This window comes from Macrobrachium nipponense, chromosome 35 (genome assembly GCF_015104395.2).
Source record: "Macrobrachium nipponense isolate FS-2020 chromosome 35, ASM1510439v2, whole genome shotgun sequence".
NCBI classification, from domain to species: Eukaryota; Metazoa; Arthropoda; class Malacostraca; order Decapoda; family Palaemonidae; genus Macrobrachium; species Macrobrachium nipponense.
Window position 1 is genome coordinate 41,927,360 of NC_061096.1, and position 61,851 is coordinate 41,989,210.

General features: G+C 37.0%; 6 protein-coding genes across 7 annotated transcripts; 4 read left to right on the top strand and 2 right to left on the bottom strand.

The window, feature by feature from the left end:
• Window positions 1-18,398: 18,398 nt before the first annotated feature.
• LOC135208679 (titin homolog) lies at window positions 18,399-24,494 on the top strand. Its single transcript, XM_064241119.1, has 6 exons — window positions 18,399-18,574; window positions 18,941-22,384; window positions 22,596-22,907; window positions 23,046-23,243; window positions 23,497-23,574; window positions 23,710-24,494. Exons 1-6 carry the CDS (start codon window positions 18,557-18,559, stop codon window positions 24,463-24,465), a joined length of 4,806 nt encoding a protein of 1,601 aa, XP_064097189.1. The 5' UTR covers window positions 18,399-18,556; the 3' UTR covers window positions 24,466-24,494.
• A 4,461-nt stretch (window positions 24,495-28,955) lies between these two features.
• LOC135208681 (uncharacterized) lies at window positions 28,956-33,150 on the top strand. 2 transcript variants are annotated; one of them, XM_064241120.1, is made up of 6 exons: window positions 28,956-29,196; window positions 29,443-29,483; window positions 29,620-31,038; window positions 31,161-31,469; window positions 31,670-31,867; window positions 32,049-33,148. In XM_064241120.1, exons 1-6 carry the CDS (start codon window positions 29,148-29,150, stop codon window positions 32,775-32,777), a joined length of 2,745 nt encoding a protein of 914 aa, XP_064097190.1. In that variant the 5' UTR covers window positions 28,956-29,147; the 3' UTR covers window positions 32,778-33,148. The 2 variants fall into 2 exon arrangements, with proteins under 2 accessions (XP_064097190.1, XP_064097191.1); XM_064241121.1 differs by lacking the exon at window positions 29,443-29,483 and having other exon boundaries at window positions 29,067-29,196; window positions 32,049-33,150.
• Window positions 33,151-37,112: 3,962 nt separating this feature from the next.
• LOC135208682 (uncharacterized) lies at window positions 37,113-41,189 on the top strand. Its single transcript, XM_064241122.1, has 6 exons — window positions 37,113-37,305; window positions 37,583-37,623; window positions 37,836-39,236; window positions 39,369-39,680; window positions 39,860-40,057; window positions 40,237-41,189. The coding sequence occupies exons 1-6, from the start codon at window positions 37,287-37,289 to the stop codon at window positions 40,966-40,968; spliced, it is 2,703 nt and encodes a 900-aa protein (XP_064097192.1). The 5' UTR covers window positions 37,113-37,286; the 3' UTR covers window positions 40,969-41,189.
• Window positions 41,190-48,493: 7,304 nt separating this feature from the next.
• LOC135208683 (uncharacterized) lies at window positions 48,494-53,506 on the top strand. The gene is made up of 3 exons (XM_064241124.1): window positions 48,494-48,665; window positions 51,604-51,647; window positions 52,040-53,506. Exons 1-3 carry the CDS (start codon window positions 48,641-48,643, stop codon window positions 52,742-52,744), a joined length of 774 nt encoding a protein of 257 aa, XP_064097194.1. The 5' UTR covers window positions 48,494-48,640; the 3' UTR covers window positions 52,745-53,506.
• Window positions 53,507-54,897: 1,391 nt separating this feature from the next.
• Window positions 54,898-57,017, bottom strand: LOC135208321 (coagulation factor XI-like). Its single transcript, XM_064240425.1, has 2 exons — window positions 56,991-57,017; window positions 54,898-55,820 (listed from the first exon to the last, which is right to left on the bottom strand). The coding sequence occupies exons 1-2, from the start codon at window positions 57,015-57,017 to the stop codon at window positions 55,122-55,124; spliced, it is 726 nt and encodes a 241-aa protein (XP_064096495.1). The 3' UTR covers window positions 54,898-55,121.
• A 2,662-nt stretch (window positions 57,018-59,679) lies between these two features.
• Window positions 59,680-60,658, bottom strand: LOC135208322 (proclotting enzyme-like; the record flags this gene model as incomplete). Its single annotated transcript, XM_064240426.1, has 1 exon — window positions 59,680-60,658. A coding segment is annotated over one exon (711 nt), but the record flags the coding sequence as incomplete, so codon positions are not given.
• Between the last annotated feature and the right edge of the window lie 1,193 nt (window positions 60,659-61,851).

The following is a 61,851-nucleotide window of genomic DNA, read 5'->3' on the forward strand; positions in this document are numbered from 1 at the left end:
TCACCAATAGATTCATTTACAGTGTTATTAATGATGAACTGTATGTCTTCAAGAATTAAGTCCCAATCTTCAGTCTGTGGAGTCACTAAAGTTTTCAGTACTTCCTTTATCTTACGATTTGTTCTCTCAACTGCTCCATTAGAGCTTGGTTTATAAGCTGTAACCTGACACTTGTTAATTTCATAAAACTCACACAATTTCTTTAAAATGTCACTAGTAAATTTTCCTGCATTATCAGATGATAATGTTTGAGGGCATGAATGTCTAGTAATTATTCTAGATTTCAGAGCTTCTGCTATAGTAGTTGCTTCTCTATTTCTTACTGGAATGATTTCAACATATCTAGTCAAGTAATCTATGAAAATTAATATCTGACGGTTACCTCGAGTTGTGTTTGGAAATGGACCTACAAAATCCATTGAAACTACTTGGAATGGAGTTAATTCTGATGGATATGTCTCAAGAGGGGCCTTTACATTTATGTTACCTTTGTGTATGTTACAGATATGACAATTCTCGACAAATCTCTTAGCACCTTCATTACAATTAGGCCAAAAATAGTTTCTAGTGACCGTTCCACATGTTTTCTTTATTCCAGGATATCCTGATAACTTGTAAGAATGTGTTAGTTCTAAAACTTCTTGGGTTAGTGTGTTAGGTACATATAAACGTGAACAAGCATTCGGTTCTTCTGATGTTTTATATAGAATTCCATTGATTAACTGAAATTCAGACTGATCATCCTGATTTTGCATTAAATTACCCACTATTTTTTTAATATTAGCATCTTTTTGTTGCTCGATCTGAACCTTTTCCAAATCTAGATCTATGATCTGACAACTAAAGCAGAAGGTATTAGTTGTGATTTGCTTCTCAGTTTCTTCTTGCGATCTTGACACGGCATATGCTATAGTGTTATATCTACCTGGGATATTCCTAAACTCTGGGGCAAATTCTAATACACTTATGAACCATTTGTTAAATTTCATATTATTTGTGAAAGCTCTTTTGTTAAATAGGTCACAAATGGGTTTGTGATCTGTAAGCACATTGACTTTATGTCCTAGCAATATATGCCTAAACTTTCGTAATCCCCAATAAAGAGCTAAGCACTCTCGTTCGATAGAGCTATAATTTCTTTCTGCAGCATTCAAAACTACCTGCATAATATACTGCTCTCATTCTTGTTTTTCCCTGTTGCATTAAAACTGCACCTACACCTGTACTGGAAGCATCGCAGGCTAAGTAAAATTCTTTTGAAAAATCTGGGTAATCTAAAATTGGATTTCTTGTCATAATTTCCTTAAGTGTTTGGAAAGCTCTTTCATGTTCTGCCTTCCATTCATAAGATACATTCTTCTTAGTTGAATCTGTTAAAGGTTTGGCTATAGTGGCAAATCCTTTAATGAAAGGTCTGTAATAGCCTATCATAGCTAAAAATCTTCTCAAGGCTTTCAAGTTACTTGGAGTTGGATATGCTACAATTGCCTTTATTTTACCTTCCTGCATACGCAGTCCATTTTCACTGATGACATGTCCTAAATACTCTAATGATTTCATCATGAATTGACATTTCTTAATTTTTATCTTTAATCCTGCACTCTTCAGTCTTTCTAACACTATTTCTAATGTCTTAAAGTGACTATCCAAGTCCTTACTGGAAATGTTTACATCATCTAGATATACTGAAACATCCTCTATATCTCCTAAGATTTGGAGCATTAATCAAGTAAAGGTTAATGGTGCTGATGTAAGACCAAAGGGCATGACTTCAAATTGTAAATGTTCCTGATGAGTACTAAAAGCTGTTAAAGGCTTGGACTCTTCGCCTAAGGGCACTTGCCAATATCCATTGAGCAAGTCTAATGACGTAAATATTTTTGGTCATCTGCAGTACTAATTAAACCACATTTCTTCGTCATTGTGTATCTCTGAGAACAGACATCCGTTTCATCTGAACTTTTCATCCAATAGTATTTGTTAGTTTAATTCGTTCTTATAAGGTGTCCCCTAATACAGGACTTCATTGATATATTTTTCTTCCTTACTTTCATCCATTATGAGATATGTACAATCAATTTCTGATTCATCTTCATAAATTTGTTCACATGCAATAATAGGTTCAGCTGTAATGATTTGTTCAGAGGCATTAATTTGCTCAGATTCAATACTTTGTTCAGATGCTATAAATTGTTACATCGATAACGAAATCAGCTTTGCTAAGACATTCTCAAAGTGGGAATACGACTCTCTTCAAAAGGCTTATGAGCTTTCGCTCTCTGTGTGTCTTACGTACTTCAAAATGAAAAGTGGGATTACTTAGCACATGTTATCTTTAAATTTGAGAATTCTGAACACAGAAACAAACATTTCATACCATGATACACAAGTTCTGATGTGAATTAATCATATTACCACAATTATAATTGCATTCCAAACTTACATTATAAGATTCCTCCCCCCAGAAGATTAGTTATTCCGGGGTTGAATCCAACGATTCACGATGGTATAAATAATCGGCAACTACATTGTTCTTACCAGATATGTGCTCAACCTTTATATTATACTGTTGCAAGCACAAAGACCACCTGGTCAGTCTTTGATTATGGTTTTTCATCAGCTGTATGAATGACAGGGGATTGTGATCAGACAACACTAAAACTTCTTCATTCCTAGGTCTGTTCACATACACTTCAACTTTTTCAATGCTGTGATTAAGCTAGAGTTTCCTTTTCAATAGTTGCATAGTTTTTCTGATGCTTTTTCAGTTTTGAAGACAGGAAACACACAGGGTGTAGAAGGTTATTTTCATCTTCTTGAAGTAGAACAGTTCCAATTCTGCAATCAGAGGCATCAACTTGTATCACAAATTTCTTATTAAAGTCTGGAGCTTGAAGCACTGGTCTTGAAGTTAAAATGGCTTGACCTTCTCAAAGGATTCTTGACTTCTGGAGTCCAAACAAACTTAGCTTTTGGGACTAGTTTAAGTCTGTCAAGGGAGCTACTACGGCTGAGAAATTTTGGACAGAAACGACGATAGAATCCAGCCATGCCCAAAAATCTTTGTAGTTGCTTCCTAGTAGTAGAGGGGTAGCCTTACGGATACCTTCCACATCAGCATTCACCGGAGCGAGAAGGCCTTTTCCAACTTCAAACCCAAGGTACTGAACAGTCGCCTTCCCAAACTCACTCTTCTCTAGGTTGACTGTTAGTCCTGCCTCTTGTAGTTTCTTGAAAACTTTTCTTCAGGATCTGCAGATGTTCTTCCCATGTTGTAGAGTAAATGACTATGTCATCAAGGTATACACCTACTCCTTTCTATAGATCCTAGCAGTTGATCCATCACTCGTTTGAAATGTGGCCGGTGCATTCATCAGACCAAATGGCAATACAGTATACTGATACAATCCAAAAGGAGTAATAAAAGCTGACAGCAACTTCGCATTTTCATCTAAGGGTATCTAATAATATCCCTTCAATAAGTCTATCTTGGAAACAAACTTGGCTTGCCCAATATTATCAAGTAACTGATCTATAAGAGGCAAGGGATAATTGTCAGCCATACTAATGGAATTCAGTTTCCTATAATCAGTACACATCCTAAAGGAGCCATCAGGTTTTCTTCACTAACCACACACATGGAGAACTGAAGTGACTTGAACTGGGTTCTGCTAATCCATGTTTGCAGCAATACTGAACTTCTTTCTTCAGAACATCTCGATGATAAGGTGATAAGCGATAAGCTCTTTGTTGAACGATTTTCCATCTTCTTTGATCTTGATTTCATGTTTTGTCAGATTAGTACGTCTGGTACATCTGCAAAAATCTCTGTGAAGCTTCTAATCACTTCACTCAATTCCTCACCTTGTTCAACATTAAGATGTTTCAGTTTATCCTCCAAATTTTCCAAAATTGAAGAATTATTCATCTTGCTTTCAGCTCCCAATACATAGCCGTCATCGTCTTCTGTAGATGAAGTTGTCTGTATTATTGACACAGTTTCAGTTCTAGTGTCTGAGAAGTAAGGTTTCAAAAGGTTCACATGTATCTTCCTCTGTCGTTTTCTTCTTTCTGGAGTTTCAATCACATAAGTTCTATCACTTAACTTCTCAATTATCCTGTAGGGACCTTGCAATTTATTTGTAAGGGGAAATCTCTTGACTGGCAGAAACACTAACACTTGTTGACCAACACTAAAACTTCTTAGCTTAGTCTTTCTGTCATAGTTCCTTTTCATTTTCTCTTGACTCATTTTCAGATTTTCTAAAGAGAATTTTCTAATCTCTTCCAACCTTTTCCTTAAGTTCTTCACATACTCTCCTTTGATTTCCTCTTTATTTTCTACCCAATTTTCTGCAAGAATCTTCAAAAGTCCCTCTCACTTATCTTCCAAAAATCATCTCATTAGGTGAACATCCCATGCTTTCTTGATAAGCATTCCTAACTTCAAATAACATTAAGGGTAAACCAACATCCCATTCTCTTCCTGACTCAGAACAATACTTTGTCAGCATACTTTTCAATGTCTGGTGGAACCTTTCCAAGGCACCTTGAGTTTCTGGATGATAAGTGGTTGATAACTGTTGTTTCACCCCTAATAAGTTCATCACATCATGGAACAACTTGGAAGTAAAGTTCGTTCCTCTATCACTTTGTACAATTTCTGGTATACCAAACTTTGAGAAAAACTCCACTAGTTTCTCAGCAACTATTTTGGCAGATATGTTTCTGACAGGGATCGCTTCAGGATATCTGGTAACAGGACACATTAATGTCAACAGATATTAATTTCCTTTCTTCGTCTTCGGAAGCGGTCCAACCATATCTATAATCACCTTGTTAAAGGGTTCTCCTCTAACTTCTATAGGTTGTAGGGGGCTTTCTGAATGGTTTCATTAGGTTTTTTCCAGCGATCTGGCAGGTATGACACTCTCGACAGAACCTGCTAACATCTTTATGAAGTCCAGGCCAGAAAATATCTCATGATCTTCTCCACAGTCTTCCTGACTCCCCATATGTCCAGATTCATGAGCCACTGCTACCCCACTTGCTTTCTCAATGGCCATGGAATCAAAATCTGATGATATTCGCCCCATTCAGCATTTCCGGGTATATCTGAAGGTTTATACTTCCTCATCAGCAAACCTTCCTTCAGATAATAACAGGTAGGAGTTTGTTACATCTCTTCCTGATCAACAACTCTGAAGAACAAATCAGCTAACGATGCATCCCTCTTCTGCAAGTCCATTAGCTTCTCTCTTGTTACCTGTCCAACTTCAAGGGTTGAGCTATCAATATCTGCTACCTCAGCTACTGCAGTTTCACTACTATCTTCAGGAACACTTTGACTACTCGGAGTCTTTTCAGGAACAACAGATTCTTCATTTTCTTGGGAAATCTTTTTTCGGTCAGCTCCACGGGAGGCATCACTCCCCTGGAAAAATTATTCTAAGTTCAAAGATCCTTCACTTGATCCATCTTGGGCGTGCAAATCCTCAGTTTCTTCACCTACAGTCGTAATTCTCCTCATACTTCTGGTAGTTACACAACTAGGGAACAGGTGGGGGTTATTCTTCTCCAACTCTACCGTAAGACTAATCCTCAACGGTTTGTCTGTCATTACAGGACAAGGAACAAATGGAACACCACAACTTCATTTCCCACAGAACCATGTACACCTTCCACAGCCAGTGAGTCCTTTACAGCAAAATCAACATTCCCTGTCACCAATTCACAGGACAGGTGTAAGCGGCATATAGGAGTTACTTCCTCTCCTCCTATACCCTTCAAAATAACTGAATCTCCAGTGAGATTCTTCTCCAACATTGGTTGAGCACCACGTAACACCACACTATGGTTGCTCCCTGTATCACGTAAAATCTTGACTGGTACCTGCACACTCTCTTCTTGAGTTGCCAGTGTACCCTCATAGATATATGGCTTAAAAGCATCCAAACTGCTCAGTCACTCACTGCTTGAAGTTACATTTCCACTGGTTGCTAAACACTCAGCTTGTTTAGTTTCAAGTCTTCACCTGTAGTCAGATTCCTCCCACATTGTTCTTAACAGTCTGTTTGACCTGGTCACCTCTTACTATTTGACCAACAGGCTTGGACTGCTGATAATTCCAATAACACTCCTGACTGAAGTGTCCTGCTCTTCCACACTTGAAGCAGACAACATTAGGCTTTTTGCAACTGTCTTGCAAAATTAGAGAGGATTTTCACATTAGCTTGCTGAGGATATTATTACTTGTAGGTTTCCCACTTATAAAATTGCTCCTGAAACCTGGATGAGACTTAAAACCTGGGCGTGGTTGATTCTGGTACTTGACATTATAATTACGCCTGCTACTAATTATATTGTAGTCTTCACTCAGTGTAGCAGCTTTGTCAAGTTTATAACTCTTCTCTCTCAAATAGGCTCTTATATGCTCAGGAATACCTTTAAAATATTGCTCTAAAACAACTAACTCTTCTAACTCTTTCAAAATTGTAACTTTAGCTGCCTCCAACCATCTTTTAAAACACCTTCTCACTTTATAACGCTAATCCAAGAAAGTTACTTTTTCATCCTTTCTTAAGTTTCTGAATCTTTCATTGTAGTACTCTGGGGTCAACTGGTATACTTGTAGCACATTATGTTTGAGCACTTTGTAGTCTTTACACTGATCAGCTGTTAAGGCTAAATAAGCACTTCTCCCTTTACCAATCAAGACACTTTGTAGCAAAACTGACCATTTATATTTCTGGCCATCCCATACCTGAAGCCACTTTCTCAAATTGATCAAAGAACTCATCTGGAGCCTCTTCAGTAAACTTAGGGATTAACTTCGGCACTCTTACTACATCAAATGCAGGGTCTTGATTACCATGGTTAGGGTTGGACGGTGTTGCAGGTAATGTGGATCTAGCTCTTATCAATTCCATCTCCCTTTCATGTCTTGCTATTTCTCTTTCCTCTTTTATCCTTTGCCTTTCATCTTCTGCTGCTTTTTCTTCTTCTCTTTCTCTTTTCTTTCTTGTTTCCCTGTCTATTCTGTCTTTTCAGCTTGTATTCTCTCTCTTTTCAGCCTGTATTTTCAGCTTAATCAAACTTTCTTCTGCTTCTATGCGTCTGAGTTCTAACTCTGCATCACTTTTCTCTTTCTTTTCTACTTGCTTATTTATAAGATCAGCCTGTGCTACATTCAGCAACTCTTGAGCTAGTTCTAACTCATCATCATCAGTTATTCTACCAGAGTCTATCAATGCTTGCATGACAATGCATTTGATTTGTGCTTTTATCATGCTACTAGACACATGACAACCACATGCTACTGCTAGAGCACTCCACTGTGCCTTAGTCAGAGTAGTTTCAGACAACACTTGGATGGAAGGGGCTGCTAAAAATTCCTGAGTATCGAATGGAGCCATTTTTCTCAAATACAATTCTTACAATAAAATGAAAAAACAAATATATGGTCACTCTTCTAACAAAATATATTCCTAACACCACCAGTATAAGCTAGAGTGATAATGTGATTTGTTTTCCTCCCTGGTTTCTGGGGATCATTGATACTTGGTACATAAAGTGCCAAATATCCCGGGTCTGGGCACCATTAATACTTGTGACGAAGTGGCGTAGAGTATCTGGGTCTGGATACTATTAATACTTGGGGGGGAGTGGGCAAGAGTATCTGGGTCTGGATACCATTAATACTTGGTGCATGAAATAGTCAAAGATCTGTGTCTGGACACCATTAATATTTGTTAACCCAAATTGCCAAGTATCTGGTTACTACAATTACCATTTGTACCTGCTAATACAAGAGACCCTTTTATTCCTGGGTCTAAGACACCCTTTGTACTTAGGGCACAGTTCGTTCAAGTACCTGGTTGTTACTTACCTCACTACAGACAGACACCTGACCCTTCATCACAAATACTAAACGACTGAATACTCTAAAGGTAAGAGTGATTCCTTTTTTTTCTAACTGAACAGTCAAGAAAACAATCAGTCTAAGTTCATTAAAATATGTGTGAGGTAATCTTAATTAAAGGGCACCACTCGTGCAACTTCAAATCTAAGTATTTCCCTGATTCTGTTTTATTTGTGGGAAACGTCACAATTATCACTATATTGCTACCTAGACAAACAAAATATTATGCTGGTGGTTCAATGAAATACTCATATAAATCTTAAATACAAAAATTTATTTCTAAATTCAAAATTTATAAGTGAAATTCACAATCTCAGGGAAATTATTATTACTTGAAAACAAAAGTTTAATTAATTCTTGAATTAATTATTAAGCAAAAATTCAATCAAAGTTTTATCAAGAAAATTAATTAAATTAAATCATAAAAAAATAATTAAATTTGAAATTAAATTTAATTAAATGCAAGTTAATTCACAATTGTAAGATTCAAAATTTACACAATAGAATATTATTTAAACTAAGTAAACAAAATAAAGACAATGCAGAAAAACATAATGCATAATATGAAAACAATTAAAGCATTGACAGTACAAACATTAAGCATATAAAAAATGGGATATGTCAAAAGAACAAAGCAAAAATAAATGTTTAGAAGTGATAAAACCCCGAAGTGCACTTCAAAACATTTGTAAAAATACCTTATACACCGCTGCAGCTTCAATCAAAAAGGCCTGTTACAATTTTACACTTTTTCACTATTTTCTTGACGCCTTCACAAAAACCAATAAATATAACACTATGTTCAGATTCCACAAACAACACATATATTACTAAGAATTATATAAAAATGAGTGACCAGCTCGTTACGTTAAGTTACTGAAACAGCCTCGCAACCGAGCGAGAGAGAGAGAGAGGGAGACTTTCATGCACGCCGCTCTCCTCCAAGCGAATGAATAAGGTTCTCTCACCCCATAAGCGTATGGGCGATTAGTATCTCTTGTTCAAGACGAAAACATATTACGTCATCTCTATAGGAATAGCTAATACAGGGCCTCTTTGACTGTGTTCACATATGTCTATGAATAAGGCTCCCTTGTTCCTTCACAGGCCCGACCGCGATGTGTTTACATTGATAACGAAATCAGCTTTGCTAAGACATTCTCAAAGTGGGCATACGACTCTCTTCAAAAGGCTTATGAGCTTTCACTCTCTGTGTGTCTTACGTACTTCAAAATGAAAAGTGGGATTACTTAGCACATGTTATCTTTAAATTTGGGAAATCTGAACACAGAAACAACCATTTCATACACAAGTTCTGATGTGAATTAATCATATTACCACAATTATAATTGCATTCCAAACTTACATTATAGATATTTATATATATATATTTATATATATATATATATATATATATATATATATAGATCTATATATACATACAATATATATATATATATATATATATATATATATATATATATATATATGTATATATATATACATATAAATATACCTATATACGTATATATACATATATATATATATATATAGTATATATATATATATATATATATATACATATGAGAAGTATTATTTTTTCCTTTCTTATTTGTCGCAGATATATTTACAGATAAGTTTGTAATAAGTATAACAGCATTTATGTATCAGTATATAACTCATTAGATCATATAGGAAATAAGTTTATAATATATTAACAGATTGATGTACATTAATCATATCACCGTCATATTCTGATAAGAGTCTTATCTTTTATAATATTGTATTTGAATGAGAAATTGTTTAAAAGTAAAAAAATATTGCAATTTCTATAATGATAAATTTACATGAATGTGCAATGAAGAAATTGCTGCTGAAAATGCAGATGTGGAATCCGCATCGGCATACAAACTTGGATAGCTGCCCCGTAGACTTTTTATTCCGCATAGCAGACGAAAATTCCGCACTTCGGCAACACTGTCACTGACAGCTGACAGTGAGTGACAGCCCGGGAACGTGAGGTCTTCTGAGTACAAAGACAGTCTTTTACAAAAATGTAAATAAGACCATTTGCATGGAGGTACTGTAAAAATGGACTACTAAAATATTTGGCAAGTGTTATACGTTTCATTAAACTTACATTTGTTATGTGGTTCTCTTTTGACTTTACAAAAAAATATACGAAGAGGTTAGCGAAGAGCGACCTCTCTGTTTCCAATATTTTTCACCCTCCCTTCATCTTCGTCTTCGAGCTGCTTCGCGGCACAATAATATGACATTTGTTTTATTCATTCTGTATCTTTAATAGCTAATAGCCGCGAAGAGCTTCTTCGTCGAAGATTTCAGTTTAAAAACACGGCCCTGAGTTGGATACTAACTGTCAGGTTTTCTGGCCAAGTTATCTTACAGATACTTCAAAAGTATCGTTTCTCTACCAAAATCGTAAAAAAGATAGTTTTATGCGAAAAATTATTGTATAATTAACCACTACACTATGCTCTACATTAATAAGATGGTGCTATATAATAAATGACGGCATCTTTATCAATACAATACTTCTTGGTACCAAAATGATAGATATACATGTAGGCAAAAAATTTGAATTAAACTATTCTTTCTCATGAAAATAAAAAATGTGACATCTTACAGAAAAGATGCATATGAAACGAAAACTTTTCAAATATATACCGAGATTGAAGGAATATTTCATAGTTCTCTCCGTCCAACACATTAAGCTATATCACCAGTACTTTCCAGGTCTCTCACGAAAATTGGCTACAACTAGCGCTAAAAGCAGCCAGAAAAAGACAAGCTTAGTCGTGAGGGGCTATAACAATGGCTAAGTCTTTTGGGCATCCGTATTTATTCATTATCAAAGTAAAACATAAGCAGAAGCTGTGTACTTTATTGTAACATATGTATATGATGTACTTTTTCTTTTGTTTCATTTACAAATCATAGCAGTTCCTCGTGTTTTTATTCAGCATATGATGTTGAAAGTTGGTCTGCTTGATTTTCATTTGATTTATATAGATTTTTGGCTTTATGCCAAGCACTGGAGCAACTTGGATCATTCAGTGCTGAAACGGAAATTGACAGTAAAAGGTTTGAAAGGTGTTACAGGAGGAAAACCTAGCAGTTATACTATGAACCAATTGTTAGGAGGGTGGACAGTAAGATGGAAGAAAGAGAATATGAACGGAGGTACAGTAGAAAGAACGAAAGTGGTTGCAGCTAGGGCCAGAGGGGACGCTGCACAGAATCTCAAGTAATGCTTACATTGTATTGAATGAAGTGAACTGATGGCACTAGCCCCCCACGGGACTATTCTGCTTGAAGGTTGATACATTTGACTTGACGTTAAAAGAACCGATAAACATCATTTGCACAATTTCAAGATGCTCGTGTCCATCATGGGTGTGAATTTATTTACTATGCAGTTTACCACCTGCGCCATACTGAGGTACACTTAATGTTTGCTGTAACACTGAAAAATCGCCTAAAATTTTTTTTTTTTTTTTTTTTTTTGCTGTCGGCTAAATGGAATTTTTTCTACTTCTAGGGCATTGTCGGTTGACTTCCTAGCCTATAGAGATGGTTTAGGGTTCTCTGTTTACTTTTTTTTTCTTTTTTTACTCTGATAGACTTCACACATATTTGGCTTACCTGCCAATTGCACTAAAGTTGTTAGTAATTTCAGGGACCAGGAATACTACCCTGAACTTGCCAAGCTTGTACAGAAAGCTCCCTCTTCAGGAACTTGAGAGTCAGGCCTTTGAAAATTACTCACAAAACGACCTTGTGTATAAATGGTTACCTCAGTTTGCTGACAAAATTATAAAGGAAATTTTGTCAACAACTACTTAAACAACACAATGCAATTATGGTAAAATTATTAGTCGCTCAAACCTACACTATAGTCAAAACCAGAACAATTTCTCCATCATTTGAATAGAGGATGTCAACGAGTTGCATATAATTAAAACCCTGATACAATTTTGTCTAGAAATAACATCTGACATAATCACTGATGAGATTTACAAAAGCTTAACAAGGGTTTCACAGGATTGTTAGCAACACTGGTCACTTGATCAAACAAGAACAGGTCCATCTCTCCAATGTTCATCTGTAGTACCCCAAACAGGATATCAAACTTCAAATAAAAAAAATTGTTTTTTATATGGTAAAGCATAACCAGGATTTACAAAATGGACGTGAGAACACCTGTACATAGTCCAAATGATACTATACGCAACATAAGAAAGGGACTAAGCACATTAACACTGTACATAAAACTCTAGATAAAAGACAATTACTAATAAAACAAGCACAGGTTAGGCAAGGTAAAGAGACTTTATGTAATTTCATGCACTTTTAGTAGGCTGCCGCCAGCTGTGGTGATTGTAGCACACCAGCAGCAAAAAGAAACAAACAATACAAAATAGGAAAAAAGTAACATGGGTATTTCAAAGTAATAACTCCGCACCTACTGCAAGGAACGGTCCGCGAAAGCCACTGAGGATTTGGGGCGGTCAAAAGTATTTCGCCGTGTCTAGTACTAGCCCCTGGGGGGTTAATTACAGTCGACCAACGAAAAATAACAGTAAATTCTAATAAGCAATCTAAATACTATAGAAAAAGTCAATGTCCAAGGAAATACCAGAAGTGGAGCAATTACTTACATCTACCGTAACGTGAGGATGAATGTATGGTAACGCGTTCTAAGATGTGGGTAGATAATGATTTACATCATAAGTTTATACATACCACCTTGATACAGTTTGTGGGTGACAGATGAATCTGGCTTATATACAAACTTACCCAAAAGCTAAATTACTACTACTAAAGTTTCCAAAACAGTATGCACTAATTAAAAATACATCACAAATCTGTCTCCACAAAAACAAAAATATATAAATTTCTCTCCAAGTCTCAGGTACCAGCACTGGCCCAACTTTCGGAAACAATCTCAACCACCGAATAGCCTAATTAATGTCTGGAGTACAAACATAACCTTAACTTTCAATGGCCTCCAACACAAAATACGCATACACAGTACCTACCAGTAAGAGAAAAATGAGGCAGCATGAAAAAAATAAATAAATAAATAGTCTTGCCAAGGTATACTAACACCACTGTTGGTTCATCGTCTCGGCTCTCTCTACCTCTCAGAAGTCCATGTTTCTCACATACACCAACCAGTAAACGCAACAAACAGAAACAAATGCAACACCATGCAGACACTTCAAGCACATTTCCAAACACAGTTCTTACCATCAAGGCACAAGCACTGTAGTATTCCTCTGGGTGGGCAGTATATGCAATTTATCAAGACTAGAAAAAAAATACTTTTAAAGTTCAATGCTACCTTCTAACTTAATGGGGTGGGCAAAACTCATGAATTTTGGTAGTCTTATGTTATTAGAGTCACAAGGCTCCGGCTTGGTCTACCCAAGATACAACCAGGCCTACAACTTAGTCGAAATTGAAACTCGACACTCATGATAATATAAATAGGGAGAAATTATTATATCTATCAATGTTTGCTAAAGCCTTTGAAACTAAAATTCAAGATAAACGTGGGGAAACATCTATCGCCATTAGCTAAAAATACATCTATCGCCATTACCTAGAGCGTTTGAAACATGAAACTCACGAAAAACACAAGAAAAAAAATATTAAACACGAAACTCACGACTTCGGAAATCTCGTAACAGCAACGCATAAAAACCAAGGAACCCCCTCAAATTAAGCGGGAAACGTCTGTCCTCTCATTGGTCGTTACCCGTGGCGTCATCAATACTACGCCCGCCTACTGCTGTTCACATGTTTGTTGCCAAGAGACACCAACACAAGTCTTTTAATCCTGTTTTATGTTAATATGACGTTTTAAAGAATTTGTCAATTACCAGAAAACTCTAAGCCATGTTCCTAAGACTATAAGATGAATACAGAATGACGATATATGCTTTATCTGTCATAATTATAAAATTCTTTGTACTGGACAATTACCAGCCATTATTTTTGTTCTTAGATATGCAGACGGCGCCATGAACTCGAGCCATACTGTAATCAAGCATTCCTTGGAAACTATTATATCATATTTGATTACTTTCCTATTCCTGCTCTCTATACCTATTAAAAATCATATATAATTCAGTTATAAATCATCACAATATAATATTAGATTTGTATAACTAAGATTCAATTACTATTAATATAGGTTTAAAAACTATTCCCAGTTGTGTTCATTCATAAAAACAAAAAGCCTCTCAGAGAATCCACCTAGCTTTATATAATGTTTTATTTTTGTTACACTGCTTTATTTTGGGTCAAATACTTTATTCGTAAGATTAAGTATTTTGAAATTAAGTAAAATGTAATTATATAATTCCGAAACATGACCACAATTATATTTTTAATATTTAGTATTGGAATGTACCGTGACGACTGTTTCATGACGTTACCATTTAGTGTCATGAACAGCTCTGGTTGGTCGTTGGCTGTAGTGACGTCATGGAATTCAACACGCCCACTGCTGTTTACTATGGTGATGGTTGCCGAGACACACCTGCAGATAAAACTACTAATCCTGTTCTATACGAATATGACACTTTTCATCATTTGTGTTTCTTATTAGAAGAATTTAGGGCATATTTGTAAGACTACGTGAGGAAAACAGAATGATGAAAAGCTGTCTCAGCCATAATTATCCTATTTTTTGTTCTGAAAGGGCGTCAGTTTTTTATTTTTTCTTGGCTTTGCAGACGACATCTTGCATTGTACCCAATGTACAATACAGCAATCCTTTGAAATTATACAGTTTTATTTAATAAATTTATTTTCCTGGTCACTTTATACATTTTAATTTTAAATTATTTCATTAATAAGCCTTAATAATAATGAATTAAATTTTAATAGCTAATATTCAGTAAATTTATATATGGATGTTTCGCCTCTTTTACCAGTTGCGTTCATTCATAAAAATACGTGAGTTTAAAAGAATAGTTACTTTTATATGAAGTGTATTCTATTATTCTGAGTTACATGCTTCAAATGTGTAATTAAGTATCATAAAAAATATGAAATAAGAGGTTATTATCCGTAAAAAAGAACATCCCTTGATTTTTAAATGGTTTAATATTAGAATACAACACATGACGACAGATCCATGGCGTCAGCAGCTACGTTAATAAAGTTTCTTGGGTAGGAACATGAATAACGACCAATCACAGCAAATGATGAAACAACCAATGAGAAGATAGGAACTTCGTGACATGAGGGTGTTCCTCAAAAAGTGAACCGGGAAATCCTATATATACCTATATATCTATATATTTACTTTTTTTTAAGATTTCAAAAGTTTTCCAAAACCAAAAGATTTTATTCTTTGCCTAGCCTACCCTAACAATTCAATTGGCAGCATCCTGGTCTTGACCTATTTATTATTGAAATAGTTTAACCAAACCACTGACTTGATTAATGGCTCTCATAGGACTGGACTACAGGATTAACATGAAATGGAGTTCCAGGTCTAGGCCATAGGCCTAATGACGAATGAAAAATGAAGTTTTAACTGGTGTTGACCTGACCAGGGAATGACTGGCCTTCATAGACGCAGGTAAAAGTTGTCTTATACCCTGGGCTCAATTCTTCATCATAGTACATATGATTTTTTTACTACTGATAGCAACTGGACACATTAAAAGTCGTATAAAATAACTTGATAAATTAGTCAGTCTTAATACAGTGTTGTGTTAGGCTCTGATGCCTGATTAATAACTTGCTCATGTAGAGTGCGCCACTTATTGGATTATTGCGTGCGTGAACTCGGTATGCATATATATATAATATATATATATATATATATATATATATATATATATATATATATATATATATATATATATATATATGATATATATATATATATATATATAATATATATATATATATATATATATATATATATATATATTATATATTGCTACTTTTTAAAAACGAATATATCCTCTCTTAGACTGTATAAAATGTTATGTAGATTTTGGCAACATTTATTCAGATTCCTAGCTAGCTTAGAATTAGGATGTTTTAAATGTGTGTTCAGATTTCGCATAACATATTGTAAAAGAATATATAACGAAGTATGAAAAGAGAGAGAGATTAACTTTGCCCATTCAAAGCTAGAATTGCTTCAGTAACTCTTTTCATCTCCTCTAGATTAAGGGAGCTGGCAGTCTTCGTGTTATCAAAACATGTCAGTCTTAATTATCGCTCGATTTCTGTCTTGCGCTGGTACGAACATGAATGTATACTCGTCTTGTACGCGTATGTCTTTGCTGAAAACCACATGCAGATTTCACATTTTATCTGTAAAGTTGCATCAGTTTTCGAAGCTTCTGGAAAGAATTATTGCCCAAAACGTTTTGTGCCAGATCCACTGCCCAGCTCTTGTGCAAAATGAGAGAATTCATTCGGGCGTAGATTCTCAAAGCGTTTACATCTCTCTCTCTCTCTCTCTCTCTCTCTCTCTCTCTCTCTCTCTCTCTCTCTCTCTCTCTCTCTCTTTCCTGCGACATACTGGAGATTATATTAACGTAGCGATTTCATACTTACTGAATGGTCACTCGTAACTTGTAGATTTCAGATTTGATATTTCTTAGAGTTTATTTAGTATTATTTAGTGTTTTTGTGGAATCTGAACAAACATTTTGTGTGTAATGACGCTTGGTTTTGTGAAAGTGTGAAACAAGCTGCAGAAAAGAAAGAAAATTGGTATACCAAGAAGGTAAAGTGTGTTATATTTTTATTAGTTGCAACTAATAACTGATGGTTACGAAGGTTTGGTAAAAACTAATATCTGATGGTTATGATTGTTTGGTAAGAAACTAATATCTAATGGTTATGATGGTTTGGTAAAAACTAATAACTATTGGTTACGATGGTTTAGAGAACTAATAACTAATAGTTACAATGGTTTGAGTGAAAAGATTTACATTTTTATACATTGCAAATTTTTGAGTTTTGTGTTTGTTTCATTTGAAGTGCATTTATCCATTTTCTTATTGAAGTGTGTCTTTTTATTTTATAATTTTGTGTGATTAATACTTTTTGCAATTTTGGTATTTTCCACATTTTTCTGTGTTTTCATTTACATTCACAATTTAATTAACTTAGTTATTTTCATTACTTAATTGTTGCACATTTAATTAAATTTAACACTTGTGAATTAATTTGCATTTACTTAGAATTCTTTTCAAGTTTTATTGTTGTTTAGCACTTGTGAATTAATTTCCAAATTTCCATTGTTGCCTATCACTTTTGAATTTTGATTGACTTAATTTTCTTCAATTTTGTGATAAATTAATTTTGATTTAATTTTACTTAATTTAATTCAAGAATTAATTAAACTTTACTTTGTTTTCAAGTAACAGTAATTTTCCCGGATATTGTGAATTTCACTTACAAATTTTGAGTTTACTAATAAATTTTTTTATTCAAAATTTTTATAGGTGTTTATTTTCACACCAGCATATAATTATATTTTTGTTAGGTAGACACATAGAGTGGTAATTGATCTGTTTTCCTTCAATTTACTTGAAGTGAAATCAGGGAAATACTTAGACTTTTAAAGTTGTTGATTGAGTGATGCCCTTTAATCAATTTAATTACTTACAAGATTACCTCACACCTGTTTTGATGAACTTAGTCTGATTTTCTGCAATTCTGGTAAGTTGTTAAGGGATCACTGTTGCCTTGAGAGTATTCAGTCGTTTAGTACCTGTGATGAGGGTTCAGGTGTCTGGCTTTTGTGAGGTAACAATTAATGAATGGTAAGTGACCAGATACTTGGCACTTGGTACACAATATATATATAAAACTTTATATTATATAATATATATATATATATATACCTACTTGAGAATATCCTTAAATCCACAGTAGAATGGGGAAAGTGAAACAGGGACTTGGAACGTTGTTCCAAGTCCGTGTTCTACTTTCCTTTTTTACCGTGGATTTTAAGGATATATATATATATATATATATATATTATATACGTATATACGTATATATACATATATATACATATATATATATATATATATATATATATATATATATATATAGTATACTATATAAAAGCTTATGATGATAAGCAGTCGGGTATCATATCTCCAATATTAAGAACTCTCACACTTACACAGAATGAAAATTAAAAAATACTTATTTACATTCGTACTTGTAAATATAAATGCACACAATCTAAAAAAGGAAAAAAAAAACACTCATGCGTACGTACTTACAAACACACTTGCATATCTCTCTTGAATCAATAGCCCTCGGTATGGTGAACAAGAACTGTCAAGCTTTCGATGACGTGGGGTAGGTGAGCCAATTCACGTTGATGCAGGTTCCGTCCGGCCGACTCGCCGAGTTGCTGAGTAGCGGTTAAAAAGCTCGGCTGTGACTCCGCTTCGCCACTCAGCCAGCGATCGCGACTGTGTTAGCTTAGTAAGCTTGCCTAGTCTAACTTATTACTGTGAGATCGAGTGTCGAAATCGAACGTTACCCGGTGCTTTTTCGGTAAATATCATCTCGGCTTTCTCCTGAACAACGGCTTCTTTTCATCATCGTATGGACATCCTGGCAAAGGTGAGCATTTAAGGCAGTTACGGCGTTTGAATTTAAAATTTGCTAACCTGTGGGTGTTGCCGTAAAATGATTGTCAGTTTTTGATTAGTTAATCTTTAGTTGGCCAGGAGCTTTCTACATATCTAAAAGCTTACTATTATTATTATTATTATTATTATTATTATTATTATTATTATTATTATTATTATTTAATAACAAATGAACAGCCTTATCAGGAATGTGCTTTTTAGTATCATCATAACTGTAGAGCTTTTAGGCGAAATATCTTTGGACTTATTTATTTTGTTGATCAGGAAACAATTCAATACTTGCTGTCAATTTACCACAGAAGTAGTATTCAACCTTAAAGACCAATATCCTTTACAGGCACCAAGGGAAGATCAAAGCAGCGCTGCATTGTGGGTCGATGCCAAATCAATCCATATTTTAGCTCAAGTACAAGACTCACTGCAGGTCAAAGAGGGATTTAACAAAGAACCGAACATAGTCATGGAAAAAGAAAGTGAGATACCAGAACCTCTATCTCTCTCAAAGTTGAAAAGTTTGTGGAGATCGAAGAGTTTTTCCAGCTTTTGTGACTCACAAGCTCTCAAGCAGAATTCTCCTTCTGCAGCCATGCTGCGGATGCCGTCTTTTGAAAGTAAGCTAGTTCACTTGGAAATAAGGGACGTAAGCAACTCCGCAATGGGCGAGCACGAATACCTTCGTAGTATCATTGAAAAGGGAGTAAATTTTTCATCCTTTTCTTCAGATCACTGTAAAAGAGACAAGGACCCTGTTTTTCAGAAAAGAAACAGTGGTGTTAATGTTGTTAGTGCATCTGCGCCTGAGGAAAGTGGTTCCTCTGAGGTACAAGACAATAATGTGTCACACTCCCTTAACTGTGGGCTGAAAGATTCAGTTTTAGTGGAAAGAGCAAGTCATGCTTCTGTGACAAAGGTTGCCGATTCCGGTGAAAAAGGCGAACTTCTGTCAGACGACGAGGACATGGATATCGATGAACTCTTATCAAATACTGCTGGTGTTAATAGCATTGACAAGATATCAGAACCTGTCGTCATAGACAATGACGCTCGGAGCCATGGACCAATAGAATACCTTACTGATGAAGTCCAAGAAGAAAATGATACTTCTTTGATTAGATCCTGGAGTGGGTCATCAGTAGAAACTGTCGAGTTATCACAGAGGTCTATCAGTCCATCCCCATCAGAAGAAATTTGTTTTATGGGGAAATCTGATAATCTATCATCCATTAAAAGCTCAATTACAAGAGGATCGTCTGGAAGTGAACCATCCATGTTGAATCCGGAAAGTTTTAATGACAGAACAACAAAACAATTCCAGGAATCAGAAATTCCACCATCAGGTATTCGTTCTGACAATCAGAAGGAAGGGTCTCCAGTATCATCATTTGAATCAGACATTCACCATGCAAGTTTACGGAATGAATCTTCATCAACTGCAGAAAATAACAAAGTTGCTGTATCAAAAAGCCAAACTCCAGAAGACCAGCCATCAGAAAAAGACCAGACATCAAAAGATCAAGGATTAGAAGATCAGACATCAGAAGATCAGATATCAGAAGACCAGATATCAGAAGAAGAAGACAAGCCATCAGGAGACGACCAGACACCAGTGGAAGACCCGATACTAGAAGATAAGACTTCAGAAGGAGACCAGACATCAGAAGACCAGCCACCAGAGGAAGACCAGACACCAGACGATCAGCTATCAGAAGAAGACCAGATATCAGAAGAAGATCAGATATTACAAGACCAGAGACCAGAAGATCAGCAATCAAAACAAGACCAGACACCAGAAGGAGACCAGGCATTAGAAGAAGACCACACACCAGAAGAAGACCAGACACCCGAGGAAGACCAGACTCCAAAAGAAGATCAGATTACAGAAGAAGACCAGACTTCAGAAGAAGACCAGACTTCAGAAGAAGATCAGATTACAGAAGAAGAAGACCAGACTACAGAAGAAGATCGGATTGCGGAAGAAGACCGGACTACAAAAGAAGATCAGATTACAGAAGAAGAAGACCAGACTTCAAAAGAAGATCAGATTACAGAAGAAGAAGACCAGACTACAAAAGAAGATCAGATTACAGAAGAAGACCAGACTACAGAAGAAAATAAGACACCAGAATACCAGCCATCAGACGAAGACAAGACATCAGAAGAAGACCAAACTACAGAGGAAAACCAATCAGAAGACCAGATTACAGAACAAGACCAGGCATCAAGAGAAGACCAAATCACAGAACAAGACCAAAGACCAGAAGACCAGCTATCAGAAGAAAACCAGGCACCAGAAGAAAATCATAAACTACAAAAAGAGTTAGACCAGACACCAGAAGGAGACCAGGCATTAGAAGAAGACCACACACCAGAAGAAGACCAGACACCCGAGGAAGACCAAACTCCAGAAAAAGCTCAGATTACAGAAGAAGAAGACCAGACTACAGAAGAAGATCAGATTACAGAAGAAGAAGACCAGACTACAGAAGAAGATCAAATTACAGAAGAAGACGACCAGACTACAGAAGAAGATCGGATTGCGGTAGAAGACCGGACTACAAAAGAAGATCAGATTACAGAAGAAGAAGACCAGACTATAGAAGAAGATCAGATTACAGAAGAAGAAGACCAGACTACAGAAGAAGATCAGCTTACAGAAGAAGACCATACTACAGAAGAAAATCAGACACCAGAATACCAGCCATCAGACGAAGACAAGACATCAGAAGAAGACCAAACTACAGAGGAAAACCAGGCATCAGAAGACCAGATTACAGAACAAGACCAGGCACCAAGAGAAGACCAAATCACAGAACAAGACCAAAGACCAGAAGACCAGCTATCAGAAGAAAACCAGGCACCAGAAGAAAATCATAAACTACAAAAAGAGTTAGACTCTTCTGATCAGACATCAACTGAAGTAGCCACTGGAAATGAAGAAAATGTCGTCTTAAAAGAGAATACCCAGGAGCAGACTCGAGTAACGCCAGCGGGTAATGTTTATTTGCATTTAGACAAAGACAACACCCAAAATAAAGGAAATGTTACTGATGGGCCTCTAGAAGTTCAAGATGCAAATCAGAGACACTGTACTGAAGAAACGCATTTTTCAAAAGAATCTTGCGAGGAGGACGATAAGAAAATAAATTCAACTAAAGAAGAAAATACAGGCAGATTATTTGAGCTTGAACAGAAACAATCAAAAATACCAAAAGATGCGCCAGTGTTGGGGATAAGCAAACACATAGACACAGTCAGCATCAAATTGCCTGTAGTTTGTGAAAATGTGAAAACGGTTTTAGCTCCAAGGCTTTTGCAATGCCCCTGCCCAATTTGTGAAATATCACCTCTCAAGAGGAAACCAGCGAGAATCAGAGGAAGCCGGGTAATTCGTTTTAGTGATACTAAAGTAAGTGTTGTCTGTAAACGAAAAGCTATAGAGTTAAACGATGATCCGCCAATGAAGAAAAGGTTGCGCTCATTTGACAAGATCGCAAAGTCCTCCGGGTCGTCTCATGTTAAACACCTCAAGTCCTCTGTATCATTAACCTCAAAATCAACATTAGGGCCGTTACGAGGGTCCAGGTTAACGCTCCCTACTGAGAAATCGAAATCAACAACTCCCTCGAAAAGGAAAATGGAAAATCGGACCGACAGCCCCCTCCCGACCAAAGTCCCCAGGACAGAAAATATCTCCTGTCAGACGTCCATCACGACCAGATCTACAAGCAAGATGGGAAGAGAGTATCAAGATCGTTCCTTATCAAATCTATCACAGCAAAAGGTAATTTCATAATGACTTTTAACGTTATAGTTTGCTCTGGCTGGTAGGTAGTCTTAAACATATACGTTATAAAATAGGACATATCTTATAGTTCCAATACCTTTTGTAATGCTGCTATGTATTTAAAATGGTTGACTGACTGAGGTAACTGATGTCTTCTGCTCCACTTACGAATGATGAGTAATCTTAATATCGTTTCATCATCACCTAGGCACAGATATTCAGAGCAGTAAAAGATGGGAACACGAAGCTCGTCAAAGAACTGATGGGAGTTACTGGTCCAACCATCCGAAATGAAAAGGACAATTCTACTCTTCTGCACGTCGCTGCAGCCAACGATCAATATGAGATTGTTCACTTTTTGCTGGAGCTCATGAACCCAAATCTTATTAATAAGAGTGGGCAAACACCGGCGCATATAGCAGCCAAGGAAGGTCACACACACATACTTAAGGTTTTGCTTGCCGATGAGGAATTTGAGCCTAACAAGAGAGACTCATCGGGCAGAACTTACAAGGACTTGGTAATAATATTCCCATAGCAACTATTCGTCACTGAATTCTTGAAGTATATCTGCCTGTTTCATTCAACGCTGTATGTATCTTTAGACATTAAATGACTCCTTCCAAATTTTAGATAATTCCTTGAATTATATTTTCAGCTTGCTGGGCCTTTGTTTGATGCAGTGCTGAAAGGAGAAAAGAATCGCATCATTTCGTTGCTAAAAGTGGGAGCTAATCCCGATTACGACGTTGGGAGTTTGGCAGATGGAATAATGTCCAGGGAGTTACGGATAACTACAGCCAGACAGCTTGCGTTCGCATTGCACGGCGAGGAATTTGTGAAATTATTCTCAAAGGTATGGAGTCTATGAAGTGACGTGGTTTATATCCATCAATTTTCTTGACATGGTATAGATAGTTTAAGTCTTGTAGCTGTTTATATCTGCCAATAATGTATACCAGATTCCAAACGTCGTGACACTAGTACTGTAAACTTTACCAGGAAATACAATTCATTGCGCACTGAATTTATAATTTTTTTTTAGTATAAAGCACACACGTTTTTAGTATAAAATATGATGATTTCTAAGACTTCCTTTTACTTGACAGGAAGAAAAACATAATGCCAAGAAAGTCTGCACAATACGCACTAGGACTAGATCATCGACAAGAATTCGCCTGAGGGAGGTAATAACTACTTTTCATTAATTCATTTCGGTAAAGGTGGCATTTAAACGTAATTATATATGAGAACCGAAAAACAGTTATTTTCCAGTCTAGCACATTATTTTTGAGGACTGATTTATGATTATTTCACTACAGGTAAACTCACAGAAAGTAGATGCGCCGAGGACAAGAAAACACAGTGCATGCAAAAAGACTTCCTCTCGGGGTCACGTGTGCATTTTGAACTTCAAAACCTTCTCCAAAAGACCTGAACTAGAACGAGAATATTCTGACGCCGAAGTAGACGATCTCTCAAAGGTATTCGGGGAACTAGGCTATACCTGCGACGTTCATAAGTCCCTGGGAGCTGACGAAGTCAGGAGCACTCTGGTCGGTCTCAGAGATTCGGACGAGTTGACAAGAGCTGATTGCGCAATCTTCTTCATCTCCAGTCACGGCGTTCATAAAGAAGCAATCCTTACGAGCGACTTAAAGCTCTTGACGACAGAGTGGGTCATGGGGCTATTTAGGGATTCAGACTGCCCTCAGCTTCGGAATAAACCGAAAATATTCATTTTCGACATCGCATCGGGTTACTACATGGAAAATCTCGGTCTACGGCGAGAAAAGAGACCCGTCAGGATGCAAGAACCGATTTGCAACAGTCTGTGCCTTTACTCCCAAAGTAATGGCGTGACGTATCGTGAAGGGAGTAAAAGATGCTCTTTCGTGAAAGCTCTTGGTACTACCTTGAGGGATCACAGCCTGAATAAAGATTTTGTGGATTTTCACCGTCACTTACTCGAGGAATTTACAGAGGGAAACTACGGCCCATTGCCAGAGTTGAGTAATGTCGGTTTTTTCGGGAAGTTCTATTTTAATTCTATGGATGTTACCGACATCGTGAAGTAAAACACACAAATGAAGATTAACGGCTGGAATTATATATATATATATATATATATATATATATATATAAATATAAAAAATAATAGATATATATATATTAATTACCATATTAAAGTAATTTCCAAATAAGAGTTAAGAGTTAACATATCATTCCCTTCACAAATGTAACAGATAACGGATTACAGATTACTAAGAGATATGACATTTATAGATATGCGCAGCACAATTGCTCGATATTTTCGCCATAAATAACCAGTTTACTAATTTTTATATTACACATTTTATCGTTTATCGTAAAGTTTTCGATGTGTTCGTAGTATAGTATTATTCCTTAAACTATGATCTTTTGTGATGAAATGTTAATTGTGCAAATATTTGTAGCTTACACCTAGATTCGTTTGGCATATATGAACACTTGTTGCTTTATAAATAAAAATTATAAGAAAACCACTCACTTTCACTAATCCTGTATAACTGAAACGCCATGGAGAGTTCTCTCTACAGGGATTTTATAATAAGAAAAAATATGATGTCCCCAACTTCTATCCAAAATATTATCTGTCGAGGTTATACGGATCACGTGATTTACTACTACAATCATAATTATTGTTATCATCATTAGTATAATAAATAGTATTAGACGTAGCTATGTTGCATCACCAACAACCCAAAACATGTTGGTGCCCGAGAAAATATCTAAGAATTCCGCAACTGGCACCTTTTACAATGCGTCATTGCCAAATCTTCCTATCGATGGATCGATACGCTTTTTTGAGTTGTGGTAACTGTTGTCAAGCTGTGACAAAGAAACGCATTTTTTCGTAAATTTCATCACAATTCTGTTGATAACATATATAATATTGTAGAAAATATTACACCAGTGAGATGTATCAACACGGTGAAAGAAACAGAAATCAACCAACACCGAACATCGTCAGGAGAAGAGAAGAGGATGAGCACACACAGCACCGATGTCAATGACATGTCATTTGGATATAACAGCCACCACACCTGTTGGGGGTACCTACGTATGTGCATTGGCTCTGACACAGGTTAGGCCTAGAAGATCTTAACGCCTCAGGGACAGATCTCTGGACTAATTAAAATTATTGCCTACTGACCAACCCACATATGTAAACATCATTCATACATATCAGTTAATTTGCTTTTATACTCTCATAAACTAGCGGATCGGGGAAAGCACTGGCGCCCAGCTGGGCACATGAGCCCCCATGAAAAATAATGACAAAATAATGATACTGAGATAGATATACTATAGTAGATTCGCATCAACCGTGCATTTGAAGTTTAGGCCAGTCCCTTACGACGCTTCTGATTGGCTGTTGATAAGCCAACCACAGAGCTGGAAACTCTCAGTCTCTGTCGAGAGTTCGCATGGGTAGTAACTATATTACACCTCTCCTGAGGGATACGTCTTTCAAAAGTATCCCTCAGGAGAGGTGGAGCATAGATCTTGCCTATGCGAACTCTCGAGAGAGACTAAGAGTTTCCAGCCCTGCGATTGGCTTATCAACAGCCAATCAGGAGCGTCGTAAGGGACTGGTCTAAACATCAAATGCCCAGTTGATGTAAATCTTCTATAGTATATATATATATATATATATATATATATATATATATATGTATGTAGGTAGTATGTATGTATGTAGTATGTATGTATGTTCCTAATAAAATAATTAAATAACCCATGGGCCCCCACTCCCCCTGAAATATTTCGGGAACCGCTGGGACTCATAGGGGACTGCCAGTGCTCTGTCACCACGTTAGAGGAAATAAACCTAAGACAACAGAAATCTTCAAATGTCCTTGGGAAACCTAATGTACCAGCTACATGATGATGTAGCTGGTATATCAGCTACATGCTGATGAAAAAAGATAATAAGAAGACTAAATAAACTGTATGAAATAATAATTAATAATAATAATAATAATAATAATAATAATAATAATAATAATGATGATAAAGCATCAACATAATAATAATTAATAATAATAATAATAATAATAATAATAATAATAATAATAATAATAATGTTAAGTAATTCACAGTTTCGTGAAAACAAATTGTTAAAAAATATCCACAATTACATATTAAAAATATATGTCTATGTAAACATATAGAGCAAAGACTTTCGAACGGTGTTCCTCATGAGGAACACCGTTCAGTTGTTCGAAAGTCTTTGTTCTATATTTTTACATAGAAATATATTTTTAATATATAATTGTGGATATTTTTTAACAATAATAATAATAATAATAATAATAATAATAATAATAATAATAATAATAATAATAATAATAATAATAATCAAGCATCGACACGATAATAATAATGATATTAACACAGCCCCCAATAATTATAATGAGAGAGGGAGAGAGAGAGAGAGAGAGTTACAAGTTTCAAAGAAAATGAGACATTGATTGACTCGGCTGTTTGACCTCGGTATTCTAAGACAAAAACACTGTTAAAATATTTGGATTGTACCACATAAAGATCTGCAGCATTGCGGCATTTATTTGATCAACCTAGAAAACACTATACTGTGAGCTATTCACTGATACAAACAAATTCAAATCCTTACAATCAGTGGCGGCTCGTCAGTAGGCGCTGTGGAACTGCGGCACTACTTACAGATTTCATTTATATGCACAAAATTATGAATATATACATGGATATGAGAAATTAGGTATAGATTATCAATAATTCTTTAAAAATAATTACCATTCTCTTGTTTTTGTAAAAAAAAAAAAAAAAAAAATTGAACAATATGTGGAACTGTTGGTGCTCAACAGTTCCAATTTTGCCAGCTGGGTGATAATGTGGAAGCCAGCCCGCACATAGGGGTGGCGGGAGCACTGCCCTCTCGAGCAGTGTTAGTCTTAGCCTAGCTGTTGGAGGGCGAAGGTGTGATTTGAAATTCGTCAATAGCTCAATCAATATGTACTATTAGCGATAGTGAGCAAATTAGTGACGATACTAATGATATGTAATGTAATGCAGGATAATCAACTCAGTGGCGAGTTGCAGCAAATGGGAAAAAATTATAACTACATTAATGTCAGTGATACTAAAATTCAAAATGGTTGCTTTCGGCATCGATTCTGCTGCCTTCCCCAGCGAGAGAGAGAGAGAGAGAGAGAGAAAGAGAGAGAGTGTATGTGTATGCGTGTGTCTGTGTTTTAGCTGAGTGTTCTTTAGTTCTTTTTGTTTTACTTATATAGGCCTATGTTATTTTATTTTACTGTCATACTTAATTTTGTATCTTAATATTTTTGTTTTCGAGTTTTCATTCCTTTTAATGGTTTAATGATTTTTATTATGCTTCTTAATATTTTTTGTATAACCTCATATTCTCATAATTCTCTGTCAGTCCGTCCGTCAGTCTCTCCGCTGCCGAAAGCTACTGCTTTGAATTTTAGTATTTTAATGTATGTTGTTATTTCCTCAGTTTTGTTTAGCGTTTCAGATTTGATAAGGGCCAATCTCCATTAGTAATCAGTCATAGCCCAAGAACAACAGACAATTAGTAAACTTGAAGAAATGAAGTTTTCGGCATTGTCTATGTCATATATATATAGTATATATATATATATATATATATATATATATATATATATATATATATATATTTCTTAATTCCTTCATATTAAGTGCATACACACACACACATTACATAGTGCATATATATATATATATATATATATATATATATATATATATATATATCTTAATTCCTTCATATTAAGTGCATAAACACACACATTACATAGTGCATATATATATATATATATATATATATATATATATATATATATGTGTGTGTGTGTGGGTGTGTGCACTATGTAATGTGTGTGCGTTTATGCACTTAATATGAAGGAATTAAGAAAAATTATGTAACAGCATCCCTATGAATGATGGCCAGGAGCCGCCAATGCTTACAATTATCTTTCATCTACGGTAAATATGGAGCTTTTTTCACTTTATTTGCGGTTTAGGAATAGTTCCTACGATGGAAAGTTTTCAGGAAATTACGACGAGTAATTATGACAGATTAAATCATTAGTTATTACATAATTACATCATTTTTTCGCAAGTTAGGTTACGTAATTAACAAGCGAATTTCTCTCTCTCGCTCGTTTGCACCGTGATTACTAACTCATTTACACAAATTCACTGGACTATCCAAGTCATTAAGTAAAAATTGTTTGAATTTTCTACACTAAAGTGAGGAAACTCATCATATGATCAGAAAAGGAAACAGACATTAACTTAGCTCTCGTACTTCCCGCTCTAAGCACAAGCACCGTCCCGTCGAACTTCAGTGACGTCACCGCCTACGTCATTGCTGGCAAGCGGGTCTTCACGTTGGTGCAAGTTGCATCGGAGTCTTGGGCTGCTCGGGGTCTCTCGACCCATGGGGATACTAGGCTTCCTCTCCCTACGGGAATACTAGGGATCTACCGGGTAGCTCCCACCAACTCAGACTCATATAAGCTGTTGTGTTGGCCCCGTCAGCCATCAGTGCCGCCCCGCATCGGTCTAGTTCAGGCCGCACAAAGTTAAACACACTCCTTTGTTAAGAAAACATCGGACGTCAAGGAAGGTTTAGTGCACCTATTTTACGGAAAATCTCATCTTACTTCACAACATTCCTCGTTTTCAAATGGAGTACATCGCAGCAATGGACTACGAAATCGACCAAGTTGTTCCTGGTTAGTGATATGAACATTCCTTGCAAACTGTTATTAAAAGTTTACCGACGTCCTGATTTCCGCAACTTGTTTACATTTCTGGATAGGATGAATGACGAAGGCAGTTTCTGGTGATGTTGATGTATTTTCCTTAAGACAATTTCAGTTCGTAAATCTGACGGTATTAAGAGTCAGGATAGTGTAATTCAATACTAATAAGTTCCCGTTAATTAATAAGTTTAATGTTTTCATTTTTTTTTCTCACAGTTCGAGACCCGAAATCGTTCTCACTCATTTCCATCGGAGAGGTGAGTCTCACGTGTGTGCTGTTAGGCCTTTAAGAAGTTACAGTTACAGTGAATTTTATTTGAAATATTCTTTCCCGACTCTCTCTCTCTCTCTCTCTCTCTCTGTGAATTTATCTGTATTCAATCTCTCTTCCAGGACCTCATCAGTGAGATAAGTGATATAGACTGCGACTTCTTCATGGACGATGTCAACAGGGAAATGGCAGACGTCTCCTCGCTAACAGAGCTCGGTCCTCTTCCTTTCCTCATCCGTAGGAATTCAAGCAAGAGTAGGGGGACTGGAAAGGTCACTGACAAGGAAAATTACATCTCCGATCATCCTATGCTGCGTAAATCTTACAGTATTCCTAGGATGAACAGTGCCGAGAGATGGAATAACCTGGTTGGTTCCTTTCGGCCAGATAATGAACTGAAAGCTATTGGACTTTCTCGCAACTCCTCTCTTCGTAATTCGAAGGATTTCCTCAAGAACAGCAACGCAGAAGTGGTGAAGAATCACAGTGATTTCAAAGGTGTTCACTTTACTCAACATTCTACACTTGATAAAAATGCAGGTGAAGTTTCCCAGAAACTTCAGCTGACAGAGAACACTTCAGCAACTGAAAATAGAACTTCTTACACAGCAGATTGGATTCGCCGATGTTTGGAAGATATAGCCAGAGTTGCTGACGAAACTCAAAGCTGCCTGAATGAACAAATGCTAGTAGACACACAAGGAAATTGGCAGACGCTGGTTACCGAACAAACTGGAAACAGAATAAATAACGGGAAATCATTCGGTCAGATGATGAAATCACGAACATCCTCATTTGGTGACTACTCAATATTGAGAGCTGCTAGTCAATCAAAAGAAGTACCATGCAATAGACCTTGTGTCCCAAATGAAACCTTTTCAAGCACAACTTTGAACAGTGCTCTGATCCCACAAACTGCGCAACATCCAGTGAATGAGTCTATTAGTAATGTTGATGAAATCCCTGAAATCTCTACGAATGAAATTGCAGAGGCAAGTGAGAGTTTGGAGAGAGATTATGTACTCAGGCCACAAGTGCAGTGTCTCTCAGCTTCGTTAAAGAATCTTGCTTTGGCATCTAATATTTCTATCAGTGAGCCAGAACTTGACAAAGCTTCTGCAGTTCCAAGTTCATGCCAACCAGGTTGTCAGGTGGATGCCATGACCAATGAATCTTCAGGATTAAGGAAGTCAGGTGAAGACCCTTCCCCATCAAACAAAGAACGTGGTAATACTCATTTCAGTTATATTCAAGAACGTACTAATCTTGAGACTGAGAAAACGTTCAGTGAAGGTAAGCGACATCAGTCTGAAATCTCTCCAGATAAATCCAGGAAAAGGTGCCAGACTCAATCAACTCCAAGTACAACTGTAAAGCCATTGAAAAGGAAAGTAACTTCATCTTTAAGAGATGCTCCTGATTTGAAGAAACTGAGGAGAGAATTGCCAGTAGCAAGAACTTCGATGATCACAAGAAAATCAATTCAGTTGCTCAGAAGAGAACTGCCGAATCGTGCTGCTTCTTACACTTCACGGAGAAAGGTAATGTCATTATTCCCTTTCTTTCACTCTATTGCATTATTGTCGTGCTGAAATAATTCCATTTAATGAAACTAGTAGATGACAGGAAATATGATTGTATGTTATAATTTTTCTTGTTTTAGGCACAACTTTTCAAAGCTGCTGAAGAAGGCGATCTACTCACTGTCAGGAAGTTGCTGATCCACGCAGGGCCTGCTGTTAGAGACAGAAAGAAGAATACTCTACTGCACGTTGCTGCAGCCAACAATCAGGTTGACGTCGTAATCCATCTGCTAGACCTTGTCAGCCCAAATGTTACGAACAGGGAAGGTCAGACACCGGCACATGTTGCTGCTGTCAACGGTCACATGCAGATGTTAAGAATTTTATCCCTGGATAAACAATTCAATCCAGACAAAAGAGACAGAAAGCAGAGGACTTTCAGAGATCTGGTGAGTGTACAAAGATTACCTGAAATGTAGTCCAACCCTTTTTCCTCCCGGCGGGGCGGGGAGGGGTCATAGGGCCTGAGATATAAAATGGCATTAGATTGCAATACGAAAAAAGAAGTATTGCGAACCCAATGTAAATATGAAAATGACTAGTGGAGAGAATTGCCATTGTTTATATAATCTGTTTCTTATCCTTCCAGCTAATCGCTCCCGCCTTCGAAGCAGTTCTCAAAGGAAATAAGAATAAAGTAAAGTCTCTCATTAAGCTTGGAGTAGATTTTGACGGCCATGCTGGGAAGTTGGTTAATGGTGTTTTGGCCAGAGAACTCCAAGTAACAAGTCCTCATCAGTTGGCTGCTGCTTTGCATGGTGAACACTTCCTTGACGACATGCAAATAGTAAGTGATCAGACTTAAAATAAAAGGCTAAGATAATTTTGTTCAATCTTTGGTATTTGTATGAAAATTGAAATGGATAGCATATGGAAATCAAAGACTTCTAATCTTATCTTTGGAAAGAATAGAAGGCCAATACCAATTGCTTGTTATTTCTCTTGACTATTTCTGTTTCGTTTTACAGAAAAGTTCATCAAAATTTGTCGCTGATGGTTTCAGCTCACGAAGAACCACTCCCAAGGAAAGTCACACCAATATGGGCTACGTCTGCTTTTTGCATTTCCATTCATTCGCTGGAAATCCGGAACTAAACCGCAACGATTCCAGAGGCAACGCAACTGATCTAGCAAAACTACTCATGAGTACAGGTTACAGCGTGGACATCCATGCATCAATGACCCTTGAAGAAACCAGGCAAACGCTCAGGAGTGTCAGAGATAATTTGGCACTGGAAGAGTCTCGTTGCGCCATCTTTGTCGTCTCAAGTCATGGAACCGACGGATCCTTTCTCACGTCGGACATGGAAGTGCTCACGACTGAATGGGTGATGGGTATGTTCAGAGACTCCGATTGCCCCCAGCTGAAGAACAAGCCCAAGCTGTTTATATTCGACTTCGATTCAGGTTGTCACCTGGAAAGGATTGATTTGAGAGTGGAGGGAGAATGTCCAAGAGTTGAGGAACCTCTGAATGGCATGATTTCTCTCTCTGCAGAGAACCTCCTGATGCAGGGAATACCAAGACGTGCCTCTTTCCTGGCAGTGTTGTGCAAGGTTCTGAGAAATTGTCAATCTGGCAAAGATATTGCTGACGTTCACAGACACCTGGTAAAAGCGTATTCAGAAATGGGATCTTATACGTTGCCTGAAATATGTAGCTATGGTCGCACGAGTAAATTCTGCGTTATTCCCTAGATACTAGAGAATATTATTTTCTAGATTTTTTTTATTCTAGTCATGTCAACCAACGATAACTTAAGCAAATGTTATACTAGATCTGATCATTTCCATTTTTGTAAGTAATTAGTATTATGAATGCCAATATCTGAAGCTTTGTATATAGCAATATAATGTCTTTGTCTATTATATTTGAAGTTACAGAGACGCTGAGGTGGAATTTTTTCAATCTTATCATTACTTGAGTTCATACTAAAAGAGCATTATATGTATATAAAATTATATATGTTAGAACTATGAAATATATGTCATATATATAGTCCAAGTAAATAAAAGGAAATCTGCCAAAATATTTATCATTTTCAAAATTAAACATTAATACTTTCCCGATGAAAATTATGATTATCTATCTATCTATCTAATACTATTTGCGTGCAAAAGTAAATCGACAAAAACACACCCTACCAAAATATAATAAAATCCGTAGAAAAGAAAAATACTTGATTTTTAAAGGTGTTTTATAACCACAAAGCAACATATGCCAACTGCTTAATAACGTCAGCAACTTGAATAGTAAACGACATCCTTTCTAGTATACGTGGCCATCGACCAATCACAGCTAAGGATGACACAGCCTACAAGAAAACATAAGATATTCCGCCGTGAGGGTGTTCCTCTCTCTTATGGAATGCTTCAGGTATTTAAAAAGGGCACCTTAGCTAGAGAGTTTGAAAGTCCTTTAAAAAAATAACACTTAGCTAGAACATTTGAAATTCCTTTAAAGAACCAAACCTTAGCTAGAGCATTTGAAAGTCCATTAAAAATGGCACTTTAGCTAGAACATGTAAAGGTTCTTTAAAAATTGACACCTTAGCTAGAGCATTTGAAAGTCCATTAAAAATGGCACCTTAGTTAGGGCGTTTGAAAGTCCTTTAAAAAATGACACTTAGCTAGAACATTTCAAAGTCCTTTAAAAATTAACAACTTAGTTAGAGCATTTGAAAGTCCATTAAAATGACACCATACCTAGAGAGTTTGAAAGTGTATTTAAAATGGCACCTTAGCTAGACCGTTTGAAAGCTCATTAAAAATGGCACCTAAGCTATACCGTTTGAAAGTCCATTAATAATGGCCCCTTAGCTAGAGCGTTTGAATGTTCATTAAAAATGGCACCTTAGTTAGTGCATTTGAGAGTCTTTTCAAGAATGACACTTAGCTAGAACATTTCAAAGTCCTTTAAAAATTGACAACTTGGAGCATTTGAAAGTCCATTAAAAATGGCACCTTAGCTAGAGCATTTGGAAGTCTATTAAAAATGGCACCATAGCTAGAGCGTTTGAAAGTGTATTTAAAATGGCATCTTAGCTAGAGCATTTGGAAGTCTATTAAAAATGGCACCGTAGCTAGAGCGTTTGAAAGTTCATTAAAAATGGCACCTTAGCTACAGATTTGAAAGTCTATTAAAAATGGCACCTTAGCTAGAGCATCTGAAAGTTCATTAAAAATGGCACCTTACCTTGAGCATTTGAAAGTCTATTAAAAATGGCACCTTAGCTAGAGCATTTGAAAGTCCATTAAAGTCCATTTTGTTTCATTATCAAAAAACTTACACATAAACATTAAGTTTTTCATCCAGAACAAGGTCCTATGACAGAAACAAGACGTTACAAATAAAACTAAGAGGAATCTTTCAAAGACGTCTATTTTTTTGAATGAACACAACTTGGTAAAAGTTATCAAAGATCTATATGAGGATTCACTGAAGTTTGGCTATTAAATTATGATCATATATATAACAGGCTTATATTTGAATCAAATTCAATTCAAAATAGATTCGGTGGTCTAAAGAGAATAATTAATGAAATAAATATAATATTTTCAAAGGGTTATTTGAATTAGCTTTGGTCACTATGCAAGATGTCGTCTGCTTAACAGAATGGTGATAATAACTGGCAACATTTCGTAAGAAGAATGTGATAAATCAGAATTAATCAATTCATTTCATTATTCTATTTTTACTAGACAGTCTTAGAAACATTTCTCAAATCTTCAGACAACAGACACAATGATGCAAAGCGTCATATTAGTACCAAGGGGATTAAAAGCCTTGCCACTTGGTGTTCTATGGCAACGATCACGTTACGTAAGCAGTGAGCAACTCCAATTTGCTAGAGCGTTTGAAAAATAAGATGCTCTCGATTTTGGCAAATCTCCTCTTTCAAATGCTCTAGCTTGGTGGCCATTTCTTCATAGACTTTCAAATGCTCTAGCCAATTGTCATTTTTATAGGACTTTCAAACGCTCTAGCTAAAGTGTCATTTTTAATGGACTTTCAAATGCTCTAGCTAAGGTGTCATTTTTAAAGGAATTTCGAATGCTCTAGCTAAGGTGTAATTTTTATACGATTTTCAAATGCTCTAGCTAAGGTTAAAGGACTTTTAAATGCTCTAGGTAAAGTGTCATTCTTTAAAGGATGTTCAAATGTTCTAGATAAGGTGCCCATTTTTAAATGACTTTGAAACGCTCTAGCTAAGGGGCCAATTTTAATGGGCTTTCAAATGCCCTAGCTAGGGTATTATTTTTTAAAGGACTTTCAAATGCTCTAGGTAAGGTGTCATTTTTAAAGGACTTTCAAATCCTTTAGCTCAATGGCCATTTTTAAATATTCTTTTACATGCTCTAGCTAAGGGCCCATTTTTTATATGCTTTTAAATGCTCTAGATAAGGGGACATTTTTATTGGACCTTCAAACGCTCTAGGTATGAGGCCACTTTTTTTTTATTCTTTCAAATGCTCTAGTTAAGGAGCCATGTTTTAGTGTTCTTTCGATTGCATTAGCTAAAATGCCAATTTTAATGGTCTGTTTCTTTTTATATATATATATAATATATATATATATATATATATATATATATATATATATATTATATATATATTATATATATACTATATATATATAATGTATGTAAGTATGTATGTATGTATCAGTATATTCCATTAAAGTAGCGAGTAAAACATTCTGCATTTAATTTACCCTCATTTTTTCTCGATATTGATCACGTATGACGTCACGAAGCGCGCTGGCCACAACAGCTGATACGACAGACGTCCTGAGCTCGCCTGTTGCAGCAGGTTTCCGCCGCAGTCGGCCCGGTGATGACGTCACGCGAGCAACGTCACATAAAAGGCACGGCGTAGCCACCAGCGTTGCCGAAATGCCGAATTTTCCCCCGATTTGCCGAGAAAAAACTCTACAGGCGGAGAACCAGACCTTCATGCCGAGAAGAAATCGGCCTCCTCCTTGTTCAGCCGAGAAAAACTCGGCATTCTTCGAGGGGATTGATTTATCGTCTCAAATAAATTTAAATACTTTTTTTTTTAATTAGTTAATGTCTTTTATGTAAGCTTGGGTAGAAAATGATTATTACTACTTATTATTACATAATATATGTGTAAATGATTCTTTAAGAGATTCCACTTAATAAGGTTTGAAAACGTTCAATCTTTCTGTGACGGTAAGGAACCTTTTATAATTGTAAAACACGAAACCGAATAGTGGTAGCAGTTAAATACCATGATATCATATCTTAGTATTATGTATGATTAGGAATGCAATTCAAACTACAAGAAAAAAATCAAACTGTAGATAAAACTAGCAAGATTGAAATAGCTGTAACTTTTGTAATTATAATGTTATTGAATTTAATGAGTTACATTACATGGTTGTAAAGTAATTTTAAGATATTTGATATTGCTTCCATTCATAGAATTGTAATTTTGATGATAAGACATGTGATTACATTATAACTGACATGAACCATGTAGTTTACGAGTGGCGTAATTACTATTCCATCACTGGTGAATCCAGGAGCTAGGCTTCATTATGGGGGGGGTGGGGGGGGGGCTTCAAAGAAATTAGCATAAAACAGGATATAAAAATCTGAATTAGTAAAATATATTCTCAAACATATTTATACCCTGATATATGAAGAAAAAATATAATTTTTTTTGTTTTATTTACTATAGCCTATATGTTCATAAAGTTTTGATTTATAAAACTGAGTAGGTACGTATCTACCTATATTTGTAATTTCTATGTTTTATAAAGTTTATCTATAAAACTTAATATGTATATATCATTGTTGTGGTTGTAATTGTGTATATACATAGCTAATATATACTTTTGTTGAATGATGATGAATATAAATCGATGAGGTGTTGCATAAGATTGGTTTATTTTCTTAAGTACCCCTGGGGCCATAAAATGAATTCCGTTTTCTATAAGATGCCGATTTCAGTATGCAGAGCTATCGGCAACGCTGGTAGCCACTCGTCGATAGTAGTATCCCGCGGTACGTGGTAGTGAACATATACTATAATACTTTGAAGCGTTATAGTGGCGAACGTAGACTATACTACTTCGAGACGTTATAGGAGCGGTTAAGAGGTGCACTAGACTGACTCTCTAAAGGATTTACGTTGCATTGAATACTGTACGTGAAATACATTGCTTCGATTGGTTCTGAGATGGACAATTGCGTCGACGGTGAGTTATACCTTTGTAAATGATCAATTCCAATATTGTTTTTCCTTATTCGGGTTATTTTTTAATTGAATTTAATATTATCTTGACGTGGACGTTACGTTGACTAAATAATTTTATATCATTGATTAACACATCAGTGATTTTGTGATTTTCAGTTTATTACGGATCATGCATGTTATATCTGGTAACAAATTTATCGTGTTAGAAAAAAAGAAGTTTAAAAAGAAATTCATTCATTATAGTTTTTATTTACTCCTTCGCATTTTTTCTTCAACAGATCAGGAGTTCAGTGGCGTTTCGTTGTTGAGATACCTAGAGGTAAGCCATCGGCCTTGACTATGATGCCTAGATTACTGTGTTATTTCTCATTATTTCTGTTATGATGAGACCTGAGATATGTTAAATAAGACACGAAGAATAATTATCACTCTCTCTCTCTCTCTCTCTCTCTCTCTCTCTCTCTCTCTCTCTCTCTCTCTCTATGTGCAAACTTACGGTTGGAATGTCACATGATTTGTTTATGCTTCCAGAATGTCAACAACGCGCGAGACGACGATTCTTTCATGGACTACGATCCTCTTCCTCCCCTCATCAGAAGGAATTCTAGCAAGAGGAACGTGAACGCAGGATCAGAAAATAAAGAAAACAAGCTCTCCAGGTATCCTACCTTGCTGAAATCCAAGAGCGTGCCACGGACGAACAGTGCCCTTGGGAAAAACAGAAATTTATTTGGTTCCTTCAGATCAGCTGATGGGCCGTTGGGCGTGGTCGAGATTGGCCGTAGTTCCTCTCTCAAGAATTGCGATTTTCTCAAAACTGGGGACATTCAAGATGTGGACAAGGAAGCTGGTGATTTGGGGGATGATATCAGTAAAGTGTCTCTGCAAGTTTCCACAGAGGAATTCACAAGGTCAACAGAAAGCAGAACTTTATCTGCTGTCGGTCTTGTTGAATCTGCAGTAGAGTGTACCTGTGGAGAGTCAGTACACCAAGAAAACGGCAAAGAATCCCCAGAGGAGAGTTTGGGAAATGCAAATTTATGCAGTGATGAACACCAAGATAATGAAGATTCACATGAAGTGACCAGTGTTCAACACGAATCTCGTGACAATACTGAATCAGGTCATGGTGTAAATCAGGAAACAGAACAGTTGACTGAAAAAGGAAGTCAGTTTCAAGTGGATGGACTTCAAACTAGTGCTAATGAACCCGTAAGAAATTGTAAAGAAAACGAGGAACTATTGTCTTCTTTATCTCGTGGATCTTCTACAAAAACTGGTGATGTATGCAGCGGCGGAAATCGTCAGTCATTTGGTTCAGTAACGGAAGAACCAAAGGGAAATAATAAGGAAGTTTATCAAGCTAAACGAATGAAAGCATATAAGCCGATGGATTCCACAACAAGGCCGTTGCCTGAAAACGCAGTTCCTGTTCGCGAGATAAACATTTTACCGTCAGAGGATAATACAGAACAGATATCAGCGAAATCCGCTCAAACGCAGCATCTAGACACCACAACTGAAGACCAGTCTTCGTGCCAAAATATTCAGAAAAGTTCAGCATGTATCCTGTCGTCAAATCAAATCCCACCCAAAGAACAAATAGAGGATGTTGACTCCTTATTTCAGAAGCGAAATTATGTTAAGATCGTATTGAACTGGCTTAAACGAGTTAACAATGAAGAGGACATGCAAGTAACAAATACAGGCGAAGAACCTTCCAGCATTTTGGAAACCAAATCTGGAAAGGAATGTCAGACCAGCACTTCCAAAAGAAGAGCATCATTGCCATCAAAAAATAGTCTTGTCGTGAAAAGGGCGAAAACTTTATCTCCGAATGCAAAATCGAGCCCAATGATGACGAGATTTTCAAAGAATACTCTCAAAAACCAGTCCCCAAATCATGCTACATCTCATATTGCTCAGAAAAAGGTATGTTTTGATATATAATTTTGACTGCTAGTTTTATTCAATACAATCTGAAATATTTAAAGGAGTGACTATTAATCGATTACGTTAGTGTCATTTTAAGATACTATAACAGCCATTTTCTACACTGTATAGGTACAACTCTTCAAAGCAGTCGAGGAGGGCGACCTGAATGTCACCAGAAAGCTGCTGAATCACACAGGACCTTCTATCAGAAATGGCAAGAAAGACAACACACTGTTGCACACTGCTGCAGTCAGCAATCAGATCGATGTTTTCATCTATTTGCTTGGTCTAATCAGCCCCAATGTAGTAAATAAGGACGGCCAGACACCAGCTCATGTTGCAGCAGCTAAAGGACACGCACAGATTTTGAAAGTATTGTCATCTGATATACAGTTCGATCCCGACAAAAGAGACGCCAAGCAAAAGACATTCAGAGACCTGGTAAGTGTGTTATACAGTCTCTGAACAGCTGTCAGAATTGCTCGTTCTAGTCGCAGTTTCAACTGTGATCACAGGTATTGATAATATTGAGTAAAATTGAAGGATTTGTCTAGTAAACGGGCAAGCATTGTTAGCTTTCTTAGTAGGCTAATAACATCCCAAATTCCTTACAATTTCAGTTAGTTGCTCCATTATTCAAAGCAGTTCTTGATGGAGATCAAAAGAAGGCAAAGAATTTACTGAAACTTGGAGCAGATCCTGATGGTCATGCTGGAGAATTAGTGAATGGGGTACTAGCCAGGGAACTTAGAGTAACCTCTCCACGTCAGTTGGCAAATACACTGCACGGAGAACAGTTCTTCAGCGGTTTCCCTCTGGTAATTATTCTTCTTGGATGCAATAATCAATATGTTTCTAACTATTTTCATATTTAATGATTTCTGATATATAAAATATGTTTAAAGATGAACTTTCACTGATGACAAGAAACTACTTTATTGGAGTCTCTAATAAGTTGTAATTCCAATTAATCAATTTTTCACCTTTTCCTTATTAGGTCTGTTCACCTAAATGCAATAACGTATACTCTGGTGTGATGGATGTACTAGACATTGACCAAACTGGAATCAACTGTGGAGGTTACGTCTGTGTTCTAGACTACCAAACCTTTGTTGGAAACCCTGAGCTAGATCGCAAAATCTCAAGCAGCAAAGTATCTAATCTTACGCAGCTGTTTAAAAAAGTGGGATATAAAGGAAGCATCCACACCTCACTGTCTCTTGAAGAAACCAGAAAAACACTTACAAGTCTGAGAGACAGCAGTGCACTGGCAGAGTGTCGGTATGCTGTTTTTATCATCTCCAGTTACGGCGTCAACAAATCCTTCCTGACCTCTGACCAGAAAGTGCTCACAGGTGATTGGGTGATGGGTCTCTTCAGAAACTCTGATTGTCCTCGGCTGAAGAATAAGCCCAAGCTTTTCATTTTCGACTATGATTCAACTTGTCACCTTGGGAGGATTGACCTAAGACGTGAGGAAGTTACTCCCAGAGTAGAGGAGCCACTGACCAACGTGATATCCCTGTCTTGTGAAAATTTGATTGGAGAAGTTTCCGAAAAGTATTGTTTCTTGGCAGTCTTGTACGAGACTCTGAGGTGCCATGGCAAAGCGAAAGATATAGTTGAGGTTCATAGGGACCTGTTAAAGGCTTACACAAACCTGGGTTATAGTCCTATGGTGGAAATGAACAACTTTGGTTTCACCGGAAAACTTAATCTTATTCCATAGACTTGTTCAGCAGTCTTATTCCATAGGGTAACTAGGACGAACACATAGTTTTAATACTTTATCTAGTCACGCGTGCCAAAATTAGCTTGAGATTTTTTTTTAAAATAAGTCCAATACAATTACTATAGCAAAGATGTTCCACCATTTCCGCAGGCTCCGCTGTATTTTGTAGTTAGGGAATTTAATTCTTAAATTGTACTAAAATATATGTTCTTAGAATAGTGGTGCTTATGTCAAATATTCTTGTATCTAAATAAATTTTAAATGTTATAAAAGAGGTCTTTGTTTTTCCCCGCAAATGGTTAAAGTCTATTTTTTGTCAATACTTCTTAGGAAGCTTTGTAAATTGCATTTATTTATAATGCATAACGTCCGGGAGCAGATAACACTGGAACTAAATAAAATATCATACTTATGAAAACACTTACGTTTTCAGAATTTGCTGGAAAATCCTTTACTTTCCGACAGTGTTTTACCAAAAAGTTCCAAGACTGGTATTGTTGCAAAAAAGCACAACGTAGCGCAGACATGCTTGATAGTGACGTATGCAAGCCATTGGTAAAGTATTTTCAACAGCCATGTTTTTACATACAAACAGCAAACACATGGCGTCATGCAGTCCCATGAGACAGGCAATTTGATTGACGAGACCTGACAGTCTACGTCAGACTCTGGGAAATCGGCAATACAGACCTCTGAAATGCTTTTGAAACTTTATGGCGATGAAAGAATGAGCTGGGCCATTTGTATAAATGGTCATCGTACTTCAGGGGAGCCAGAGTATCACGGAAATACAATGATAATGATAGACCAGGATGACCCTCCACGACTACACCGGGAAATGTCAGTGATAATGAACGAATTAAGGAGCAGGATCATTAGTGCACTATCTAGAAAAACTGCTCACATTGCCAACGCGTCATTTAAGTAAGTTTTGAGTCTGAATAGAATATAAAATCTAAGCCACACGCCAAGCACTGGTCATTCAGCCCTGAATGGGCAGTAAAATGGTTCTGATGGTGTAACAGGTAGAAAACCTCCCGGCTATCCTATGCGTTTGGAAAGGGTGGACAGTAAGATGGAAGAAATGGTCTATGAATGGAGTTACATAAAATGAATGAAAGAGGCTGCTGCTAGGGGCCGAAGGGGAGCTGGGAATGACCTTTAACACACGTCAGTGCAGTATCAGTGCCGTGTTAGTTCAGTGTCAGAGATATCCACGACGCTTCAGTGACGTCTATACCAGGATCCAGAGAACCTTCTCTGGATCCTGGCCTATGCACACATATCCGTAGTGACTCCGTACAGCGTGAAATCAGCGATTTCCGAGACGGCAAAGTTTTCTGACGTGAAGTTAGCAAAGATTGCCAAAATTCTTGATGAAGAAGAGGCTGAACATAAGGTGAAGAAAAGAAAGCGGATGATGCATGAAACGTGGAAGGAGCGAGAAAGTGAGGGAGAGTTTGTTTTTCTGTACAAGGAATTAATTGATGATGAAACCAAATTTTTTCAGTACTTTAGAATGTCCAACAACTGACTCATCATATTGCTCAGTAAAACAGAGGCTCACTTGGAGAAGCAAGACACCCACTGGAGAAGGGCTAAAGCACCGAGGCAACGATTAGCAGTTTGTTTGAGGTAAAATAATACTAACATTTGTAGCAGGCCAGTTACTGTAATTATCTACTCAAATCCATATCAGAGATTTTCCTTAGAGGAAAACAAATATTATGCATTTATTTTGCTACTAAGTGACAGTACATAACTTTTGTGTTTAAAAAAAGGCTAGTGTGTTCCTCCATGTTGGTGATTTTCACAATACGTCCATGAAAAACTAAAATATAGCGGTGGAGACGATACTCAGCTTCCCGGAACGGAGACGGAGCTGACATTGAAAATCAAAATACGGTAGTACGGCACTGAACAGGGCATCTGCGAATGAGTCAGCCGAATTCAAAGTAACGATAATCTTTTTTTTTTTACTGACACCGACGAACTGAGCGGACGCGCCACTGATACTGCACTGATGTTTATAAATCAACCTTTAATAATGCCCACAGCACACCTCGTGGGGTGCACTGACGGCCCTACCCCCCCTAAGGAAAACGTTCTGATTAACTGAATGTATACCTGAGCTGTGACACGGTGGCGAAGGCAATTCACCGGCTATAATAGTAAGATGATGACGTTTCAACCCAACCAAAGCTTCCCTTTCTTCTCACCCAAACTGAAGTTTAAAATGAAAAGGCAACTGCTTTGAGTCCTGCCACCGCTGAGGGAGATTTAGTGCGCATTGAGAGGGGTCCTTGGCGCGCTTTAAGGACCAAGGCACGAGACTCTCTAGGGGCGTTCCTAGGGCATGGCAGAAATGTCTGAAGCGGGTTACTGGTAACCAGGTTAACTTTTAAGCATTACACGCACACACACACACACACATATATATATATATAGATATTATATATATATATATATATATATATATATATATATATATATATATATATATATATATATATATATATATCATATCTATATATGTGTGTCGTTTGTTTTTTTTATACATGCTTGTGCATACAAATATTGGTTGAAACATGTCACTTCCATGTATCTGTTTGCACAAAATCATACTCTCCAAATTAGCGATGCAATGCTCCTCCCTCCCTCCTCTTATTCATATGTACATAATAGAGCGGACGCTATTACAACTTCCTGGCTGTACCACTGCATCACATCTCCACAACTTCATGATTCTATTATGACCTGCAATATTCGCTATGATCTTGCAACGGGCTACGATCACATCCCATTACAGGTGTCTTTCAGTACCCCATCCCTCCCTACCGTGAACCCCCTAACTGTTCGCTCACCAGCAGTAAACTGGGATTTTAAAAACCAACAGAAAACCAGATACTTTAGGGCGACCACGGAAACCAGGTTGCGGTCAATAGTTCAACCAGCAGACGCCTTACTTTGTACTAACACAAATTGTAGAAATGACCACCACAGGAGGGATCTGAATGAATTCTATTCGAACATAATCTCCGCTATGCTTGCTTCGGGCAGGACTGCCTACAGATTTCGTCAAGGTAATTCTCGTAATATACCTGGATGGAATGAATTGGTTAAAGATCTGTATACATACTCACGAGAAATGTTTTTACTCTGGAGGCAAAATGGTAGCCCCAGGGAAGGGCACACTGCATTACTAATGAGACAGGCGAGAGCGCAGTTCAAACTTGCTCTTAAGCACTGCAGGTTAAATGAAAAACAACTAAGAGCCGATACAATGTCTAGAAACTTAGAATCTGGTGATTATCCTCGTCTTTGGAGAGATATCCAGTCCTTAAATCCCAAAACTAAAATGCTATCACAGAGAGTAGGGGAAGCAGTCGGAGACGAAGCTATCGCAAGTATGTGGGGCTATCACTTCAACAATATCCTGAATTGCATAAATGATCAAGATTCCCGAAGGCATGTAGATAACCTTACTGACAACATTCAATTTCATTTTGCAGACTGTATTACGCCAGGTAACATCAGCGATGCCATAAACAGCCTACCTAATAATAAATCGCCCGGCTGTGATGGTCTTCCTGCAGAGGCCTTCAAATTCTGCCATCCGATAATTTACATTTTGCTAGCTGCCCTATTCAATGTGTGCATAATTCACCAGTTTCTTCCAGACTCCCTACTCTTAGTTCACTTGATACCTTTAATCAAAAACAAGCTAAAGGATGCAGCTGACCCTGGCAACTACCGGCCGATTGCAATCACAACGATCGCATCGAAGATACTTGAATCTGTTCTTCTAGTGAGACTTCTCCCCTTTCTACACACCACTGACAACCAGTTCGGGTTTAAATCAAACCACTCAACCGACACCTGCATCTACATACTGAAAGAATTGCTGAACTACTACCTAACATCAGCCTCTCCTGTTTTCCTTTGTTTTGTAGATGTGAGAAAAGCATTTGACAGAGTAAACTACCTGAAGCTCTTCCTGAAGCTGCATAAAAGGGACACACCCCTGTATCTAATTAGCATTTTACATTGCTGGTTCTCCACACAGCAATTCTGTCAAATGGGGTAACGTATTATCTTACACCTTCGGCTCCCTAAACGGGCTTCGGCAAGGGGGCATTCTCTCTCCATACCTGTTTAATACGTACACAGATGCCTTGAATGTCAAACTGAACTCACTCCCAATCGGATGCACCGTCAATGAAACAACTATAAACGACTTCTGTTACGCCTACGATATGGTTCTGATTTCCCCATCAGTGCAAGGTCTCCAACGACTCATCGATACTTGCCGCTAATATGCAGAGGAATTTGATATAATCTACAACGAAACCAAGACCCAGTGCATGTCGCTGCTCCAGAGATCGCTTAAGCATATTGCAGAACCTCAAATTTTCTCGGAAACCATCGGCTGGAATTTGTGCACGAATTTCCGTATTTGGGTCACATTATCACCGACGACCTAAAAGATACGGCAGACATTGAACAGAGGCGTCGTAAACTATGTGCAGCTGGCAACATGATTGCAAGGAGTTTTGCCTTCTGTCACCGAGACGTGAAATTGCTGCTCTTCCGCTCGTACTGCTACAGTATCTATGGGTGTTCCCTCTGGACGAACTATACCCGAGAGACCATGAGACGCATCACTGTTGTGCACAATGACATTCTGAGACGCCTCACAAACACTCTCCGCTACCACTCCGCCACACAGATGTTCATAGAAAACCACCAGGACAATTTAAAAATCATTGTTAGGCGAACAATGTCGAGTCTGGTAACCCGAGTGAGAAACAGCAGCAACTCGCTCATACAAAGCATCCTAAGGAGTGAAGCAATAAGAAAATCTAAATTGTGGGAAAGATGGGAAAATGAGGCCTTTGTCCCCTAAAGGACTTAATCTCTGTATTGGCAAGATGTCATCTGCAGTTTTTGTCATTATTACATTTATTGCTGATATTTTAATTTTTCATTATTACTGTGATTACTATAAAGTTAAAGTTTTTTTACATTCAATTTATGTATCTAGCCCTCTGGACCTGACTACTGTAACCGCCTAAGGTCTCTAGTTGAAATTTAAGTTATATAATATGTGCACTACAAACTGTTATTACTCTCAATGCATATTTTTTTTTCTCACCAATATTATCACTGTTATTACCAGTATTTCGATTACTAGCTTTTATGCTACCTCAGCTATTTTGTGGATAGGAGCCGATTATTCATTTTCTTTTTCTATTTTTCTGTATTTTGTATATTCAATGTATATGGCACCGAGCTGAAATAAAGCATATTATTATCATTATTATTAAATGGATGGTGTGTGACTCTTAATGTGCCATTTACATTAAGGTTCTTATTAAGGTGCATCTACTGGTTGAAGCTGGTGTATATATAAATATATATATATATATATATATATATATATATATATATATATATATATATATATATATAATATATCGTGTGTATATATATGAAAATCATAATATATATATATATATATAATATATATATATATATATATATATATGTGTGTGTGTGTGTGTGTGTGTGTATATACATACTATACATATATACATATATATATATATATATATATATATTATATATATATATATATATATATATATATATATATATGTATATATATATATATATATATATATATATATATATATATATATATATATATATATATATATATATATATTGCACCTTAATAAGAACCTTAATGTAAATGGCACATTAACCTCTTCATTGCCGAAAGTTGTTTGGAGGTAGGTGGGTACCACCAACAAGTCTAAGTCTACTACACCGCACCGGGTGCATAAAGGTGGTACGCATAGTACCACCAAAACCCTCCTCTTTTCAGATAGGGACTTCCAATCATTCTGTAATTTCGGTTTGAAGAGTTTGGAGCAAAATAAACAGTATGACACGATGCCAGACGTTTATGAAGTGAACCCAAAAAAAATATTAGTTACTGCTTATAGTAGTGTGTAGGTGACAGATGAACTGCGTCTCAACAAAAAATCACAAAACCAGACAAGCGTAAACATGTAATAACTTCTAACCCAAGTATAAAACCATTGTATCATCATTTACTGTATTTATTTATTTATTCACTTATTACATTTTACAAATAAAAGATATGAACACCAGATAATGAAGTAAAAATAAACCTTATAGTAACTTTATATATAAAAAACCAAACCAGAGAAAAAGCGAAAAAGCGATTTTTTCTGAGGACAAGAAACTTGAAAAATTAGTTTAGATACCCCTGATGCCCCTAAAGTTGTTTTCTGTGATGAAACTAATCTTAGAAAACGTAGAAAATGACATCGACCAATTTTTGAAAGATATACTATAAAATTTGCGATTTCCATATTTATTGGCGGGGCTTTCGCTTTAGTTTTTGCTCTTTTTTTTTTGTTATTACGTGCTTATTTACTGTTCTATTTTGATAATACTTTATGTGCATGTTCCAGGTGCGATATACCAACATTCTGTAAGACCGAATTTCTATTCAAGACTGTAGTTTTCTCACCGACCACCAGTGTCCCTTGTACAAGGGGCACTGAGTTTCACATTTTTTTCATAAAATCATTTATTTTCCCTGTACGATGATAAAACTAACAGAGAATATGCGTTATTATAGTGCTAATAATACCTGATAATTTCATTAGCCTGTCTTGATTAGTGTATTTTTGGCAAATATTTTTACGATCGGCACCCCTCCAAACTGGAGTCACTACAGAGAGATTCAGTTCGGCAGCGAACACAATGTTTACATTCTGCTCACCCACCCGGTAATAAGTGTGCAAACAGATACATGGAAGTGACATGTTTCAACCAATATTTGTATGCACAAGAATGTATACAAAACAAGACATTAATTAACTCTTTTTACACATAAGTGCAATAAAATGACATTCCATAAGTACATATCTACAAGCGTATGCATATACGTTATACCCGACCCGACTAAATTATACGTTCATTTTTCAGTACCACCAAAAATAAGAAAATGCACCGAAACTTTACATCCGCACTATATATATATATATATATATATATATATATATATATATATATATATATGTGTGTGTGGTGGTGTGGTGTGTGTGTGTGTGTGTGTGTGGTGGTGTGTGTGTGTGTGTGTGAATTTTATCACAATAAACACTTGTCATCAACTAAAAATAAAATACCTTTCGGTTAACAAATATGAAACTTATTTCCGAGGTAGAGCGATTTGGATATTAAAGGACATCTGTAGCTTGATGCTTATACATATATATATATTATGATTATATTATATTATATATATATAATAATATATATATCAATTTTAGCGGCCGGGCACGTGAGAAAGTAAACTTAAAACAACAGACACGCCCCTATTCAAGAGAGAGCCTGAGTTCGCGTGAACTCCCGGGAATCTATAACTTGTTCTAGCAAGCTGTAACAGCACAGCGGAGGTGTGAGTCACATCGTCCACCGTCCGTTGCTTATGTAGCGGGGCACAGGTACTCAGATATCATTCAGTGAGCAGAGGTCCTAGGTGCGACTGTTCGCCGCTTCTAGCTCTAAGTTTATATATAATTTAGTGCTCTATTTTATTTTCGTTTTGGAAAGAAATATAATCGGTGATATGAGCCTGGACGCGTTTTTGCATGGTGAGTTTGTTTTCTGTTATGTTTTTGTTTATTACTGATATATATTATCTATCTTTTAACAGCGATGTAGTGCTAAAATGGGGTCATAATGGTTTCGTGGTAAATGAATTTCCGCGGTAAAAAAAAAAATAAATAAAGAATTCAGGCCTCCCATTCAAAAATATTGCAATTTATGCATGCAACCTTCAAAACACTAAAATTGTCTTTTCAGGCTAAGCTAAATTTTAAAAACGTAACATAGTAGTATTGGAGAAAAAAATATACATTTTGATTCAGTAACTTTTCACCAAAAAACGGAAACGAATGCCGTTGTACATCGTTAAATTAACGTTAACCCTGTTATTTAACCAAGTATACGTATAGCCTATGTCATGTAAACATATGAGGTTCTGTTTTTCACTTAACTTGCCACCTATTATACTCTGGAGGAGTGTTTGGGTCTTCCCACGTGTGTTTCGCATATTTGCCAAATTTATAACAACAACAGAGAGAGAACACCATTTCCCCCATTACAGATATCAAATATCACCTTTTCTGTTACGCAGAATTCTGAATCAATTACATAGGTTTTTATGCAATGACAAGAAACGGAATCAGATTTTCTATCAACATGGCATCTCATTTTGGTGCTGTGCCGATTTTCAAACAGTTCCACGTGCGTTTAAATCCCCGGATAAGCCGCTTAGATTCTCTCCAGGGCCCACTTTCGGTGGTCTCTGTACATGTCTGGAGGCAATTCTCCTTTCCACAAACATCTTGATTTGTTAAGATCGTAGGTATAGAATAAATTGGTGAGCAAGGAAATATGAAATAAAGCATAACAGAGTAAGTTTGACGAGTGAGAAAATAAACAATCATATACAGACAGATCTCTCTCTCTCTCTCTCTCTCTCTCTCTCTCTCTCTCTCTCTCTCTCTCTCTCTCTCTGACAAAATAATAGATAGGAAACAATGACTGAATATTGCTTGAATACGATATGGCAAAGTTTTGGCCTAACTGGAGTGTGGAGTGACTTTGACACCGACTTACAAGTCATCCTGGTCATCTTCACAGCCGCGAAAAGGCAATCGTATACAAAATAAATAGGTATTTTCTAGACGAATCTAGAGAAAAAGTGAATGGAGAGTCAATGTTATCCCGTAAACAAGCTCTCGCTACGACAGCTGTAAGATTTAGAAGAGAGAAAGAGAGAGCAAAGTCGAATAGGAAGGAGATTAAAGTACCTGGGAATGAAAAGACCCTAGAATCTTATAATTATAGCCTCGGGGTTTGTCTAAAAAAACGTTCAAAGGTCTGTCACACACGGGTCAGTTGTTGTTTTTGTAAAATTGGGCAACAGGGCAGACCTTTAAATGCCACTCCAGAAAGCTCTCGTCGAGGTGGCAAGACTCTCTCTCTCTCTCTCCTCTCCCACAACATATATATATAATGTATAATATACCATAATGGATACTGGATCTAAATTTGGACATTATCTGTTAAATGTACAAACATTGTTAAGGTATGCAAGTTTATACCTGACGAATCATGTTACCTTATCAGTATTTTTATCAGGCTAAAAGAGAAAAGTGTCAATAAGCCAGACGGTAAATGTTCACATGGCGACGGGGGTTACATCCACACGAACACACACTTGTTATCTTCGAGAGAGAGAGGAATTTACGAATGACGTCATGAATGGCGAAACCTCTCGCTGGCCGGACATTTAAAATACCGTACGCACTTGTTTTATACGTTCCTCTCTCTCTCTCTCTCTCTCTCTTCTCTCTCTCTCTCTCTCTCTCTCCACACACACCATTATATATATATATATATATATGATATATATATATATAATATAATATTATATATATATATATAACGCATACATATATATACACGCATACACACTATAGTAAATATATATATATAGTCATTAATATATATATAATTATACTATATATATATGACGAGAGAGATGAGGAGGAGAAAGAAAGAGAAACGTAAATCTAGTAAAAACAAGTAAGTTCGTTACGGTATTACGGTATTTGAGATGTCCAGCCAGCGAGAGGTTTCCCAATTCATGACGTCATTCGTAAATTCCTCTCTCTCTCTCTCTCGAAGATAACAAGTGTGTGTTCGTGTGTATGTACCCTCCGTTACCATGTGAACGTTTACCGTCTGGCTTATTGACAACTCTCTCTTTTAGCATGATAAAAATAGTAAGAAGGTAACACGATTCGTCAGGTATAAACTTGCTTATCTTATCACTGTTTGTACATTTAACAGATAATGTCCTAATTTAGATTCAGTATCGATTATGGTATTTTAATTTTTTTACCTATACATCAGCATCATTGTATACTAGTCTAGTAATATACTGTGAAAGGAATTGGAATTATAGACTAGGCCTAATAATTATCCCAATTTTTAAGTGTTCTTTTTTAATTTCACAAAGGCTTTTGAACGTCAAAGGAAATGTGATTACATCACTATTAAAAAATAAATGAAAGTCTACAAAAGGTTTCGGATTACTATGGAGGAAGATTGTCAATTGTTTTAGGGTCTGTCCTATGTTGCATTTTGGATCATAGCACAAGCTAGTGTTTCCTTCTAATTTTAAATAGTTAGCCGATATAATTAGCCATGTAGAGTTCTCTAACTGCTGAAAATTTTAGCCTCCACACCCCCCCCCCCACCCTCTCTCTCTCTCTCTCTCTCTCTCTCTCTCTCTCTCTCTCTCTCTGTACACTGAATGAATGTGTGGGCCCAATAAGCAAATTCGACTTGACAGTTCCCCCCACTGAAGAAGTCGTGGTGTAAAAATGTTATATACTTCATATGTTGAACAATGAGGTGTCCAACTGAGTCAATACTATTTGTATGCGTTGCAGGTTTACTTCGTCGCGTGACGTTCAAGCTTCTTGGAAAGCCTAACAGTTCGTTTTTCCTTTCTAGGTTGGTTGCTCCCGGATGACGAAAACGACCCGATGAATGAACAGGTAATGATGGCGGACTGTTAGTGTGTTCTTGTCTTCTGCTGTTTGTTTTCTTAAATGGTTTATAAGGGCTTTGTTTTAGTTAAACAGTAAAGTCATCATTGTTTACACAAAAATCTTGTAATTATGTAATGTACTAAGTTTCCTTGGCCTATAATTATTATTTTCAAGTATCTTGTAAGCCTGTAATGTAAACTTCTTAGGCCTATACTTATTATTTACAACAACAAAAATCCTGTAAAACTTTCACGTAACCTTTTTAGGACTATAATTAGTTTACGAACAAAAAATATCTTGTAATACTGCAACGTAAACTTCCTAGGCCTAGTGGGTTCTGTTAAGCGCTTCATCATTTTCCTCGTTAGAGATATCCTAACTTACCTTTCTCTTTGCAGGCCCAGAGCAGAAGTCAGGATTCTGGAGTTTTCTCAGACGACGAAAGCCGTGATACAGTCTGCCTCTCCCCTGACCGAGAGGACCTGCTTTCGAGTGGGGAAGAGTCATTTTCGTTAACACCTGAAGGTCGAGAAAGCCTGATCCGTAGGATGTCATCGGAGGAAACAAAACACACCTATGGTGAACTACTTGGGACTCCTGATGGGGATGATTCAGTCTATGGTTGCCAGTTGTTTAGAGAACCCTTTGACAAAACCGGTCTGCAACGCAGTTTATCACTGAACAACACCATGGTTAACTTGTGTTTAAGAGAATGTGAGCAAGCACCAGTCCGGTCGTTTACATTACCAGGGCATTCTCCTAACAAAGAAAACGTCACAGCGTCTAGAAATGCAAAAAGTAGTAGAAATAGTTTTAAATGGAAAAGTAGAGGTGGTGATTCTGATGATAATACTTTCGAGGGCTCTAGTCCAAGGGAAATTAGTCATACAGTTGAGCCTGCACTACGAAAACATAGTTATATTAGCTTGCCCCCAACGAAACGTAAACGGAATTACGTAGACCATGCATTTGATGTTCTCGATACAGAACAGGCCCGTAAAAAGATGAAATATAGTTTTAGACAAAAGCAAAGTGAAGGCTATAATGACACTTCTGATTCTGTTATTTGGGCAGACGATGAACCTCCGGCCTGGTTAGACTGAAATGTCTCTTACCAGGTGAGGCATTTAAACAGAAACGGTTGCCAGTGGTAAACGCTCGGATGCAAAGACCTACTTTCTCTAGACCCATTTCTTTGAGGACTTCCAAAAGACATCTAGAAAGAAGTTCCGACGCCATGACGTCACAATCCTCCACTTCCGAAGTCATGACATCGCAATGCTCCTCCACTTCCGGAATTTTGACGTCACATCATTCCACCTTCCAACTCATGACATTGTCACCAACAAACGTCTCCCCTGAGGCCAAGTCATCCACTTCCCAGGAAGGAAAACTTTTTATTAACCTGGTTGCAAAAGTAGCCCCTGAGGGAAGCCGAACCATCGAGACCAAACCCATAGGCCTATCTACAGTTGCTAAGCAAGAGCCCGTTTTCAAAATTCCTGAAGTGCTTTTTTTGAGGAAGAGGCGACCGATCATAATAAGACAAAGTCAGTTCCTTAGAGGGGCGAAGCGAGAAAATGGTGTGGTTAGCTGACGATTAATTTAGTATATAATTCATAAATGAGAGTTTATTTTATGTAGGACCAACAGTAGTACCATATTGTTCTACGAACAGTGCCTTATGAAATATAAATGTAGATATTATTGAAAGTAACGCATTTATTTAATTTATTTGACATGATTAACCTATTTATCTAATTTATTGGGTATTATTTCTCGTATATTTATTATCACTGCCATTAAATACATGTATTGGGATATTACAGCAAAAATGTTTTCAACTCAGGTGTACTGTAAATAAATGTAAATACATTTTGTCCTATCTTTCACCTTTCGTAGTTTGTTAAGTATGTTCTTAATAAAATTATACTCTCACACAAGAGCAATAGTGAGTTGTATACAATAAAAAAAAGAAGTAAGGAAACTGTTTAAAGTAGTTTAAAGTAACTAATATACTAAGATTTATTTGAAAACTAGAAAAAAATGTGCCAATTAAACGCAGAAATAAAACTGCAATAGAAACGAATGTTTTTAACACTTTCCACAATACTGAGTTTATCTTTTTGTGATATTGAAAAATAGGGTTTAGGCCAAAGGCCAAGCACGGGAACCTATGAGGTCGCTCAGTACTGGAAAGGAAATTGAGAGTAGGTAGGTTTGAAAGGTGTAACAGGAGGAAAACTTAGCAGTGGCACTATGAAACAATTGTTAGGAGAGGGTAGATAGTAAGATGGAAGAAAGATAATATGAAGAAAGGTACTGTAGAAGAAATTAAAAGAATTGCAGCAAGGGGACGAAAACGCTGCAAAGGGCCTTAAGTAATGCCGACTGTGCACCCCGTAAAGTGCACTGATGGCACTACCCCCAAATGGTTTTTTTTATACTAACATCAATGAAAGTCTGTATTAAGTGTATATAAAGATCATTGTTTTTAGGTTAGATTAAAGTCAGTATTTAAGACATATTTATCTCATTCAATGATTAATGTTCGCGGGGTAATCTCTGTGCTTAACAAAAGTTTAGTCACTCTTAGAAAAGAGTCCGAAGAAAACGACACGCTCACAGTATTCCGCAAAAAAGAAAACGAACGATACAAAACGATCATGAACTTTAGTAACACATCTTTGGCATTTGTGTTAAAATTGTTGTCAAATTTTCGGATTTTTCAGGGGTTCCTTTGATATTTGTGATTGAAAACACTGCATCACTTGAATGTTAAACATTCCATACTTTCCCGCATGATGTGCTCTCTCTCTCTCCCAACAGGCATTTTAACTCAATGATACCCATTTATTTTCTATGTAAAAAATGAATTTAAAGTCATGAAGCCTCTCTCCTTTACATAATAATAATAATAATAATAATAATAATAATAATAATATTAATATAATAATAATAATAATAATAATAATAATAATGTAGAAATTACACAATTTGGTCAATTATGCAACCATGACTTTCCAGTGAGGAAAAAATAATTTACAAGGAATCTAAGAAGATTCCTAAAGTAAAAATAAATATATGTGCCCCTGGGTATGCTTTTCCTGTTGGATGCTCAAGAAAGCAAGAGCCTTGCGAGTAAAATGTACTCTTTATATATATACTATACATATATATATATATATATATATATATATATATATATATATATATATATATGTGTGTGTGTGTGTGTGTGGTGTGTGTGTGTGTGTGTGTGTGTGTGTGTGTATATAATTTGCATTAATATCTCGCATTTATGGTGAAACACGTTTATCCCATAACATTTTAATACAACAGGAACATAAGAAAGTCAGACACTTCCATAAAAAATAACATAAACAATAACATTCCAAACAATAACAAGACTTGTTTACCCTTTGATAATATTTTAACAACACCACTAATTTACCTTAGTCAAATTTCACGTTCACACTTTCAGTTACAATACTCAGCGTCTTTAGTATTCTCAAGTACCCAGTCTAAGAAAGCCGTGACTCTGGTATATACCCCGGGGGAGCCTCTTATGCCACAACCGATCCCGAAGGAAGTAATGCCCACGAGAAAGTGCCGTCCATTTTCCTCGACTGTCATAGGACCGCCGGAGTCCCCAGTGCAAGTGTCCTTCTGACCCTCTCCACCTCCCGCGCAGAGCATCTGGGGCGTGATCGTGACGTCCGGAGACTTAATCTGGCAGTCGGGGCCCAAGATGGGAACCGAGGCCTCTTGAAGCACCGCCGGTAACTTGCTACGGTAGTCCCTGACGCCCCAGCCGTAGATGTGCCCCTGGGCTCCCTCGTAGGTCTTCGTAGGATTCGAGGGCAGGCACACGGGTTTCAGCTGCTTGAAGGATTTCAGGTCCAGAGGTTTCTTCAGCTTTAGGAGGCCGATGTCGTTGTTGGGTCCCGTGCCATATTCCTCATGGACGAGGATCTCTCTCACGCCCACCAAGGCGGTGGCGCCCTCCACGTCGTCCTTGGTCGAATTCTGCCTGTGGTCGGCGACGCCGACGAAAAGGTCTTCAGGAAGTCGACTCGTGTCGTCGCTGTTGAAGAGGCAGTGGGCGGCTGTCAGGATGTATAGGCTGTTGATGATGGCTCCGCCACAAACGTAGGTGTTGTTCACTAAGCTTGGTACCTGTAAAGTTAAGTACAAATTTGAATAAGATAAGAGAGAGAGAGAGAGAGAGAGAGAGAGGAGAGAGAGGCAGAGAGAGAGAGAGGAGAGAAGAGACCGAGAAGAAGAGGAGAGGAGAGAGAGAGAGAGAGAGACTATACGTTGTTGTAAGAAATAATAACATTACAAGATTTCACTAGGTATTTAGCCTTACATCACTACCTGTGCGAATTATTCTATATATATATAAATCATTATTACTGCCTTCCGGAAAAATATTAACTGTTAAAAATTCAGCCCCTTTGCCTCCCCACAAAAATTAAAGTTTTGCCATCATCTTGAATCCACGTTGAAATACTGTTTTTTCTCATTAAAAACAAATGAACCATTTGGCGGAGGATATACGAAGTCGGAGAGAAAATAAGATTTCTATACATAACCGGTTTCATCGGTATTGGTACGTAATGAAAGATCCTTAAAGGTTGCCAAATCTTGGAGAATAAGTTTGAGGTTTTCTTAAAAACCGCCAAAAATAAACAAATATCTTATTCTGTGTTTCTGTGGGCGTTCTGTTCAGTACTCAGAGGAGTTTCCTGTGGAGGTTATTCGGCTTTCAGGCTTTTCATTATTATTATTATTATTATTGAAAAAAGAAACCCATAAAATCACTGTGTAACGTGTTTACTTCTAAGTATTTACATTTAATTTTACTCCATTTTCAGGAGATGTTTGGGTTGTCAGCCTGGGTCAAGGCCCAGCAGTCTTCTGGAACTTCTCGTTGAGCTGTCATTTATGTGATGGCTGTTCTGGTTTCCTTGAGAGTTGCTAATCCCCTCTTGTCGCTGTGATATCCTGAGCTGATGGTAAGGGAGTGGTCACCAAAAGTCTGTTGGGCAGACAACCTATTCTCCAGGTCAGCAGGGTCAATCTTAGCTTCTTTTAATATCAAAGCTCGGCTTATGGGATCTTCTGAGGTAAAACCTTTGTTTCCTTCTATTTCTTTAAACTCTCTGATGGGTGCTCCTTCTACTACCCTCCTGTGACTAATTTTGTTGCTTTTGTATATAAGCCTACTGTTTTTAAAATCCATCCCATGGTCATTTTCCCAACAATACCTAGCTATAGCACTCCCCTGAGAGTTAAGCTGTACTGCCCTTCTGTGTTCTTGGATTTTAGTCCTTATTCCCCTACCTGATTCCCCCACATATTTGTCTCCATAATTGTTGCAACTGATTATGTATACTCCTGCTACACCATCTGTATTACTGTCTTCTTCCAATTTACTTTTACATACTTTGTTTTTACGGTATTATCAAAGGTATACACACATTTATATTTACTTTCTTTCATTTTTGAAGTAATTTGTTTCATTTTAAGCATAAAAGGGAGGGCAACTATTTTCTTGTTTTCTTTATTTCATGTACTCTCTGACATTGCTCTGTAAACAAAAATCTTCTTAGCTTTGTTGAGTGCCCTTTTTCTGAACCATTCTGGGTATGCTAATACATCAAAGCTTTTATCGATGTAATTTATTTCTTGCTCTATCTTGGAAGGGTGACACGTTCTCTTTGCCCTAAGAAATAAACCTGTTAGAACACCTATTTCTATATCATGACAGGTTTATTTCTTAGGGCAATGAGACCGTGTGACCCTTGCAAGATAGAGCAAGAAATAAATTACATCGATAAAAGCTTTGATGTATTAGCATACCCAGAATGGTTCAGAAAAAGGGCACTCAACAAAGCTAAGAAGATTTTTTACAGAGCAAATGTAGAGAGTACATGAAATAAAGAAAACAGGAAATAGTTGCCCTCCCTTTTATGCTTAAAATGAAACAAATTACTTCAAAAATGAAAGAAAGTAAATATAAATGTGTGTATACCTTTGATAATACCGTAAAAAAAACAAGAATGTAAAAATAAATTGGAAGGAGAAGACAGTAATACAGATGGTGTAGCGGGGGTATACATAATCAATTGCAACAATTGTGGAGACCACATATGGGGAAATCAGGAGGGGTAGGGGAATAAAGACTAAAATCCAAGAACACAGAAGGGTAGTACAGCTTAACTCTCAGGGGAGTGCTATAGCTAAAAATGACCATAGGATGGATTTTAAAAACAGTAGGCTTATATACAAAAGCAATAAAATTAGTCACAGGAGGGTAGTAGAAGGGGCACTCATCAGAGAGATAAAAGTAATAGAAGGAAACAAAGGTTTTACCTCAGAAGATCCCATAAGCCGAGCTTTGATATTAAAAGAAGCTAAGATTGACCCTGCTGACCTGGAGAATAGGTTGTCTGCCCAACAGACTTTTGGTGACCACTCCCTTACCACAAGGGTTAATCCCATTGACCATCAACTCAGGATATCAGAGCGATAAGAGGGGATTAGCAACTCTCAAGGAAACCTGAACAGCCCTCACATAAATGACAGCTCAACGAGAAGAAGTTCCAGAAGACTGCTGGGCCTTGACCCAGGCTGACAACCCAAACATCTCCTGAAAATGGGCCTGAAAGTACTACTCGAGGGTGGAGTGAAATTACATGTAAATACTTAGAAGTAAACACGTTACACAGTGATTTTGTGGGTTTCCTTTTCAATCTTCAGAAGAAAACTGAAAGAAGTTTTTGTTTGGTTATTATTATTATTATTATTATTATTATTATTATTATTATTATTATTATTATTATTATTATTATTATTATTCAAAGAGGCAACAAAAGCTAAAACAGGCTTACTATATTTGTATGTCTGCCCGTTTAGGTTATATGTGAGTTGCTTATGAGTCCTTTTCAACTAGCTGTCATAGTTTAAGGTTCCTTAGTTCAGGTCAAAGAAACAGAATTGTAAAAACATATAACACTTTATATTTATTTTGTACCTTCAAAACAAAAGGAAATAACGTCAACAAAATTTACAGAATGCAATTAAAACGACGAGATTGATAGTGGATATACAATAAAATATTATTTTCTTATAATGAGAGTTTTCATTATTAAAAGTTTTTTTTCTTTTTTTTATTTTAAATAAAGTAGTACTTACATATATATGTGATTTGTATCAAGATATATCTGTGGGAATGAATGTTTTTTTTAATACTAAAAAGAGGAGTAAAATTTTAATAATTTCTGAATTTTTGACGTCGATAACCATTGTTTATTCATTCATTTCCCCTTTTGGAGCAAACTGCCAACCGGGTTCAGTAAGAGAGTTGATATTAAAGCTATTCCTATTTATCTGATGCAAATAAACATCACATAAATTATTATCTGGCCAATAAATGCTAATTGTCGTCTTATCAAAGACACAGGTCAATTAGAATTAACGCCACATGCACTAAACTTGAATCTATCTATAAATTAAGGCACGAGGAAACATTATGACTATCATCAAGAATATAAATTATGCATTTCAATCAACAATACACGACAAAAACAAATAAAAACTACAGTGCAAGTTCGCTAAAGAAAACCAGTGACAAAGTATTAACAATGAAAACATATGTTGATAAATTCCTCCCCCACCCCCCACCCATTGGCCCACGGCTTCCCCACCCCTCCTCCACCAGATAGAAATCTGGCTACGTCAATGACCTTCTATCGTCACATACGCTCTTAAGAAAGTGACTAATTGCATTAATTTATCAGCTAATAAATTAAACAAGAAATCAGTCAATAAATATACAAATAACGAGTTATGTCCTATGCATATACACACACATCATACATGCATGCATACATTCTCATGAATTCATTACATAAGTGTGTATGTTTGTTCCATTTTTGTTTGTCGTGGGATACACACACACACACATATATATATATATAGATATATATATATTTATATATATATATATATATATACCAGTGTGTGTGAGTGTGTATGTGTGTAAAATGTGTGTACCTTTGGATGCAATGTTTCAAGTTTATGTAATCATCCACAGAAATTTGTCTTGCATACGAGAGAGAGAGAGAGAGAGAGAGAGATCCGGTTACAATAACAATGACGATCACAAAACATGACGACAAGCAGGACAATATAAATAAATAATTCAATGATTCAGGTTGCACGTTTCGTCACTACTTTACTTTAGTCTACTTTGAGGTAGCGTTGCTCTTTCATTTTTCTTGACGTATCAAAATCTTTCAGTTACAGAACGTAGCGTCCTGAGTATGCTCAAGTATCCAGTCCAGTAAAGCGGTGACTCTTGTGTACACCCCGGGGTAACCTTTCTTACCGCACCCCTGCCCGAAGGACGTTATGCCAACGAGAACATGACGCCCATCCTCCTCCACAGTCAGAGGACCGCCCGAATCTCCTCCGCAGGTGTCTTTCCCGCCCTCGGGGTACCCGGCACACAGCATCTGGGGCGTGATCGCGACATCACTGAATGTCACCCCTACGCAGCCAGGACCCCAAATGGGCACTGTGGTCTCCCGGAGCACCTCCGAAAACGTGTCTTGTTTATTCATGATGCCCCACCCGTAAATGTGGCCGATGGCGCCCTCGTAGGTCTTCGAAGCATTCGTCGGGAGGCAGACCGGCTTGAGTCGTTTGTAGGACGAGAGATCCAAGGGCTTCTTCAACTTCAGGAGGCCGATGTCGTTGTCGTAGTTCAGGCCGTAGTGCTCGTGGACGATGACTTCTTCCGCGCGCACGAACGCGGTGACGCCTTCGGTGTCGTCCTTCGTCGAGTTCTGCCGGTGGTCGCCGAGACCGATCAAGAACTCCCCCGGCCTTCGATTCTCGTCCCTCAAGTTTCGGAGACAGTGGGCGGCCGTGACCACGTAGCGGTCGTTGATGATGGAGCCGCCACAGAGGTACGTGTCTTTGGCAAAGTTTGGGATCTGGAAGGATCAGAAAATTATTTGAGAGAGAGAGAGAGAGAGAGAGAGAGAGAGAGAGAGAGAGGTCCTAATTGCATCTGTGGATTCAAAGAACAGATCTAAAACTGGAGACGACCAGAAGACGATAGTTTACCATAGAAATCTGTTAGTGCGTTCACATCACAGCATCGCATCACGGCTATAAATCCATGGTCAAATCGGTAACTTTGAAGTAAAATGAAGCAAGAGGGCCAAAAAGCTAGAGAGCAAGCGAAAGGAAGCGAGATTCATATTTCTATACTTTTTATATACGAGTTTTGGCTCAGTGAGCAATGCACTTGGGAGTGGTATTTGAGAAGGCCGTGAAAGCAATGAAAACAGTCTGGAGAGTGGCGTCATGATTTTAGGTCACCAATAATATATTCCGAGAGTAAGTTTTTGTTGCATATTATTCTCTCTCTCTCTCTCTCTCTCTCTCTCTCTCTCTCTCTCTCTCTCTCTCTCTCTGCAATGTTATATCGCAGTAATAAAAGCGATGTTAGCTGTACACCTGACTTCCACTTTTCCCTAAATTAATTCATGGTAGTCTTGATTTGAAACACTTCTCTTTTTTTTCAAAGTAACTTAACGTGCGGTTACACTTGCTCATCAGTTACATAACTACCTAAGGAGGGAAGATTATTCTGAAACAGAGGCATGATAGACGCGTTTATAGATAATTTGGTCAGTTATTCCTGATTTTCTCTGTTATCATTATTATTATTCAGAAGCTGAATCCCATTCATATGGAACAAACCCACAGGGCCACATTATTATTATAATTGCTATAGTTCTCATTTTGGTCAATCACAGTCCTCCCATCCGACTGGGTGGTATTTATAGTGTGGGGTTCCGGGTTGCATCCTGCCTCCTTAGGAGTCCATCACTTTTCTTACTATGTGCGTCGTTTCTATAGGATCACACTCTTCTCCATGAGTCCTGGAGATACTTCAGCCTCTAGTTTTTCCAGATTCCTTTTCAGGGATCTTGGGATCGTGCCTAGTGTTCCTATGATTATGGGTACAATTCCCACTGGCCTATCCCATATCCTTCCTATTTCCATTATCAGGGCTTGATACTTATCCATTTTTTCCCTTTCTTTCTCTTCAACTCTGGTGTCCCATGGTATTGCGAGATCAATGAGTGATACTTTTATTATTATTATTATTATTATTATTATTATT

Excerpts from the sequence above, each read along its gene's own strand:
- LOC135208683 (XM_064241124.1), top strand. The coding sequence starts at position 48,641 with ATGAGCCTGGACGCGTTTTTGCATG. Across the intron at positions 48,666-51,603 it reads CCTGGACGCGTTTTTGCATG|GTTGGTTGCTCCCGGATGAC; the intron begins GTGAGTTTGTTT and ends TTTCCTTTCTAG. Across the intron at positions 51,648-52,039 it reads ACGACCCGATGAATGAACAG|GCCCAGAGCAGAAGTCAGGA; the intron begins GTAATGATGGCG and ends TTCTCTTTGCAG.
- LOC135208682 (XM_064241122.1), top strand. Across the intron at positions 39,237-39,368 it reads CTCATATTGCTCAGAAAAAG|GTACAACTCTTCAAAGCAGT; the intron begins GTATGTTTTGAT and ends TACACTGTATAG. Across the intron at positions 40,058-40,236 it reads TCTTCAGCGGTTTCCCTCTG|GTCTGTTCACCTAAATGCAA; the intron begins GTAATTATTCTT and ends TTTCCTTATTAG.
- LOC135208679 (XM_064241119.1), top strand. Across the intron at positions 22,908-23,045 it reads GCAGAACTTACAAGGACTTG|CTTGCTGGGCCTTTGTTTGA; the intron begins GTAATAATATTC and ends TTATATTTTCAG. Across the intron at positions 23,575-23,709 it reads CAAGAATTCGCCTGAGGGAG|GTAAACTCACAGAAAGTAGA; the intron begins GTAATAACTACT and ends ATTTCACTACAG.
- LOC135208321 (XM_064240425.1), bottom strand. The coding sequence starts at position 57,017 with ATGGAGACAAATATGTGGGGGAATCAG. Across the intron at positions 55,821-56,990 it reads CAAATATGTGGGGGAATCAG|GTACCAAGCTTAGTGAACAA; the intron begins GTAGGGGAATAA and ends TTAACTTTACAG.
- LOC135208681 (XM_064241120.1), top strand. The coding sequence starts at position 29,148 with ATGGAGTACATCGCAGCAATGGACTACGAAATCGACCAAGTTGTTCCT. Across the intron at positions 29,197-29,442 it reads AATCGACCAAGTTGTTCCTG|TTCGAGACCCGAAATCGTTC; the intron begins GTTAGTGATATG and ends TTTTTCTCACAG. Across the intron at positions 29,484-29,619 it reads CACTCATTTCCATCGGAGAG|GACCTCATCAGTGAGATAAG; the intron begins GTGAGTCTCACG and ends TCTCTCTTCCAG.